General features: G+C 45.2%; 1 protein-coding gene across 3 annotated transcripts; it reads right to left on the bottom strand.

The window, feature by feature from the left end:
- Nucleotides 1-8,362: 8,362 nt before the first annotated feature.
- FOXN2 (forkhead box N2) lies at nt 8,363-38,823 on the bottom strand. Of its 3 annotated transcripts, none has more exons than XM_054629153.2 (6): nt 38,697-38,822; nt 26,519-27,069; nt 19,714-19,838; nt 16,114-16,178; nt 13,074-13,142; nt 8,363-12,189 (listed from the first exon to the last, which is right to left on the bottom strand). In XM_054629153.2, the coding sequence occupies exons 2-6, from the start codon at nt 27,053-27,055 to the stop codon at nt 11,654-11,656; spliced, it is 1,332 nt and encodes a 443-aa protein (XP_054485128.2). In that variant the 5' UTR covers nt 27,056-27,069; nt 38,697-38,822; the 3' UTR covers nt 8,363-11,653. The 3 variants fall into 3 exon arrangements, with proteins under 3 accessions (XP_054485128.2, XP_054485127.2, XP_077032165.1); XM_054629152.2 differs by having other exon boundaries at nt 38,594-38,808; XM_077176050.1 differs by lacking the exon at nt 13,074-13,142 and having other exon boundaries at nt 38,697-38,823.
- Between the last annotated feature and the right edge of the window lie 13,019 nt (nt 38,824-51,842).

The raw sequence follows: 51,842 nt of genomic DNA, 5'->3' as shown, positions 1-51,842 counted from the left end.
ACTGGCCAAACATTTAAACGTGTATACACCATCAACACACTTCAAGCAGAAAATGAAAACATCATAAAAGGTGTATTTGGTGCTGCCAGTCAATGCAGAATTTTGTTTCTGAACAGATATTTAAGGAAAAGAGTAATAAGGCAAAATGTGATGAGACTTCACCAGTATATGCTGAGCATCTGGTGATTTGCAGGTTAAGGGCTTCCTGGTCTAGGACAGAGATGTAGCAGCAAATTATTATTTTTGTTCTGTTTCCATGGTATCATTTTTTTCCACTTGATTTCAGCACGGTGTCTTCATAGCTGTTCCTCAGTAGTGGGTAGTGCTCGAGGTGATAAATCATCGTTTTGTTACCTCCTTTTGTCTTTGTTCCCCTTAAGTAGGAGTGGATAGAAAGTGCCCATAATGGAAGCTAATTTTTTACTTAGTCTTGAGGCTTTGATGGTGTGTGCTGTTCTTTTGCTTATCACAGTAGTGAAGTTGGCAAGCCCTAAATATGACATGGGGGCCAGATTAGTAAACATGTTTGTGTCTCCACAGGAAGCCTTAGTGTTGGAGGACATGTTGCTGATCCCTATTGCCAGCAACAGCACTGTGCATTTTTAGGAAGTGTAAAAGGGGAGATAGGCAAAACACACACTGTCATCATTCATCCAAATGATCTTGCTGCTGTTCTGCTTGACTAGAAGAGCTTAAACAGCAATCCTGGAATAAGAAATAAGGAAGCTCTAGTTTTTAACTATTAGAGCAGATACACTTCTCTTTCCACTCCATTTTGCATCCCCTACAGAAGTTTTCTAGCAAAGCCAATGGGGTTTGCAACTGCTGCAAACAGATCAGGGTTAAGAGCAGCATGCCTTCCATGGTATATCTTTATATGTCAGTGCAGTAAATTTTGTATGGGAAAATTATTTAAAGCCTTTACATTTGACTCCAACCTGTACTTTTAAGTTTGCATTTTCTAGGATGTGTCTTTCATTGAAATGTTACACTGAAATACTTTGAACACACTCTGCAAGCACTCCCGAGGTTGTGCTGCCTCCAGAGATGCTTTTGTGATGCAGTTCTCCCCTCAGCTCTGGTGCAGCGAATGCTGGCAGAGAGGTTTCACAGCTGAAAGCTGGGAGAGGAGCTCAGGGAATTACAGTGCCTGGTTGTGGCAGAATGAATTGCTTCCCCACTGACAGCAGCAGTGCTCCTGACTGGGCAGAGAGCACTTGGAGTGGAAGAGCACAGAATTTATTCTCCTGCATCCACCCAGAGGGACAAGACCCAAGTGTACCTCATGTATGGCATTTATCACAGGAGGCAATGCCAGTTGCTTGGAACAAGTGAAAGGAGCAAATGAAAGCTGGGTGCTCTTACTGCTTTAAGGCTGAGAGCTGGCTGCAGGATTTTTAGGCTCACCAGAGCAGCCCTACTGCAGTGTATCTAAGAATCAGGCCAGCCTCTTGTGTTTTACAGTGGTTCTGTCTCTTGCCCAGTTTCTCACAGATCCCAGAGTCCCTATAATGTCAGGAACATACAACATTGTAATTTATCAATTATCCCATGGTGGCTCTTGGCAAACAGCTTCAGCAAATTTCCCTGAAAACACAGGTGACTGAAGTTAGTGTGTTTGTTTATTTAGGTTTTTTTCCCTTCTCTTGCAGGAAATTCTCAGATTCATCCATTTGGTTTGCCGTGGCAGCTGTGAGTGCAACTTCCCCAAACGTCAGCCGTGCAAAAAATGTCTTCCTTGTTCTGTTTCCTCTCAAGCACATCCTTAATTCTCACCTCTCCCTGGAGAGCAAGGCTGTCCCAGCACTGCAGCCCAGGGACCACAGCGTGGTGTCCTGAGGCTCCCACAGCACTGACTCAGTAATTGCAAGGGATTGCTCCTCTTGGCAGGGGCTTGGAGTGAGAGAGCTCATGGCAGTGGAATGCCAGGCAGTGTGGGGTGGTTGGCACAGGACCCCCAAAGTACAGCCTTCTGTGCCACACCCACGGGAATAAATGCAGGTTATGGCAGCAGGGCTTCATGCAAGCTCAGAGGTGACGTGTGGAGCAAAGGAATCCCTCCCATCACTCCTGGCAGATTTGTTTCCATGGGGAGAACAGACAGCAAAGGATAGACAGTGTAACAGAGGCTGTCCTTCCCTCGTGTCTGTGCTCAGCAGCTGCTACCATGGGTGTTGAATTCTAGGTGCAGTCTCAAGACAACTAATTTATTTAAGAATTACAGTGATTGTTTCAAAATCGTCCTATTTTCAGGCTCATTTCTCCTCCCTTCCTGCTCAAACCGTGTCTTCCCCTTTGTCTTATTTGTCAAAACTTTTACTCACAGACCCTGGGAATAGGTGCAGATAAAGAAATAAACAAAGAACGCATTTCAGCTTATCCAAGATGTTTTCTGTGCTTTGGGAAAATAAACTTCATTGTCATCACTTATGTCCTCAAAAGTACTCACAACAAAAGGGTTTCTAAGAGACAGGAAAAATTCAAAAATGATTGGAAGAGAGCCATCTTCAGTCATCAGACTATCACAAGCAGCAAATAAACCACATCCTCGGAAGCTGCGAGCACCCGAAACTGGTGTTTTGTTTCTGTTATCGTAGCAACGGCAAGTCTGAACAGCAGGATGTGTGCTCACAATGCACGCTCGTTATTTCTCATGGTGACTGTAACACTCTGCTCGTTAAGAATAACCTTTCACCTCGTCAAAACCCAATTGCTCTGATAAAAAAAGGCAAGTAGTAAAAAAAAAAAAAAAAAGAAAAAGAAAAAGAAAAAAGAATGTATATGTATGTACAGATAGTGCAGCTCACAGACCAGTTTAGTTATTATTCATTATCTTGATTTCAGTGTTTCCACAGCATTTAAAAATAGAAATGGGAACAAGTCACTCTCTCTCTCTCTCTCTCTCTCATGTCCCTTCCCAGCCCATAGGTTAAATAGCTTGAGTCATCTACAGGGTGTGTGCATGGCCAGGGGAGCGGTGCCTTTGTACAGAAAGAAATTGCTGAGGACGAGAAGATGGAAAAAGTGAGCAGGCAGCTGCCTGTGATAAGTCAGAGCTGAACTTTGCAGCTCACATTCCACGTGGGTACAACACATACCAGCCCTGCGTGCAGCAGCAGGAACTGCTGTCCCTCCACAGCAAATCCTTACTGATACTCGCTCCAGAAACCAGCAGAACTTAGTAACAGCTCAAAAAGTTTGGGTTTTGAATGTGGAATTCCCCTTCTCCGGGGAAGTGAAACCTCTTCCCTAGCTCTGCCGTCTTTTGTTGAAGGTCTGTGCATCTTCTACAGCCTCGTTTCTTGCTTTTCTTCACACTTGCAGGGGCCATAGCTGAGAAACCTCAGCCTGGCTAGAACTGCCCACACAGATTCCAGAGTCTTGCAGGTTTGCTGGTGAAAGAAAAATAAAAGCAATATACATTAAATCCCAGGAGAGAAATTGCCTGATTTTACAGAGAAAGAAATAATGGAAGAGGAGCACTGTGAAGATTATGGAGTGAGAAGTGGATGCTCTCTCATGTACCTCAGTTGTGACACAGATCTGCAAGCCTTGGGAAGAAGTCCTGACTTACCCATGCAAGGAACATCCACAAACCTGGAGCTGTTACCACAGCAAAGATGTCATGGCTTTGTCTTCTCTCCAGAGACAGACACATGAGCAGAGAGAGGAGAGAGCTGGGAGGTCTACCAGAAGTTTAGGGAACACTTTGATCAGAATTATTCCTGTTCATGATCTACTTTTTATGATTATTTTTAAAAGGACTGTGGTGCCTCTGGGAATAATTTGGACTTTTGGAATGAGCTAAAGCCAGGTCTTTGATGTGTAAAGACCAGGATGCACAAGAAGAGGGGGATGGAGGAGATGTGGGACAGGGCTCCTCACTGACAGCACAGGGAGAAGGCACAACACACCACACAGGAGGAGAAAGCCATAAACAGTTTTTTGGGCAGCATGAGCCCAGAGATGGGAATGGGAGCTTGGAGCAGTGGAAGGGAAGGATTAAAAGGCAGCAGGAGAGCATCCTGATCAAATCAACTGCTGGGAAAAGTGCCTTGGCAGGGACAGGCTTGTCTTTGTGCATTAGTGTGAACTGGGAAGGAGATACAGCACAAGGAGCAAGGTGGTGTCAGTTTCAAACCCTAACAACAGGAGGAGGAAGAATCTTAGGTGGGATTATGAGGCTGAGATGAACTATTAGCATTTAAAATGTGAATAATCTAATTGTGTTTGAATTTTACTGCATCTGGGGGGAGGAAGGGCTTGTGCAGTTCTCAGTGTTTTTTCTTTTGTTGTTGTTATGATACTGACCAGTTATAGCAGCATTATCTCAGCTGAATGAGATATCACATTAAGAAGGTAGCAGTGGACTTGAGTGCACTTACAGGGATGTGTAGTAATTAATCAAAGAGTGACACAGCTGGTCAGATTTTTTTTATTGTTTTTTTTTTCTTCTTTTTTTTTTTTTTTTTTTTGTAAAATACCTCAGTAGCATTCCAGGCCTCTACATTTTAGAAAGAAACAAAATGCAGATAACTATAAAACAAGCCACATCAACCACACCCCCACAAAAAACACCAACAAAAATTCTCTGTAGAATTATCTGTAATTATCTTCATCATTATCTGTAATGATTTAAAATAACTAAAATTTTCCTGTATTAAAACCCCTCAAATTTCAAAATTACGTCCTTTTTTTTTTCCCAAATGCCTTTAGGTAAGACGACAAGCTTCTTAACCTAGATGAAATACAGCAAGAAACAAGAGGACACATAATATTACTAGAAATTGAAGCTCAATTGCTATTGCCACCAGCACTCATTCACTTGAAATCCACCCTTCCTTAGAAGGAAAGCAGGGGTGAGCCACTTGCACAAGCCAGCAAAGAAAGGAAGATTCCCAGAACAGCAATGCAGGATTTTCACCTCTAATTCTGTCCCATATTTCTGTGTATAGATCAGAGCTAAAATGAAATTTGGTATTGAGCTCTACCTGGGGCGGTTTTGCTTCTCCTCGTTCTGAGACATTATCTGTGACAAATAAAACAGCACCACTGTGAGGAGCAGGGCATTTGTGAAGTTGGGCACCAACAAGTAGGGATTAAGCAGCACACTGGAAATAATGAACCTTGACAGATCTAGGGTTAAATACTTTAAAATTAGATCCTGCTGAAAGCCGAATCTTGTCGCTTAGCAACGGCCGCACGGGATGCTGCTGTCACTCAGAGGATGCTTCTCTGGGGAGTTCACATCACGCTCCCAGAAAATGGGCTGTGATTGGGGCAAGGTGACATCATATTTTAAGGCAGCAGCCAACACGATTGCACTCCAGTTAATACCCAGAGATTTAAGGAAACATCTTCCCTTTTGGAATGGCTCAGCTCTGCCCACACCTCACCTGACCCCAGGGAAGAGCCTGCGCAGAACAGCGGGACGTGTCGGCCAGCACATCACAGCCAAACTCAACAGGTGGAGTTTTCATCTTTTAAATTACTCAGAGCCAAAAAAAAAAAAACAAAAAGCAAAATGCCTGCTATTTGTGGAGGCCTGACTGTGTTCAGAGCATGGAAACCTCCAAAGCCAGTGAGAGAGAATAAAATGTACCCTTACTGAAAATAACCAAAAATTCAGTTTGCTGAGCTAATTTTAGCATTTGTAACAACTGGGATCCTACTGGATTTTAGTAAGGAATCAAGATACCAAGTTAATTAAATTTTTTAAAAAGCCATTGACTCACGAAATCTGTTTTTCAAAGCAGTCCTGTGTTAAGGTTGGTACAGGCACCTACAGAGATATTTCTGAACATCTGCCTGGCAACTCTAAAGCACATAAGCACATCAGAGCATCTGAGGTTAGTCTGAAAGGACCCATCTTGCATTTCCAAGAATGAAAATACCCAGATTGTGAACTGCTATCAGCACCTCCGGAATGGATACAGAAATTGGGAATTCAGTCCAACCTAGTACCATTAGTACTAGGTTGTACCCATTAGGCCATTAGGGCCTGGAGAGTCAAGATTTCAAGGAAATGGAAATTATGGAAACCAGCATAAAAGCAACACTCAGGTAGACATACCTGGATTTAGGACACTGGATGTCCTTCTCTGAACATTGAAAGAGCACAGACAGGTCCTTCTTTCTTTATTTTGGGCAAGCTGTGCCAAAAAGCTGCTCCTGGTGAGCAGGAATGTCACCAGGAGGGATCACAAAGATCATGACAGATCTCATTAAATCAACTTGCAGGTCATGAACTACCAAATTTCCTGCTGACTGGGGCCTCACCATTTGGCAGTGATGGAGGAGAACAAAGATAGGGACATACTAGCTGATAATAGGATTAGTCAATTGCATGTGAGCAGGTGAAGGCCATGCAGGCAAGAGTGCTGCAAAAGCAGGGAAATATTAAGGCCAGGTTTCAGAAAAAAGCACTCCAGAAGAGTGGTTTTCACTCTCCTCCTCATGCATGTGCCAGCAGGCTGACTTCAGTCTGGAACTGAGGTATACAGAAAAGGGGTTAAGAGGAATGAAGATCATGTCTTCCAAAGGGAAAACAAATAATTCTGGTTTGTTTAACAAGTCAAGAGTCTAAGGAGGGAAATGATTGCTTTTGTAGTGATGCAATAGGAAAATAAACAGGCTGCTGTTTAACGGAGAGCTGTTTAAACGAAGCCTGGCAGAGGGTAGGTGGTGATTTTATGTCAGCTCTAAGGAGTTTACAACAGTAAGAGCAGGCAGCTTCTGGAGGAAAGGGGAGAAAAAAATTCCCAAGCCATCTGAAGACTGAAAATTCAAGCAGAGGTGATATTGCTCCACTTTCCCAGATGTGAGAACCACCCTCATGGGTAAAAACAGGGAAGATTTTTATGGCAAAATATGCTGGGAAAGTTCACAGTAACAGCACTGCTGGACTACTATGTAATTAACTCTAAGCTACATGTATTCACTCAGACTGCTCAAAATAAGAGTATTTACAGCTACCTGTAACCTCAACACATGTGAAAGAATAACCATAGTCATCTGTGTCAAATTTAGACAATCATTTTTTCCAAATATATCTAATCTATTAGGTATTTCTTCAACAACTGTCCTTAAAAGACAGCTGGTGTAAGTGCATAATTGCAGCAGTTAATGCTTTATTTTGAGAGTTGTGGCTCCATACAGAGGATAATTTCCAGCAAAGTCATAACAGAGGAAAGCACTCCTGGGAAATTTAACAACAAGCTCAAGGTTCTCAGAATAATATAGTGAAATAACAATTAGAAAGGTATCATTAACATATGATACATGGCTGCGATTTTGTCCAAACTAATTAGTGCAGTTGTTCTCTTATTAATCTATTAAAATGAACACTAAATCAAATATATTAATAGTGCACATATATTCTGTAATGTGTGATTTAAATTTTGTTAGATATGGCAATAAAACAAGTCTCTGTTATCATCTGCTGTTATCACTGAAGTACTGACAAGGTTGTATTGTCATCAGATCCTAGAGAGCAAGCTTAACTCAGAGATACCAGTGGGTTAAACAAACAAAAACACAAGAGATGGACCAATGTCTGTTTTTAATAGAGATAAACATCATGTCACGTCTCCTTTTCCTGCTCTGGTGGAGGAAACCTTCCTCTCGGGCACTGCAAGGGCACACACCATGTGTGTGCATTTGAGAGAAAAGCTGGCCCAGGAGCAGCAAGCTGAGGTACAAATGGGATGGGGAATATTATTTCTGCTGTTAGAGGGGTGTTTCCCACCTGTGTGCTTTCCATAAGGCCTTCTGTATAAAGAACCAACAGACATCATAAATCATTATCTAGAGAAAGTAAACACTGGAAAAAAAAAAAACCAAGCAAGACCTATGCTGCTTTATCCAGGGACTCATTTTTTAAACTACCTGTCCTGTACTAGGCTGTTGATCTTTGAGTCTCATCCAAGCAACTTGGCCACAGCAATACAGGCACAGAACAGCAAATAATCACAGATGTTTAATCAGCAAAAGATTCAAGCTAGTTCTGCTTAAACAAGTGCTTTGCACAGGAGGGCAGAAGTCAGGCAGTAGTGTTTTCAGCTATTTCCAAGATGTCAAAACATTCCTTAGGTTAAAGGGTGAAGGAGATGCTCTTCAAACATAAGGGGCCAGCTATGCACGAATGTGGCTGTAAGCAAATCCTGCTATGCACTGATAGGTGTTGCACAGATGACTTCCAGATGCCTGCAAACATCTTCCCCAACCCACAATGAATCACACACTGGGCTTTTCACAGTGGTCCAGTCTCGTGGAAGAAGTTTAAATGGGAAGGTGGAATGTTCAGCACCATCTGAGACCAGAGGCAGGGTCTGCAGACAAAGAGAGAACACAGCGCTTTCTCTGTTTGCAATGCTGTTTATTTTAGAAAAGCCCCTTTGATCATCTGAATGAAAAATGTGGGCAGAAAAGTCACAAATGTTATAAAACAAAGTTTATTCTGCAATATTTTGTCATAATGAATTGCATCTCTTTGGTAAAAATAAAATTTATAAACATTTTAATTAACAGAGATTAGCATACAAAAACTAAACTTTTGTAAATCGTCTTTAAAACAGGTAAAGGACTAAACCAGAGGAAAAAGGGTTAGAATTGGTCACCTACTGGCAAAATTATTCTAAACAAACCCAAGGACACTGCTTATGCTACATTAGAAACAAGCTAACGGGAATGGTTTTAAAACAACTCTGGTTCATTTGATCAGAAAGCATTCTTACAATTCACTTTTAAATAAATAATAGTCACAATGAATTGGCAATTATAAAATGTTTTATATCACTATATGGCAGTAACATAATACTTTTAATTATGCACTTTTTAGTTTGAAGAAATGTACATTTATAAAACTGACTTGATAATGGCACTGGCAGTTAGGTGTGAAGAATGTGCTTTAAGATAAAATAGCAGGTGCAACATTTAAAATATTTTACCTTTTCTTTTCAATAAATATTTTGACCACACCATTATTAACGTGTATGAGTATACTTTGCTTTAATTAAAGCTTGTACTTTTCAGGTTGTTGAAAAGTTGCAAACCACACAACTTCCATTTTGCAGTTGGATTTAAAAACGTTTGATGTGACTTCTGCAGATCAGTAATTTAGGATTGGAATCTGAAAAGCCAGTATAGGTCTGCACAGTAATCACATCAGATTTACCCTGAACAGAGCAACCTCCCATGAACACAGGTCTCATACACTTCTTCACTGCATTTAAAGAACTGAATGTGGCTCATTAATACTTGTCTTGCCAAAATGTATCCAAGTCAACCATTGGCATCAACATTTTACATATGTCACTAAAAAAACCCAAAGCCCAACAATCAAAATAACTTTTAATTATACTCCATTTATACTATATACACCAGGGTCTTTAACTGAGGTGGCAAACAAACCCGAACCCAACAGATATGTAAGAGAAAGGAAGGGCAGCTCATCTGCCACTGCCAAGAGAGGTGTTCCACAACTGAGCTGCCAAACACAGAGGCAGCTGGGACAATGTGTGGGACAGGGCAGGGGCACAGCTCCTCTGCCTTCCCCTTTGGAAGCAGAGAGGGAAGACAGCAAAGCAGGAAGGGCAGGAAGAGCACGGCCCCGCTGCACGGCTCTGTGTCCCAGGAAAGGGCTGCCACTGCTCCCCCCTTCCACCATTCCAGTTCTCCCAGCTGTAAGGATGGAGGGGATGCAGCTTCTGCTGCTACCTGCTGATCAGGAACTGCTTCTCACTGGTCATTGCATATGGTGATTAAATCTAGCATCCCAACCCTTCGGATACGCTGAAGTCATTGTCACCAACTTCAGGGTTAACAGCAGCACAGCCACACTCCCAGTAAGTACTAACATGCTCCAAGTTTATCTGAGGCAAAAAATAATTCAGAACCAAATTAAACCATGGAGCTGACTATGAACACAGCTTCCACAATACCTGCACCTTGGTCCATCTTTCACTGGAAGCTACAGAAGGCTGCAACCACTTCAGCAGGAGCCAGGCAGCAGCACCCCTCTTCAACAGTGTGACACTGAAATCATGGCACCGAGCAAAACCTCAGGCTGCTCACAGTATTTCTGTGTGTCTGAACCCTCCTTTTCACACTGACACAAGCTCTGCCCTTCACAGTTTTCCATGAGAGTTCAAAAGCAACCCATGAGCAAGAAGAAGCAGTTCCACCAAGCACTCACATCTTCAGCTCCTGAAATCCTAAGAACCACTGCTGTTGGTACTTAATTTTCCTTTAAATGGCGACTTTTACTCCTACTACCCATCAGTATTACATCCAATACCAGATCTAATGGCTAATGCAGCACTTGTGATAGCCAGAACACACACATGTCTGCACACACATTGCCCTGTTACAGGTGTAGGCTAACAGGAATGAAGCAGAGTATTTTCCTTCCCTTTCAAAAAATAAAACAAATCATTCTTAAAACTGAATTGGAAAAAGAAAAAAAAAAAACTAAACAAAACAAAAAAAACCTGCAAAAACCTTTTTTTCCTCTCCTAGTGTTTGTGCTTTAAATTCCGAAACACCAAGAACCTCAAATATTTCAGGCTTGATCCAACAGCCATTGAGTCAGCAGGAGCACCACCGTTGTCTTCAAGAGGCACTGGAAGGGGCCCTCAGAGCAACAGACCTTCAGCAGCATGGCTGTGTTTGCACTGGAAGTAGACAGCTCAGAACAGGATTTGTGAAGAGACTGACAAATAAGGAAAAAAATGAAAGAAAAAAGGGGCAAAAAACCCACACTAGTCTAAGAAAGGCATTCAAATAGCCAGGAAAATACTCCCTTAGGGAAAGGTTAACTTTTGGCTGAATCCAGCACTGTTTTCAACAGTGGACATTGGCTTCCTAAGTGGCTCTGCTCCTAATTTTCACCCAGCTTGCCCAACACCTGGTGGAAGCAGTAGCTTCACGTTGGTGAGAACATTTATGGCACATCATGCTACCTTTCAGCAACAGGAAAGATGACCTTGGATAGCTGTATACAATTCTGCAACATACTTAAGGCATCCTTGTATGTACAGTACTGTTAAAACCCACTCCAACAGAACTGCTTACCCATTTTTGAACAGAAAATTAAAAAAAAAAGGCATAATCTACAGGAAGATGTAAGTAATCACCACTGATTTTAAAAGAAAAATAGGGATAAAGTTCAACATACCACAAAAAAACCCATTTTTTTGGCTGAAGGATATCCAGGAACTATAAAGAGATTCTCTTATTGCAAAATGAATTTGAATCCTTTACATGGAAGTCAGAGCCCTTAGACAGAACAAAATTCACCTCTGCAGATGGGGCCAGCAGAGATGTAAATATGATCCACAGTGTGCATCTGAACAAACACATCTCTGAAAAAAAAAAGTCAACTATTGAAAAGAAAAAAAATTAAGAAGTGATCATTAAGAAGTATGCTTTTGGGTTTTCACAAGTCATGCATATCTTCTAATTTGAGAAGATTAAATATTTTCTTTTTAGGTGGTGATTTAAAAATAAATGGCTAAATTATAGTTTGCGCCAAAAATTAAAAAAAAGCAGTGAGTCCTCTTATGGCTTTGATCTCCCTTGTGAAGGGCAAAAGTAGAAGAGTATTGCCACAATTAAAAAAAATATATGTATATATTCAACACTGACAAACATATTATTTTTTCCTCTGCTTGTGACAGTGGGTCTTTGCAGTACTTATTAAGGAACTCAAGCACGTTTGGATGCCAGCAAGGTGGAGCAGAGACCCCGCTGCTTCCTTCAGCTCCTCGTCGATCTCCTGACACAGCTCCTCGAGTACTTTCTGGCTGGGCTGGCTCTCCTTGGAGCCATCTCCACAAGGCTGGGACGCATAGCCACTGTCCCCGAGGGGATCGTCCTCGTAGTCGCCGTCCGTGTCCACCTCGCTGTGGAAGCCCTCGCTGCCGTCGCTGCCCTCGTGGCTGGCCTTGGAGATGAACTCGTACACCTCGTCCAGGGAGGACAGGGAGGACACGCTGGAGCGGGAGGCGCAGCGCTGGGAGCCCACGGAGCCCACGGAGCCCACGGAGCTGGCGCTGTAGTTGTGGTCCTCGCTCGGGTCGATGTTGGCGGCCGCGGAATCGCTCTCGGGCAGGTTGATGGAGCTGGGGGGATCGAAGGCGCTGCCGTAGCTCCTCTTCTTGGGTGTCTTCAGAGGCTGAGGTTTCTCACCTGTGAGAAACGAGATGTGTCAGTGGGCAAATGCCCCAGCGAGACCACCTGTGCCTGGCTGGCTGCAAGGGACACTGAATTCCAGCACTTAAAGTCACAACGTGCCCGTTTACTGTCACCATCTAATCTCAGCTAAGAGCTAGAGGGGCAGAGGGGAAAATTATGCCTCTGGTTTTAGCTTTTATATTTTTCAGATTCTGTGCTGCTTTGGTGTGTAGTTCTGAGCCTCATATTAGGGGATAGTAAGCACTCTTCACGAAGTATTTAGACAAATTAATTCCTTCTCTAGCTGGGTACCAAGGACAAATGATCCAAATCTCAGGCCCAAGAGCATAAACAACAGTGGACCGAAGACAGAAAACAAGAAGGATGGGACTTCATAAGCTAAAGCTGTAATTGGACAATTAACTCCAAAACACTAATGGACCAAAACTTATAAAAGTGAGAGACTCCATGGTCGGTCGTCCATTTTGTGACCATTTTGGTTCATCTGGGGTGTAGCCCTGGCTGGGCTCTTGTGCTGCCCAAGGTGTATCCATTGAGGCCTTCTAATAAACACCTACTTTATTCTTTAACTCCATCTAGTCTCTGTTCTAGGTCAGCCTTCACAAGGCATCAAAATAGCCAAGAAACTCTTCTTACTATCTAGTACAGAGAGGGCAGGGATAGAACTTTACAGAAAAACATCAAAATTAATGGGGAAAAGAAAAAAAAGGCTGCTTTTAATAAAACTCTTGCAATGCTACCTGAAAGAGTAATTACACCAGAATTGCTTCCTGACTACTCTCACTGTTTGGAAACTAGACCATACTTGTTTCCTGAAATTTTATAGAGAAAGTATTTAGTTAGTGAGCAGAGAAGAAAAACAAGAGTAAAATGCTTACAGTCCAGCATTCCTTGCTGAATGGAAGTATTTAACAGCATCATTGCAGTAGCAGCATCAATATCAGATTCTGTGAAGCAGAAGCAGCAAAATGTTAGAACTCAGGTAAGCCTGACAAGATGAGGCCTCTAAAATATACAAAGAATACAAATCTATATATACATATTTGCCTGTACTGACGTACACCTAAGAGCAAGCGTGGGGGGAATGTACAAACTCAGACAAAGCATGACCCTTGTACAGCTCAATACTGTTCCAGATCAGCCTCATACCTTAACTATGACATTCAAAGGCCGAGCTCTCACATTGCACTCACTGAAGCCAAGAATCAGTGACACAATTAGACTTTCATGTGACAATGCTGTTGCTATACTTAACAAGTGCCTTTTGTTTGTACCAGTTGGGAGAGAAAGATTAGACCCGTGGCACAGCAAAGCACCTCAGCAGCTCCATACCCTGGCTGTGTGAATGTGCAGGGCCCATTAATGCAGCACTAATTCAGCACACCTCCCTCCTCCAGCAGAATTTTCCACACTAATAAGTCAAATGGAAGAAATTGAGACTACAAGGGGGAAAAGGGCACTGAACTGCTCAATCTAGAGAGCAGGGAGATCTAAATAATAAATAGGCACATAGGAAAGGTTGAGGTGAATTGTGGCACTGTCACCTGCAGTGAGAAGCACTGCTGCAAAATGCCATCCCTTGCAGAGTAGACTGCTTACATTTCTGAAAGGCACCTTGAGGGTAACAGGGCAGAGAGTGACATTTCTAACCAGAACAAGGTGAAAGGGAAAAGAAACAAGCACGCCTTTCCCGCTCATTTCAGGACACGCTTGTGCCCTTTAAAGAACAGGAAATCCAATCCGTTCTCTGGCTCACTTCTGCAATGGAGGATGAACACTCCTTATACAGAACAGAAACAGATATGGGGGACTAGCCAGGCAAAACAGGAGCACAGAGACAGTGAGCTCTCACAAGAGCCTGGGTGTCTGAGAGCAGAAGATCACATCTGAGGTGTAGGTAGGCATGTACATATGCATGAGCAGTGAGTGGAGAACAGGGCTGGAGGGGACCAGCAGCAAGCAGAACAGGCTCTCAGCTCTGCTGAACTGGAACTCTGGGGGGAACTGTTAAAGCACAACATCAGCAGTGTCATTTCTGATAGCATTTGCTTTCTTCCCCACATTACAGGCATTAACTGTATTACTGAATTTAAGGAGAGGGTAGTACTGGGAGGGGGAGTGCAGAGTTTGTCAGCGTGGCTTCCTTATCTTGATAATTCTCCCTAACTTCACCCCTGGTCAAGGAGAAATCTGAAGAACATGACACCTTGGGAACATTGTACCAAGATGGTAAGGGGACTGAGCTGCTGTTCCCAATACAGGTTATAAAACATACACATTTCCCTCCTTGTTTTCCATGCCTTTCATTTTAAATCCAGCATACTTTAGGCTCTACCCCATTGTACTCATATGACTTTTTTTTCTCCTTCTGCTTTGGCTTTCTTTGGCAGAAACAAAGCCCCTGAATTCATAGGTTATATGCACTCAACTAACAAAAAAAAGTAGAAAAATAAAGCATGAAGAATTACTTTGCTCCACTAGTGTAATCAGGAAGTGAAATATTCCCATTCCTCACTTGCTATGCCAAATATTTTATTTTATCATCTGATGTTGGTATATGAGCACCACCTCATTAAAATGGCAAGCAATCAGAGGCATTAATGCAATGCAGAATTACTACCTACAAAGAGTATTTCTGCACCTTAACACTCCCAAAGAATGAGGAGAGGCACTTCTGCAGTGGCTTCTTAGCAGTGCTCTGTGTCACTGACAATGTGCTTTGGCTTCATTTGTGATTGCTCTTCTCAACAGTGCAGTATTTCCCAAATTTACACTTCTCCAGCAGAATGGCTGAGGAAGCACCTTATTACAAGGAATTCTGTTCATCTGCACAAGAGCTGTCCTGTGGGACCTGAGGAACATGAATGGCTTGCCTCTAGTGCCAGAGAAATGCTGAACATGCTCCCCCACAAGCAGAAACCAAATGATATCAGATAGCTGTCATTATTTTGGCACCTCTGGTGTAGCTAAATGGATGAGGCAACATCAGACTGGCAACCTCCAAACCTGTCACAGGACACATCAGCAAAATCCTTAGGAGGAGAGGTATTTCCTGTGTTCTCCAACAAGCCCTGAGAACCCCAGATCCAGCAGCCCTGCAGCAGCCCATCAGCCAAGGGATGTTTCCTTGGCACCCAGGTGCCACCTCTGGGGTGCATGGCCATCATCACCTGTGGGCCAGGCTGCTGCTTGGTCTCCAAAAAGACTTGGCTTTGCTGCCTAACCAAGCTCCTGGTTTGTGGCCAAAAACTAAAAGCAACCTTCTCACCTCTAAGCCTACTGAGCCAGCAAATCGGGGAGCTGGTGTCTGCTCAGGTCCCACCTGGGCAGTGCCTTTCACTATCCTGCTGAAAGAGCTGTAACAACACTCCTCTGCAACACATTTTGTAAGACTCAACCCTTCAAAAATGAGTACTGTTCACTTTTCAGCACTTAAAAACCAATATTATTATTATTATTATTTTTGTCTAGGACAAGCCTAATTAAGTTTTATTAGCAAGGTGCAAGAGCTGTGCCCAACTGGCTTCTTCAAAAGAAATGCTGCAAGCCCCAGACACTTTCTGGCTCTCTCTTGGTACCACAGGTTTTATACACTAACATTTGCTACCTTTGGTTCTCAGTTCTTCAGATTTATTTTCTACTGAACTATTCATTAAGTAGGTCATACTTGGAAGTGATGCATGTGCTGAATATTTTGCTGTCAGAACAAGACGGCCCCAATTACACCTTGAACTTCACCTCATGGATTTAAAATTAACACACAAGTAGCTAATATAACACACACATTGTACTACATCTGGGTTCTTTTGTCACCTAGCAAACCCTTCAGAGCAGGGACAGAGACAACATCAGGTGGAGTCTAGTCCATGATTGTGACCAACACCAGGGGAGGAGGGTGAAAGGAAATTCCAAGTTTACCTTTGAGAGCTCGGCCGTGGTTCTGCTGAAGGACTGAAGTCAGGTAGTGAGGGGACGACGAGCGACTGAAAAAGAAATTCAACAGCTCAAAGCCAAGCCCTGATCAGGCAAATGATTTGTACAAAGTACAGCAGCCACAATATTATGATCATAGAAGGCTAAGAACAAAACCAACCCTATTCACCACAGGAAGGCAAGTGATTTCTGCTGCCCTCAGTAGATGGCTCAGCACTGGTTCGTAGTTGTGTAGCACTATTTAAGCCACCACCAGCACGTGGAAAACACCTCCAAATACACACACTGAGCAAAAATACTGTTGGCAACAGGCACTGACTTCTACAGATTTTCTATACCTGCCTAGAGGCTGGATTTAAACTAAGATATGTATTCTTTAGCACCTAAAACCTACATGTCAACAAAACATCCCTCATACAGGGATGCTCAGAGGACAGGTAAAGGACCAGTTGTGTTCATTTGCTTTTCCAAGCAGTGATGGGCAATTAACAAAAAGTAATACTAAATTAAAAACCAAATCAAGACAACTGCTGATTTTAAAGTTGATGCTATCCAGGGTAGGTTTTCATAATCAGACTAGCTTTGCCCCAAAGTACCCTTAAATCCCTCACAAAATAAAGGGCAAGTTAAAGCTTTCACATGTTGGTTTTTTTTTTTTCTTTGTGCTACACACCCAACCCTAATTATTCAGTTTATTATAAATATATAAGTGAGCAGTTAGAAGTAACCACAACAAAAATAGTACACACTATTAAAATTGCATGAAATGTATCAATGTGCATCTTTTACAGTGCTGCTAGAACAATCTGAAGGGTGATGACAGAATTTTCAAGCCCAACGTGCAAGAGAAACCTCAGCTGAATGGGAAAAATGTGCAAAAATAGGGTTCACTGTCTGGTATCTTTTCTTGTAGCAGCCACAGAGTGCAAAGGGAACAGATCCAAAAATGGATGGAGGGGGAAAAAAAATTTAAAATAAAGGAAAGCAATGGTGTGGCCCAAAATGGCTGGCTTTGCAGCCCTCAGACCCATTGTACAAAGAGATGCTAAACATCATCGTCCTTTTGTCTAAGCTCACACCCTTCAAAAATCATGTCCACACAGAGCTCCCCCAAATTAAATTAATGCCTGGTGTTGATTAAGACAAGCCATGCATAAGGTATGAGCAAGATGAGGACTGTGGCTGTCCCCAGGGCTGTCACTCGTGCAGCACTAGAACCAGAATGCAGCCAGGGGCTTCACAGGGACTTGTTGAACAAGCTGTGCAGAAATAAAATGCATCAGGCATGCCAATCATCTATGGTAATACAAATTTCAGTGTCACTAGACACAGATTACAGTTTTGGAAAGCTTCTGCTCAAAGCAACAGCCTAAATTTTATTTTAAAATTGTGCTGAATGATAGGCAGACTCCCCACAAACACACTGTAAAATAATCAGGAACACCAGTCTTCCCACTGGAAAATTCAGAGACTGCCACAGCTGAATTTTAGGATCACTCTGAAGATAAATTTGCACAGTATTTCAGCCTCTCTCCACTTAAACCTCCGTCCTTCCTCCCTCTCTACAACAAATCAGATCCTTGGGGGCCCTTCCCCAAAATTAGGCCAAAATTTAAATCAAATCTAAGCACGGAAGGGGAAACAATAAATTTGTTTTTCTGGGTGTGATGGAAAGTCACATAAATGTTTTTTATTATTGAAGGAAAATAAACCAGCTTTCATTAGGGAGCAGTTTGGTATCTTAATATGTTGTTTCTTATTTTCTTGTACTCATAAATACAAGCACTGCAAAACTCTTCTCGTGTTGAAGTCAGTGGGAATTTTGCCATGTGGCTTCATTAGATCCAGGATTTCCTTGTAATTGTTGGCAAGTGTGACTAGTCCTTCAGTAAAGGGAAAAAAAAAAGTTACCAAAAACAACAGCTTCAAATTAAAGTCCTGCTCTTCCAAGTACTTAAGCATGTGGATGAAATGTCTCCTTCCTCACACCTAATTTTGGTATGCTGCATTTATCCAAGCTACGTAAACCACACTTAACACAACTTTAGCTGCACTGATCTTGGAGACCCTGGAGATTTTAAAAGCTTAACTGGTCAAGGCTCTGAACACCCTGCCCTAGGCTGAGTGTGTCAATCCTCTGCACCTCTGGCAGGACAGGCAACTTCCCATCTGTATTACTCTCTAAATTTTAAAGTCTGTCTGAGCAGAGCCAGACTTTAAAGCTTTCAAGGACCAAATCTCCACTTGAGTTGTACCCAAAACCAGAGGTCCATACCCTTACACAGAGACATTACAACCTGTAAAAGCATTATCCTCTAGAGCCCAATTACAGACATTTCAATAATCTTTATTCCCATAAACCCCAAGCAACACCACCAGTCATCTCATTGTTTCTAATCTATTTCTTAATACTGCAATGTTTCAGGGTTATTTTAGTAGTGCTCCCAATTCCAAGAGAAAGCTGGAAAACAGGACACTTCTGCCTGGCTTGCTCCAGCCCAGGATGGCCCTGGGTTGGAGGGAGACCAGAGACAACTGGTTCTATCTTGTGGGTTACAAACCCCACTGGACAAGCCCATGCCACACAAAAATCTTGAGCCCCTAAGGCTTGCACAGGGGTGCCATCTCCCAGGGCCAGTGTCCTGTTGCACCCTGAGAAACGTCTGCTCAGTGCTATCAGTCTTGCATCCTGCTCCAGCAATCCCAGCTCCTCCTGCTTGTTAAGGAAACTCCTTGCAGTAAGGTTAAGGCATAGGGCAATGTACAAACACCTCAATGACCTCTTATCTCACCCAAATTCTTTCCTGGACTTGACAAACCAGCCACATGCCTTCCTCAGAACCGAGCTCACCCAACGTGCTGCGCTGCGTTCTGTCCTCCTGCCTCCACAGGCTGACCCAGCTGCTGCTCCTCTTCCTCTGCTCAGGAACTCTGAGTCAAACTCTACATGACTTTGACTGCAAATTCTCTAAATTCTAGTGCCTAATCTTCAGCTGTGTTGGTAAGGAAGTCCTGGGTTTAGAAGTCTTGCATGCCCCACCTCAAACTACGTTTATGGCAAAGGCTGTCTTTTCCATCCCTGCTGCAAAATGCTTTCAAACAGCCTCAGAGAAAAACAACCCTCTCAGGGCAGCATCTCAGCACTTCAGACTGTGGAAAAGTTGATTGTTTTTGACAAAAGCACAGAATAGATACATTTTATATCTTATATCCAGACAAGTGACTTACAGGAGAAGACACCCACCTCCTCCACAGCAGGAGTCCTGATGGACTGTGCTTGAAAGAGGATTTTGCTCCAGTTCCCAGGACTGCCTGCCCTCTTTGCAGAAATTGGGCTCTCCAGAAAGCAGCCAGCACATCCCTGACCTTTTTCTTTTAAACTCTCCCTCCCACAGTTAATAAGAGACTTGAACACATCCCAGATGTGCTGTCTGGGAATCCTGGCCTCACTGCATCTCCCCACCTCACCCAGCTGGTCCCACCTAAGGCCCACTCAAACTCTGCTCTGGGGTGGCAGCAGACAGCACTTCAACACCCTGTGCCACCTGCAGCAGTGTGTCCTGCTTGGATGAGAACTCCACCTACCTGGGTGGCGACGCTGGTGGAGTATAAAATGCAAGTGCAGAGGAAAAAGGCTGTTTTTTCAGTGCTTGGACAAGATTAGGTTTGTATTTTGGGTCAACGCACCACAAGGACCCTTTTCCATTCACCTGCAATGAAGAAACACAGCAAATTAGAAAATCTAGGACCAGGCTGGTACAGTCCTTTCTGATTTAATATCCCCAAGCTGCAGCACAATGCAATGACTGTATGTAGGCACACACAACATCCACAGGCAGTTCCATCCTGGATGGTCCCAAAATTGAGAAAATGGCCCTGAGACCCTCATTATACACTATGGAAACACTCATCTTGCAGGTCATGATAGCATCTCCAAAACCCCTTCTCTAAAGTCCCTTTCCCATTTGTCCCCTAAATGTTGTAAACTTTATTTTAACACTTAATAAACACAGCTGTGAGTTTAGGGACCTGTCCAGGCATCAGAAATCTTTTCTTTAACAGGTTTCTAGGTAAGAAACCAAAGCACCTTCCCCTTGGTTTAGATATAGACACATACTCATGAAACTTTACACCACCCTGGAAAAGGATCTTGCTCAATGTCCAGCTACAAAATAGATTATTCTCACTTTCTCAGAATCTGAACACCTAATGAATATGTTTTTGATGCACAATGTAATCACCCCGTGCTAGTTATTCTTGATATTAAATTTGGTATATTGAAACTTAAGGAAGATAAAGTACCTCTTGCTTGTCTCAAAGCTTTCTTCGCGAATTTACTAAATAAAGAACCTATTTTTTTTGAGCCTGCTACTTCTTGCAACTTAATTAAATAGTTCTATTCTAAAATAGAAATTCTATAATCACTGACCTGACAGATGAGCTAGAAGCTCTGCACGTAGCAGCACCAGATTTTTGGGGGAAAACAGATGCTACAGAAATGGAAATGTACATGGCTGAAGGATGGGGCAGCTGTACACCTGAATAGTAAGAGCCTTCTAAAGGATTTTTTGGGGGCTAAATATCAGAGCAGAAACCCAAACTTCATAGAGAAGCTCCTGTGAGCCCACAGTGGCCAGCTGGCCTCCTCCTGCCAGACTCATGGGGGACAATAATTCCAATTTATGGATGGATGCCCCATGATTTACCCCAGACTAAAAAGGATAATAAGGACATAATAAGTATGTAAGGACATAATAAGTATGTAAGGCTGTGGTTCTATTTAAGTTACAGGGGTTTTCTGAGAGAAGGAAATGCCTTGCTATCAAGAGAGAAAAATCAAGCCAGGGAGAGCCCCAGCTAAGAAAGAGATGCAACTGCAATTGCAGCTAAAGTCACTGCCTTTAACAAAGATCTCTGAGCAGCTGCATCTCTCCAAGTTATTTTTTTTAATCTGAATCTTCCTTATACTTACCTTTTCATGCTAAAACTGAGCACAGCCTGTAAGATACTTATCAAGAAGCTTACTTATAATTAACAAAACAGCCATGGTGGCTGGCAGGATGATTTAACCACCTAGATACTAACAGGAGGCATCTTCCCAACTGGCTCTATCCATCATCTCACTGACAGACTTACACCCTGATTCTTTACTTCTCCCAGACCCCTTTTTTCCCCAGTACCACAACCATGCCCAACTGGCTTTTTCCCCCCCCCTCCCTTTCACAGTTTGGAGGTTGTTGCCCCCAGGGAGCAGCAGGAAGTCCCCTAAGCAGCAAACCACTTCTCTACACTGTTTATCTGCTACCTTATCTGTACTTTAGGTGAGCACTTTTGCTTCGTGCCTCATTCAGTTCAGCTGCTGGGGGTTAGTTTCCCTCTTTGATCTTTCCAGTAAGGTACTCCTCCAGTTTGCTGCCCTGACAACATAACACAAGGATTTTGGGTGGGTATTGCAGCAGCAAGCTGAACCTGGGCACACCCTGAAGCCATCCAGATACTGACAGATCCAATGCAACAGGCAGTAAACAGGGTGACTCCTTCTTTGGGTCATGTGTAATGTGAAACCACACTTCCACCCACCTCTGGAGATGCTAAAAGTAGACATTGAGCTGAAGAGATGATGGAGCTGCTCCTGTGCTTTGCTTGCACCCTCTGCTTAGCAAAGACAGGGGCAGAAGTCCAGCCCAGGTCTGAAATCAAGTGTCACATACCAGGGAACAGCCTGCCACAGCTGGAGCTGGAAATGCCACAGAACCAATATCCAGCTTCAAAACAAGCCAGAACAGACTGTGCCAGTTTAGCAAGGACTAATTCAGGACACTCTAAAATGCTAAACTGCCTTTGGAGGTTAGTATTTCACTTCAACAGTGAGGCAAGTGTTGGAATGAAATGTAGGTGTAACTTGTACTTAAGATCTAGAGAAAAATCCCTCCAGAGTCAGTGAAAAGAGGCCACCAGGCTCTTCTTACTCTGCAACTCAAAACAGGGGCAATCATATAGTTCTGAGGTTAGTTTTTGGTCTATCACCTCTTCTGCATCTTTCTAATGTTTCTAATTTGACTTGCAGGATTTTATCTAGGCAAAAATAAAGGAAAGAAAAGAATTCCTGCATTTTAAAGTATTGGAGCTATTTTGTAAAGACAGTAAGTTTCCAGCCCCCAGCATTTCAGAGCTGGATTACAGGAATGTGGGCTGGAGACAAAATGCCTCCCATGATCCAGCCTTATCCTTTACCACCACCCCACCAGTCTGAGGAGCAACCAAAGCAGAGCAGCTCAGCTGGTGCTGGTGGCTCAGGCTCCCTGCAGGCCCATGTCCCCATGCTGCAGAGAGCTCTCCATCAGCTTCACACCTGGGAGCAGTCCTGGCTCCATCAGGGATGGACAGTGGTCACCAGCTGCATCCACACCTGAGCAAGGTGAACCACTGGAAAATAATGTCTGTGTGCAAGGAGGTATAAAATACATCCACCAAAAGGTTTATCACAGAAAAGGCATCTCTCTCCTGTCTTCACAGGCTTATGGATGGGACCTGCCCTGCTCCTTGCCCAAATACTTGAAAAGCTACAGGTTGTTTATCACCATCTCTTGACAAAAAAAATAGCCTACCACAAACACCTAAACCAGATATTTACCAAGAAAAGATTTGTTGGTTTGTTGAAGATATTCAAGCCCTGTAACCCCCAGCCTCTAGAGAAAACAGTGACAGGGCCACATCCATGAAAGCAGGGGCCTGCCAAATTAATGTTTGATGTGGATGCTGATCCTGCCTCCTCACACCTTTTCTCCTCAGCATCAATTAATTAATAACTCCCAATGCCATAATCATAAAAACAAATCTAAGCAAAGAGCAGGGAGACTCTCCATGGCTTTCAGCCCCAAACCCCTTTTCACTTGAGGTCCTCCTGTGCTGTAGATCAGATGCTGCTCCCTCAAAAAAGCAACGTCACAGCGTAGGCGCCTCTCTCCCAAGCCCAAGGCAGCACGACAGTGCTTAAGATGCAAGGAGCTTCAGCTGTGTCTTCTGAGCATCACTGACTCACAATCACACCTCCCCATCTTCAGGGGCACCAGGGCCACAGCAGCAACACTGCAAGGCAAGCAGGTGTCCCTGGGACTGCTCCAGCATCACCCCCTTGATGTTCATCATCCCCATTACCAGAGACCCACTGGGAATCTCATCTGCCTGGCTGATTGCACAAATCTTCTCTACTGCAGCTCTAAAAGAAAAAGGTGTTGCAGCTCATGGGTCTGTCACCTTGACACACCACTTAGGTACAGCAGCAGTGTGCTATGTGCACACAGAACAGGCAATGGTATTTTGCAGGGTGATGATATCCATTCATCCTGATCCCATGGCAAGAGAAGTTCCTCCTGTTGACTGCAAGGCTGGCTCATGAGGCATCTCAAGGCACTTTCCCTTCAGCACCACTCATTAAAAGAAAACCACAACGTGTAACTTTTTCCAGTGGTCCAAGCAAGGAGAGTCTTCCCCCAGTCTCTGTTGGATGATGTCCTGGACCCCTGAAGCCCTGCAGGCTGCAGGTATTTAGCTGGCTGATGCAAATGCACACACAGAACAATCACAACCACAGCTATGGCCACCCAGAGCTACAGCTGCAACATGATGGGGCACAGTCTGGTGGGAAGAGCTCTGCAGAACAAGGGATCTGGTGCTGAGGGGTCACCTCTTTGTACCTTGGGTGGTCTGCTCAGATCTGCTCCAGCAGGGCCTTGTGGACAATGCCCAGAGCCATCAGGGCACAGCAAACATGCTCCTGCAGCAACTCTTCCAGCTCAGCACCAGCCAAAATGAGTCCAGGGCAAGAGTCCTGAAATTGCCCTGCAGTGCCTGCAGCTCAGGGGGGGAAGTGGGGAAAAAAATCAGCTTTCCTTCAATATGCACTTCCAATCCAAAACAAAATGTCAGCATTATGGCAAAGATGAGGATAGACTCATCCTTCTTTTGCCACCTGACCTCAAAGAGATGATTTCACAGCTGACAGCCAGCAGCAATAGCCAGGGAAGTGTCAGAGAGTAGAGCCTGCCCTGGGATGCAGGGGCACAGAGCATCCATCCCCTGCTGTCAGACATCTTAGGGCTCAGGTTCATTTGAAAGGCTGTAAAACCCTTCATTCCTGATGTTAGCAAATAAACCAGGCTCCTCTGATACAACATGCCATGGACTTTTTTGCTTCCACAGGCACTTGGCATAGAAGGAAGCTGATTGCCTGCTCCCTTTGAAGTACAAAATGCCATCAACAAAGAAAAAAAATGGAAAAAATACAAAATTATCTTGCCCTTTCAGGGAAGCACCCAGAGGCATGGCTAGCACATGGTTACATGCAACAGGATCAGCACAATGAGCTTGTGAGCAGCTGCTGCTTGCTCCAAGAAGTGACACCTGAGGAGCTCATCCAAAGGGGTCTGCAGCATTTCCTTTACCTGCCAGATCAACTCCCACGGGGTCCAGGCATGCTGCTGTGTGCCACAGAGTTATTTTGCAGGAAGAATTTGGAGCAGTACCCTCATCTGGTCCTTTTCTAGGGGGGCAGAGGGTAAAGACTGAACTGCTGTTTGCTGGAAATGAGGAAGCTTCAGCAAAGTTTCAGGAGGGGCTTTTCTGGGGTGGTATTTTTTGGTAAGCACAGTTTCTGTTCTTTAGAATTACAGAGCTGTGCAGTTTCTGGAGCCCTGGGAAACCACTGACAGAGCACATCAGCATCACCTTGCTGGTAGCAGTGGGAGATATTCTGCATTTTGCTCTTCCTACTAGAGATGTCACATCTAGCAGCAAGCCATCCTCTGAGCCCAGCAATACCCATGGAGATGCCAGGGTAAGCAGGGGACCAGGCAGTGTCAGGCTCCTGCCACCCAAATGCCAAGACAGCAAGTCTGACTGGTAGCTCCCTAACCCATCAAAACATCAGAGCATTTAAGGGCAGATCCACAGAGAGAAGGAACTCGTACCAGTTTAGATTGTCCTTTCCTGCCCTAATTTTTCTGAAACTCATGCCACCCTCCTTGGACAGAGCCACCCAGGCCTTTAACAGCACTTCTGGCACCTAAAGCAGTGTGTGGTCCCTGCTCAGATCCAGTCCTCTACACAGGCACACTTGAGCATCTCAGTTACCTCATTATAGCACCTTGAGCCACCTTGAGAGCCCATCCTAACACTCAGCAGGATTCAGCACTGGGGTAGTTAATAGACTTGCCACATTGTAATAAAAAGTCACTTTTTTTCAGGGCAAAGCTGCTGCTTGTGACAACACCCTAACAATTTAATGCAGAAGCAGAAATACTGAGAAGCAGTGGTGTACAAGGCAGTCCTCCCCAGTGCCCACTCAGCTCCAGGACCCCTCTCTACAGTGAGAAACTGTCAAGCACTCCAAGCATTGCAGGCATTTCTGCAAGCCTGCTACCACCGAGCCTGACCTCCAAGCACAGGACTTGTTTGCTGACTTTCAGTATGTAGTTTGTTAGTTTATTCAAGTCACAGCCAGCTCTTTGAGGAACACAATGGGGAATGAGAGAGGGAGGAAGAAAGTCACTAGTAAAATCATATAAATCAGAAGAAAGACCTTGTACAGAAAAGAGCATCCTTGACTTTAAGAAGCGCGTGTGTGCACCACACAGAGATGCACATCTTATCTTATGACAGATGTTAAAGCATTACAGTCCATTAAATGCAGGAATTAATATAGTTATTGGAAAGCTAGAGCTGTGCTAAGTGTAACAGGAGATCACAAGTGGAAGAGTCAATTTAATATCTGAGGAAGCTGTTGGACTGAGGAACACTCAACCACGCACATCCAGTGTGCCCACAAGCAAGGGCACCTTGCAGGGGACCGCATCTGCACCCAGAGGGGCAACATCCCTGCTAGCCAAGCAGGGAAGCTGGTTGGCATCCCATAATCTGCTCTGCTTGCCAGTGCAACTGTAGCCATGGCCATGCTGGAAAAGCAGGGAAGGAGGAACATACCCCAGAATTTCAGCACTGGGAAATAGAGAAAGCACTACTTTAAGAGGCCTCATCAAGAAGAACTCCTCAGAGAGTTATCTGAAATTTCAGGCTGGTTATTGCAGGCTAATAAAATTTTAAGTAAATGGAAACAAGAGTCCTTTGCAATTGTAGTGTGCCACATTTTAAAAGGATGCACCACAGCTGGGTGTACCTAGGTGAACAATAAATAACAAAACCCAGTGACTTTTGTTATCCTGTGATTCCACAGAAGCAGCATTTCCAAAGCACCCCCATCTGCAAATAAAGTGTAAAGAGGACACGGTGGGGTGGAAACAACCCAAACTAAACTGTGCTCAAGAACAACAGAACCTTCTCCATTTCTCCCTGATTTTCCAACCTGCTCCACCTCCCTCCTGCCAGGTCTCACCTTGCCATGGCTTTTCTCCACCTTTCGGAAACACTTGTTCAAGGAGAGGTTGTGTCGGACCGAGTTCTTCCAGCCGGTGGGGGCCGTGGCAAAGTAGGGGAAGCGCTCCAGGATCCAGCTGTAGATTTCCTTGACTGGCAAGCTCTTGTTGGGGGACTGCTCAATCGCCATGTAAATGAGAAGGCTGAAAGAGTAAGGGGGTTTGGAAGTGGAGGATTTTTTCTCAGGGTTCTGGTAGCAGGATGGTGAGAAGGATGGCACGCTGTCCCCCTCGATGTCGTACAAGGGGCTAACAATGGGGAGGCCCTCGCTGCCGAGGCTGAAGTTTGTTAGCAGGTTAGTACTTTCGTGCAGCCAGTTCAAATTTGTGAGCTCATCATCTGCTGAATCTCTGTCCACCACGGTGGCCTTTGGCTTGCCGGCGTGGCCCGTGTCGGGCAGGCTGCCCATCCCATGGCACTGCCGTAGTCCCGCGGCTTTTTCTGCTCCCGGCGTTTCAGCTTTCTTATCCGGAGTCATCCCAGTGACTGGACCCATTTAGCTTGATTGGTCTGCAACAAAGGAGGTGGTCAGAAATCATTGCAAACTACCACAGGCACGCTCAGCAGGAGCCCACCAAGCCCAAGCACGGGGCTGCACCATCCCCATGCTGTGCACGAACGCTGAAGCCACTGGTGAGAGCCAGGGTCCAACAGGAGCCTCCCAGTAAACTCATGAGCATAAACTCCCCTTGGTTTATAAGCAGAGCTTATGGGTAGCACTTGGAAACTGCTGTATCTATCTAGAAACACCAATTCAGACACAGAAATAATAGCTATTTTCACGTCAACACCTGAAACCTGGAAAAAACCTTAACAGGTAGGATCTAATCCATTCAGATCTCACACTAACTCTTAAGTTACCCATTATATTGTAAACTGACCCTGATTAGAAGCGTTTGCCTTTGGTGTCCAAATAGTGAAAAAGGAATTGCAAAACTTAAATCAGAAAAAGTCTATTTGTGGTCTCAGTGCCAATGAAATCTTTATAACCCCTACAAGTCACAGTCATTCTCAAGTGCTGCTGCCTGTTTCTACCAGGGGAAGATCTGGCCAGCCTATCTGTTCATCACTTGTGTCCCACAGAGCTGCCTGGGTCCACAAGATTTTTTTGCCCTCCTGCAAGGGCTTGCTGCCCTAACCTGGGCTTCCCTGCAGAGCAGAGAGTGCTCGGACCAATTCCCAAGAGGAAGGAACCAGCCACTGGGGGTGGCAGCTCAGACCTGCAGGAGCAATGGCTCACCACTTAGATAAAAAAGTCCTAAAACAACAAAACACTAAAACCCTAATCATAACATTATTATCTTTAAAACACTGCCACTCAATGCAAGGTCTAACAGGCCACCCATGCTTTGGAGGCATTACATCAACAGACACCACCTTGCCTGTAGAGTTTCAAAAGGGGTCTTCTAGCAAACTGTGTTATGGGAACAGCTGTTTTCTTCCTGCTGATGTGAGCACTGTACAGATTTGGGGGAGTACTTGCACACACACATGTACCCTACAGACATAATACACTCCAACCATGGATGCAGCTCATAGTTGTAAATAGCACAGCGCAAAGCTGAGGTTTGTATTAACTGTAAAAAGATCCAACAAAACAAGCAAAGAAAAACCCAAACCCCATTCCAGTTCCCTGTCCCTGTAAGCACTATCATTCTGGCTTCATGCTCCAGCTCCCAGTGCCAGAGCTCAAGATGAGGACAGTTTCCATATCACATCTCACCAGACAGCTCTACACAGTTACTGCACGTTTTCTTACCCCAGTTTGCAGTAAACACTTGTCTCCTTGCTCTTGCATCTCCTCCCACCAAGGGCCCACTGCTTGGCTATGCCAGCCCCAGGCCCAGCCAGCTCCAGCCTGGAGCCTCACCGTGTCCCTGGCAGAACACTGCCCAGCCCCCTTGTTTTGGAGAAGGGGAGCAATATGTGCAATGGAGGAGTGACACAGAAAGGCAACAGGATAATCCATCCCAACCCTGCCAGCCCCTGCCTGGTGCCAGGCAGTCATGAGGTGCAGAATTTGTGTCTCTCCCAGGGAACACACAGTGTTTCCACCAGCAATTTTTGTTTCTCTCTTCATCTGCTCATGCACTCTTGCACCAGCTATTGCAAACCTGTGTTGACAACAGCACCTGGACTGATGCTTGCCAGTAGCAGTGTTGGAAAACATGCATAAATTTTTCACCTTATGTTTCTTATTTCTATTAAGTGCATGGATGGGTATGATTAGCTACCAGCTCAATCAGTATTATAAAAAGAAAAAAAATTAAAGCAAAGTGAGCTGCTCAAATAGCTGGTCAAAAATAGCTTTGCTCTCCCTACGATTTACTTCTCCCCCAAGGCACCAGAGCAGATTCATATTGGCAGTCAGAGATGGCTGCCTTTAAACACAGCCATATATACATATGCTCATGTCACTTCTTCATCCTTTCTTAAATTAAAAAAAAAACAAAACAAGCCAAACAAAGAGCTAGTGATAAAATTCATACAGTGAGACAAACCCCAACTCTGCTGCAACGTGAGCTGCTCTGTTCTCTTTCTAATCATTAACTTTGCCCCCTGGTTGAGCACCTCTTTAGGCAGCTACACAGGAGCTTACACCTCCCAGCCGTGTTTTGGTAATTTTAGCTCCCGGTTCATGTTGCACAAAATCTCCCTTTACAAATCTTCCGTCAGTGTGGCAGATCAAGAGCACACACATACTGACACACACATGCAAGTCTGAGGTCACTGTATTCTTTTCTTAGGGGAAAGGGGGCAGTGAAGTCTGTTTTCAACACAAAAATGGCCTGGGCACACTCAGTCTTCTCAAAAATATAAGGGAAAAAACAGAACAACTGATGGAACTGGCACTTATAACCAGGCAGACTTTGTGGTGTCAATGCACTATTTCTTTGCAGGCTACTGTATTATAGAAGAGAGTCATTAGCATATCTAATGCCCTACATGAAAATAAAAATTATTTGCAGTTAACATAAATAATATTATTAAATAATATTATTAAATATTATAAAGTTATAAATATTATTAAAAGTAAATAATATAGGTTAGTGTCACATTTCTTAGATGTGGATTTTTGTAATGCATCTTATTGCCTTCTTTTCCTAGTTCACCACCTCACACACCTCCTACATGAACATATCATAAATTAATTTCTTTTTTCTAGAATGCTATAAAGGCCATATTAGACTATTATCAACTAATAAATAAGAAAAAATAAAATCACAGGAGCAACACCAATGCCACTGGAGCATATCTGAAGGCACACAAGTCCAAAACCCCTCTTCATTCACAGAGACCCTTAATGACATCCAAAATCCACAATTTTTTTCTCCATGTGTGTTCCAACTGCCTATAAACAGGCACAACTGTGAGAACACAGCTTCCAAGATGCCATTTTCAAGATTACTTCCAATATTTGGGGTCTTATGGTTTACATAAGGGTCATGGAATCCACCAAACCATCTCTGCTGTAAGCTGGCAGAGCTTTGTGCTCAGGGATGGCCCTGCAGAAAAACCACAGTAAGAGCAAGGAGAGCAAAGTGTGAGAAGGAAAGAGCACAGCAGCAGCTCTCCAGTGCAGATGTTTTGATAATTCCCATGGGGACAGCCCCAGCCCTGTAAGCAGAGCCAAGAAGGCAACCTCCAGCCAGACAAATGCAAAATCAATATGATTTAAGCACACCTCTGAAAAACATGCAAGAGTTTGTGCTCTGCCCATGTGATTTACCCTACCAGTGAGTACAGAGTGACACAGCACACTGCTCTTCACTGGTACTAACACCTCCAGCTGGAAGCAGAGCCTCATGCATCCCAATCCTAAGGAACTCAAGGATCTATCTCCTGTTGGTACCTTGAAAAGAAAGGCCAAACAAAGCATTCACTTCTCAAATGCTCCTCACAATGGAGGTGCACATCATCTTGCATTGGTAATTACAGACAGAGGACTATGATTCCAGGGTAAGAAGATTAAAAAGCTGCCAAGTCAACTGAGGCTGCTCAAATAAAAGTTAGGATGCATCAGAGAAGAGGTGAGAGACACAACCTTCTTCCAGCAGTCTGATTTTTGGCATCACATAAAAGCCAGGAGCAGACCTCCCTGCTAATCCATGCCAGTCCAGCACTCAGAGCCCAGTGAAGACCTGCTCCTCCAGAGCACTCAAGACCCAAGCAGCAGAGCCCAGGTCTGAAGGGGCTGACTAAGGCTGCAGTGTACCAAGGCAGCAGCCCAGAGAAGCACAAACAGATCAGAGGAGACTCCATACCTCAAGAAAAGGTAATATTCTTTGCAGCCTTCTCTCAAACTCACTGGAGAGCTAAGTTTGGGAAAGGTGATGAGCACTGACAGGTCCTCAGCCTAGCAGAGCACACCTGGGTTAAACCAGGTTTGTGTGCTCCCATAAAGACCCCAGCTATGACTGAATTTTGATGGAAGAACTTCAGCATTGCTATGTTCTGCCACAGGAGCAAATGCTTTGATGTGTGAGCACTTAATGAAGACAAAGCTGCTTTAATAAAGGCCAACCATTTAATGAAACTGGAAGTCCACTTGAGCAGATCCTCAGGAAAGCAGGGAAGCACGTTTACTTTGCAGCAGCCCTTCTTGGGAGAAGTCTCAGCTCCAGCAGAATCCAGGCCAAAAGGACAAAGCTATGGCAGATGACACCATCCCACCAAAGGTGACCTCCTCCAAACTCAGCAGCATTGCAGATGTAAGTGTGCAGGTATCATTTCAGTGGCCACCACACTTGGACTCACTGAACTGGCAAGAAAGAATTCAGCCTTTTAGTCAGAAGGTGCCACAGCCCTGTCCACACCAAGTTAGCATGGAAACAGAGCTGCTCTTGCTGCTTGATCCTTCTTTACAGTGGCATCAGATGAAAGGTGCCCTTTTGGCACCTGCACAGCATCAGTGCCCCAGGTTAGGACAACCTTCTCCACAACTAAATGCACCTTTTTGTTTCTGCAGGACCAGCCAAGCAACTAGGTCACCTCTGCTAATAGTGGGAAGACCTGGAGCCTGCCAACAGTGCAGTGATTTCCCTCCAGGTTTAAAAATAAAAATAAAAATAAAAATAAAAATAAAAATAAAAATAAAAATAAAAATAAAAATAAAAATAAAAATAAAAATAAAAATAAAAATAACAATAAAAATAAAAATAAAATCTTACCGTGCATTGCCCAAGTCTGAGGAGTGGAACATAATTTTAATCCAGGAAAAAAGATTTTCAGCCATATCACACTTAATGACAGCAGCTCTGCACCCACTCTTTGCACACCAAGCTCGGGGTGTGCACCCTTAGTTACAGAGCCAGGCAGTTGTGCTTTACACCCAACTTCTGTCCTGACACAAACAGGCTCTGTGAGAGGATTTAAGACAATTGGTATCTGCTTTTGCATGCAAACAACTACTCCAGTAGCAAACTCCTCTATTGATTTTTCATATTCCCTTGCATCTACAACACGCATCAGGGCTTGTCCTGACTCAAATACATCAATATGTGTTGTCAAAACAGCCCAAGAATTAGACAGATAAATGACTGGCACTGCTCACCTACCCAAGCTGAGGATAAACTTCCAAGTCATTGGGCACATAGCACAGGACCAGCTACAAGTCTTCGCATGTTGGAGGGAAGAGCAACAAAAAAACCAACAAAAACAACAAACAAAATAACCCCAACAAACAAAACAAAAAACCCCTGGCACGACTAATGCAAACCCATCAATAAAAAGCATCCATCTGCCTGACCAGGAGCATTAAAAGGATGACACCAAACCATTTTGCCCTCTACTAATTCAACCTTTCCCCCCATCATCTCCCTTGTGTGGGGCTGCCCGTGCCCTGCACACCTCCCAGCCCTGCTGGAGGTCAGCTGGTACCCTCCCCCAGCCCTGAGAAAGGCCTATATTTGATTATAACACTACATGATGTCACGTATCCAAGACAACTAAAGGCATTACAGTCTTCTGAGGATAAAACCACCTCTCAGCCACAGACTTCAGCAAGCTGGGACCCAGTGTCTGTGGAAGAGATGAACCCCTGGGTGACAAAGGACACACAGAGATGCTCCCAGGGGCAACACCTGCAGCAGGCAGGGCCCTTCCTGCTCTTCCTGGCTTGCAAAGCTGAGGAAAATTAAAAATAATGGGTTTAAAAAAACATTAGAAAGGGCACTTAACACCTTCTCAAATCCAGACTGAAAATAAAACCCATCAACCAAAGAACTTCTGGACCAGCCAGAAGCTCAGGGGCTTCATTTGAACCTTGGCATCAGTGGGCTCAAAGAGGAAAAGAGGTTTTCCAGAATTTGCAGAAATACTTCCAAGATTCTCATGTCAATGTTCTCCCACACCACGTGATATAATTAAAGGCAGGGTGGGGGAAAAAGTAACAAAAACCAATTCAAAGGTCCAATATAAAGAAAAGTTAAGAAATCCTGCAATAGGGAAGGGATTAACAAACCCTTATCATAGCCCAGGAAAGGGCAGGGAGCAAGAGGAAGATTTCATCTAACTTTTTTTCATTAAAGTTTGCATTTTTTAATTGAATGCATACATATGCACACACATAAGTGGGTTTACAAATATCTGAAAGGAAAATTGTATGTGAGCTCAGACATGCCCTGACCCCAATCCAGACCCTGTACACGACCCAGAGCCTCTGGAACATTTATTCCACTGCTGCCTTCAGAGACTTTGCAAATGTGAAGCTTTTCCAAAGGCTGCAGTCACTATTGGACCTGGTTCCCCGTGCCTCAGATTTAAAACATGCACATAATATTAGTCTAAAAGAGAAATTGGGACATGAAAATAATATTAAAAAAATAAGAAAGCCAAACAAGCAGTGAAATTTAACTATTAAGAAAAACCTTTGGTAAGACACAAATAGGAGAGGGGAGGGAAATAAGTGCTTTCAAGAAAAATTATTTACAGCCAATAGCTTTTCAAGAGATGCTTACTGGTCATTCTCCTCAAATTCAATACTGTGCTTGCTAAGTGGACTAAAATGCTAAAAAATGTAAACCACTGATATGTTCACAAGTGAGCCATTTGAGCAAATGACTTGCAAAATAATTCTGATGGTAATTCCCTTTCCAGGGTAACCTTTCTGTGTGTTTCCCTACCATCCTCTTGAAACAGAAGTGAACATAGCTACATTTCAGCTGGTGTCAGTACCAATTTACCAATGCTAGAAAACATAAAGCTATCTTTTCCACACAGCTTTTCTGCCTTTAAAGTACCAAAACTCCTGATTTCCAGAGGAAAACCAACAACTTGAAGCTTCACCCCAAGTGACTGTTTTGCAAGATTTAACTGGAAAGCCCCACTGGAGCTGTATCACAAAACCACATTACCAGTACAACCTGGTGACTGCAAAGCTGTCCCCACTTGCTGCTTCCCAGCTCCTGCTCACAAAGTGCAAGATTTCCTCCAGTGCCCAGGGAAGGCAAAGCAATGCTCTTCACTGCACTCACCTCCCTGGCCAACTTGCTTTTAATTTTATCCCACCAGTGTGGAATTTGGCTCTCTGTTTAAACAAAGAAGAAAGCAAACAAAAAACCCTCCTACTTTTGACTACTTGACATCCCTAAACCAAACCAAACTGGCTGATAACTGGTCTGGGGATGATCCTCACACACCACAGGACAAGGGATGATGAGTGGATGCTGCTTAGGAGGAAGCTTCTCAGCTCCCACTCCTCCAGCTCTACTTCATGAAACTTCTCCAGGTGCTGAGCTCTCTTCATATCCAGTACTCAGCTTTTAGGCAGCCATGTACTTGCCCCAAAATCTAAGCACAAAAAACCCAGTGACACTGCTGAAAAGAAAGCAAGCACGGGACCACACTTAAACCGGGAAACTAAAAGTAGTGACAAACTGCAAGATAGGAATGCACTGAATATAACCTGACAGAAGACACCAAGACTGAGTGTGCAGAAGAGTAGGGGTGGGTGTTGATGCCTGCAGTAGTCAATTTAATGGAATCCCTAACATTCTCCAACCCTTGAGGAAATGTAGGGAGCACTAAGTCTAGTCTGAACATAACAGGAAAACAATTTCAATGCACTCAGCAAAGAAAAAAAAAAAAAAAGTCAAAATCCACACCATTGACTTTCAGTGTAAGGATTCCTATCTGCACAAATTACAGCCTTCTCTTAAAATGGTCCTGGTGCCCCTGAGCAACCACTCAATAAAATGGGTATTCCTGCCCCAAACACAGCTGCCATGTTTCCCAGCTGCTGACCATACAGGCCAGCACTGAGCACTCAACAGCACCCTCCCAGCCTGGAGTGACCCAACCTCGTGCTCCCACAGCCATAGTGTTTTACAGGGAGCAGGCAGAGTACCAGGGGTCATAAAGATGCTGGCTGGCATCACTTCTTCCATTCCATGTGATTTATTACCCAAGCACTGTGAGATGTCTCTCCTTGCTGACCTAAATTGCATTTTGGAAGCACCATGGAACATCACTATGTGCCTTTACCCAGCATGGTAAGGATGAGATGGAGAGCTCATGGAACTGGTGCCTTTACCCAGCATGGTGAGGATGAGATGGAGAGCTCATGGAACTGGTGCCTATACCCAGCATGGTGAGGATGAGATGGAGAGCTCATGGAACTGGTGCCTTTACCCAGCATGGTGAGGATGAGATGGAGAGTTTATGGAACTGGTGTCTATACCCAGCATGGTGAGGATGAGATGGAGAGCTCACCATCACCCAGCACCATCACCAAATCAGCAGGTGCAATGTGACAGGGAACAAACACACACCTATCACACATAAAGATCGAGCCAGGAAAAATGTGAAGCAGCATCCCAGGGGTCTCTTGTGTCCTCTCTGCAAGGCAAGGCAGCCATTGGATCTGGAAAGAGACACCCCAGATGCAGCCACAGGGAGCCTCCCCATGTGGACAGGGTTTGCAAGCAAGCACTTGTCAAGAGCAGAGCAGGGCTCTGCCGTGAGTCACGCCGAGCTGCAGGAAGTTGCCCAACACCATTTCAGTGGTGGAGTGGCAGCACACGCACACCAGGATGAGGCACTCACTGCCTCCATCCACTTCCCTCAGGAAAAGTTACCGTCAGTGCAGTGACATCCTTACACAAAAAGCACTCGTTTACCTGGAGGGGAGGAACGGCAAGTGCTCAAGGAGCCAAAGGGAATAACCCAGAAGTTGCTAAAAGGTCGTGAGTGTTCATCGAGACTGCTGACAGCCATTTACTTATGGAGAATAGAGCCTGCTTTCCATCCATTTCCATCCATCCAGGCAAGAAAAGCTGTGTTTCACATAGCTTGTTTTGCACCACAGCAGTGCAGTAAGAACATCCCAGAGCAGGGAACAGCATCAAGAGATGCATGGCAGCAGTGGCTGTGGGCACACCATCACTCCTCCCAGCGCCCATCCTTTCTGCCACCTCGCTGGCTGTAATCCCTCTGTGCAGCTCTTTCTGATAAGGTATCACAAACCTGCACATGGAAAAAGTCTTCTGAGAGCCTGGGGTACTTCCTCTTGTAAATACCAGCTCCTTTTAACCCCAACAATGAGTAGGCAAGGTGGAATTGACAGAGCAGGAAGGGGGAATTACAACCCCAGTGAAACCAACATGAAAACTTCTGCTGCTGTTATGGGAACCAACAGCTCTGCACGAGAACCCTACGGCTTTCTCACCAGTTTGAACCATACCCATGTAGAGCATCTTCAGATGCCAAACTATCTCATTCACCAGTAAGGTTTGCTTTTGCTCAACGTGTCAGGTTTTCAAATCTATTGCACTGAGTGGAACAGAGCCCGTGGTTAACAGAGATGGCAAAAATCAGCCTGATATGTCCCTAAGCCTCTGTCTTGTTTCCAAGGCACTCCACTCACTTGCCAGGCAGTACTTCTCCTTCAGCAGGACCATTACACACACCTCTAGCTGCTCCATTACTTACTGGACTGGCATGTCCTGACACAGAGAGTTGCTGGCAATGCTGGTGCCCTCAATCCCAAGCTCTCTAGAGGAGACTGAAAGGCTCCTCGAGCAGAAATTCTGTGGGGGCTGGAGCTGTTGAGACAGCACACTCCTTAACTAGTGCCCCTTTTAGACAAAAAATACCTTACTTCTGGGCTGAAAAATCCCTGAGGAGGTCTTCAGCACAGCCCCAACAGCAGTACCCAAAGCAGGTCACAACTTCATCCTCTGGTCCAGACACTCCCAACAAAGACATCAACCAAGTTTTATTCCAATAAGGTCCCCGAGTGTGCTCAGGGCCACATGCCTGGATTGGTACAGGGCCAGTGCTTCCAGCTCCCTTCAGGACCTGCAGGGCAGCCAACAGAGCATCTCCACCACAGTCTGCAAGTGTAGACACTGCACAGCAGCACTGCTCAGTTCATGGGCACACCTAATAACAAACAAAAAATACTAAAAGCACAGAAAAGCCCTATACGTATTTCAGGCAACTCAAACACACAAAGTGAGAATCACCACCTCCTCTCTATTTCTACAAAAGTTAAGTGGCACAGCTGGACACGAGTGAGCCCCCAGCAGAAGCTGATCTGCTGCAGCAGCGTGGCTGAGCTCAGAGATAACACACCCTGGCACCCGGCTAAGTTCATCAGCTCGAGCCCTGGGCTGCACTAATTGCTACTACAGAGCTCCGACTGCCTTCTGCAGAGCTTGGGAAATGTGAGTAGGCACCTGCCAAGGAAAGAAAAAAAAAACCAACAAAAAAACAAGCAACCTTCAAACTACTTCAAGTTTCCTGACGTAAGATAATGCCAGCTGAATTTTTCTTGCATAGATGTAGCATCACACCAGACTTTAAGGAGGGGAAAAAAGACCCCAATCCAAGAAACACAACTGAAGTTAAATGATTCATATGTCAATATATTACAACCCACCTATTACTAAATTTATCTGAATGTAAGCCCACCAATAACAAGATCTGGAGAGTGTCTGTGTGCATATATACGAGGTGAATTATATATAAAGTTATCTTGATTTCATAGATTAGGCACAAAGCTAATCAAAATGCTTTCTCAGCATTTAAGTCTACCATAATTCAGCACGTTTAACTCCACATTTAGAACACAGCATCCATCCACAGGCAGGCACCTCGGCAGGAACATGAGTTTATCGGCTCCTCTTCAAGGTTTATTTTATTTCTTTGTTCCTTTTACTCTTTGTTTGGGCCCTGTCATAATCCAAACCCTCACCAACAAAAGGCAGTTTCCGCTCCCACAGAACCTGAGCAGCAAGCCCGCCGGTGTGTCCAAGCAGGAGCAAGGCAGGAAGCCAGTGGGATGCTGCTCCGCTGCTGCCGCCACCAACTCATCGCCCAACTTCACCAAAAAACCCCGAAAAAGATGGGAAAACTCCGAAGGGCCACGTGCAGATCCCAGCCTGACCCCGAGCACTCCGCCAGCAGTTTCCTGGATTTTACCCCAAAACGCGGGAACCCCGGAGCTCCTCTCCCACACTGCCCCCAGCTCCGCAAGCCACGGACGCTCCGCACATCCCTGGGGGCTTCCCGCCGCTCCGGGGACAACGGGGCGCGGCGGAACGAGGCCGAACGCGTCTTTATTTCACCGAAGGAAGCGCCTGGGTCTGACGGGGGTGACCCGGCGGCGAGGGGCACGGCGGGGCCGCGCTCCCAGGTGCCGGCCGCGTTTTCCATCCCCGCAGCTGGAAGCGCGCAAGGAGCGCGGGCTGGCCCCACTGGGGGAGCGCTGAAGGAGGGGGGGGGGGGTCACCCGCGTACACCCCGCGGGAGGGCGGGCGGAACCTCCGCGAGGCCGCGCCGGGAGGAGGAGGAGCTGCGGGTGCACGGGGACCCCCCCCGTTCCCACGCACCGGCTCCGGGAGCGGCTGGAGAGGGGAAGCGCCGCCTCCGCGCGTTGTCCCCACGCGGGGAATGAGAGGACACCGGCCACACCGCCCCCCCCCCCCCCCGCCGCTTCCCCGGCACCAGCGGGACCCGCCGCCACACTCCCCGCGCTTTCCCCCTTCCCCCACGAAACCCTCGCGGAGCGTCGGGAACAAAAAAAACTCACCCCCCAAACCCAGGGGAAAGCCGAGAGCTAAACCCGAGGGAGGCGCGGGGGCAGGCCGGGCAGGCGTGGGGCCGCGGGGGCGGCGGGCGCGGGCGGCACTCACCGCGGTCATGAAGCCGCGCGGCCGGCGGCGGACACAATATGGCAGCGGGGGGATGTGTCAGGGAGCAGCTGCTCCCTGCGCAGCGGCGGCGGCGCCGCCCTCCCGCTCCCCATGGCAACCGCGAGCAAGCACGGCCCCCCCGCCGCCGCCGCCGCCGCCGCCTCCTCCTTCCCGGCCGCCTTCCCTCGCTCCCGCCCTCCCCCGTCGCCGGCACCGCTTCTGGCACCGCCGCCGGGGCCGGGGCCGTGAGGGCTGGGAGCGGCTGAGGGGCTCCGCGCCCCGCCTCAAAAAGTTCCCCTTCCCCCCCCCCCCGCCCAGAAATACCACGCTTTCTAAATTTTAAAAATTTTAAAATAGAAGTGCAGAAACCTTCACTTCCCTTCTTTATTTATACATATATATATACTTTTTTTTTTTTTTTTTTAATCTTCTTGACGAAAATGAAGGCGCCGCCGCCGCCGCCGTGTTTGCCCTGCCTTGCAGCGCATTGCCGTCCGCTTGTGCTTTCGGCTTTCCAGGGCAAGAGCTCTGCTGTTCGCTCCCCGGGCTTGGACAGCCCTGCACGCACTTGCAGTTTTACAACATCATAAAGAGGAAGTTTCTTGTCTTGTTTCGGAGCTGATCTTACACTGAAAAAAAAAAAAAACAACAAAAAAGGTTTAATCACTTTCCCAAGGTTTCTTCACCTTCTGAAGAATACAGCTGAAGCTTGCCTCGTGATGACTTGTGGTAATTTTATTTCTAAGGAAGGATGGGAATGCGTCTCAAGGAAATTCCTCCACTCCACCTTAGGAGGAACTACTGGTTGGGTTGTTTCTTTTTTAATTTGAAACAGTTTCAGACAGCAATCCCTTGGGTTTTTTAAGAGTAAGGATATATCAGGCTCAGGGTTATAGCCGGGGGAATACTCTCCCAAGGGCAGAGTATTGAATCCAGTGACAGGGAGGTTCCTTCCACTGCACCATGAAGCATGGCCAGCTTCAGAAACAGAGCCCAGCCACAGAGTTCTGATCAGAATAAATTATTCTCAGCAACTTTCATTAGCTCCTACCTAATTTCCACTGATTGATTGCATTATGATTCTTTTATCCTTTTCTTTTTCCTTTCACAGCCTCAGAAGTTAACCAGGGCCTTCCTACCCTCTCGGCAGACAACAGAAGTGCACTTGTATTAATTATGTATTGCTGAAAGCATCCTCCATTCCCAAATCATTAAAAATAGACCTAGCACTGCTGGTACCAGCAACGCTTTGCCCGTAAGAGGCTCTTTTGCCTGAATTCCTGTCCCTCTGAAGATGCACATCAGCATGCCTTGTGTGCCCTGCACACCTCAGCTGCCTTGGCAGAGGCAGGAGCAGGGCCCAGCACTCTTTGCCCGTTGGGATCAGGGTGTGTTGCTCTGACTTTTGCCCTGCTGGGCGGCAACCTGAAAGAGAGACGTTTGACTCCAGGATCCCTCCAGCTTCAATTTATTAGGTGGAAGGTCGAGTTTGGGCCAGCAAAAGTGGTGTCTGTTCTCAACCTTTGATTGCATTTACACCCTGGCATTGAAAGTGGGTCTGCTCACAGGTTCTTTCCACTTACCCCTTAAAAATGCAATCTGAGTTCAGTAGGAATGCGCGCTCTCTCCCCCTTTAGCGGGAAAAAACACCACAAAACCAAAGAAGAAAAGATAAAAGCTTTAAGTGCCCTGAAGTCGACACCCCCTCAAAGAAACAAAAATAAAATTTGGCCTTTGAACTGGAATTTTATTTAAACCAGCTTGGAGCACAACACTTCAAATAAAGTGTTTCTATACCTCCTGAAAAACATTGTCACCTTTATTTTCCTCAGCCCTCTCTATTCCTCAACATACCCATGCTAGGTCTTTTTGGCTTTAAGCCGTACTATGTTTTTCCAAATCTACCAATTTTTCCTCAATGAAGACAATAACCAAGATTTGTGGTTTTCTGGAGCACCCTCTGCATCTCCCCCTCATCTCCAGCTCCAACCACAGTCACCTTCACTCTTTGGCAGCCTGTGGACTCACTGGTGGCTGCAGCAGTGCATCTCAGACAGGGGACAAAAGAAAGTCCAGCCTCTTAGAGAGGCTTAAACTCTCTGCCTCATGTCCTGCTCATCCCCCTTAGGCTCAGCAGGCAGAGCTAAGCCTCCCAGCCATATGCATGGACAGTTGCAGTGCTGCAACAGCCTGTCTGTGCAGGGCTAGAGGAACTGTAGCTGGCCTGGCCTAGTGGGGTGCAGAGAATTTTTGGGTCATCAGGGCTACACTCACACCTCTCCTGATGTTTGTCCCTGCCTGTACTGATTTCCTGACTGGCAACCTCAGTCAGCATCAGGATGCCTCAGTTAGTGCCCAGGCAGCAGGCAGATGATCAAGGGAACTGTATTTGTCTCTGGCCAGTGTCTGCACCACATTTGATCCCTGCTTCCTCACCATGAACCATTTTCCCTGCTGAAATCTGCATGTGATTAGTGAGAACAGGAGGGAGCAGGGGATGGAGGGCATCTGACAGAGCCAAGGCCACAGTGTCATCCTGCCGTGCATTATATCACCTCCAAGAAGTTGAAAGCTGCTTGCTCCCACATTTCAGCCTGAAGGCATTAACTAATTTTTTCCTGCAGTGTCCCCTGTCCCAGGATGGCTTCTGGCAGTCTGAGCCCACACGCCGCCTTGGTCTCCCTCTTGTGCCATCTTAGTTTTCTACTCAGAGCTACGGAGAGAAACCTACAGGGGAACAGCAGCCACACAAAGCAAAACTCCTCCAATAAATATGACGAGGACATGGTGCTATTTTCCAGCACAGACCTTTAAAATAGGTGGGACAGACATTAGTCATGGTGCTCCGTGTGGGTCCCTGCACAGTTCTCCAGCATGTCCTGCATCACCTCCTGCAGCCCCCTGAAGGAGGAGGTGTGGGGAAGATGGGCTGCAGAGGCTGAGGCAGGTGCTGAGGAGGTGGCAGGAGATGCCCTCCACCCTGCCCTTGTCACCTCCTGCTTTGAGCCAAGACAGACTCAGAGGCTGCTGGTGCCTCCTGGCCCAGCTCCAGGCTGTCCTTGAATGTCCTGCCCACTGAAGGACAGCCGTGCCTGCTTTGCCAAGGCAGCTGTCATCACTGCAGCCCTCCTTCCTGCCTCCTGCCTGGCTTCTACCAGCCTCTGGCTGTCCTCTCCCCTTCAGGGCACAGCCATGGTTCTGGGTGATTTGCCATCACCACAGGTGGTTGAATGCTGGAAAAAGCTTAGAAAAACATGAAGTGTTTTTCTTGTTTGGGTTGTTTTCTGCTGTGGGCAGAAAGTCAGGCCTTATACCTCTCCCATGTCAGGGTCAATATTCTCAGATTTCCTCTCATTTCAATGCAAGATATGGATGGAGAAGGGGCATCCTGGGAGAAGGCTCTCTGAGCCTTGATGGAGCATAGCCATCCAAACCTGTCATGTGGAGGACAAGCCCACTGGGAAGATTACCCCTGCCTCCTGGCAGCTGCAATTTCCTTCTCCTGAGAGGAGGGGGCACAGCAGGGATCCTCCAAGGGATGCATTAGCTGACCTGTGCCACCCAGCACCACGAAGGCACCTCCTCTCCCGAGCTGTCATCTAAAGCTCAGTGCATGTTCAGTGCTCCCAGGCTGCTCCAAGAGTGTGGAGAGCAGGGAAGGGCAGGAAGGGAACTGCTGCAAAGCAGAAGGGCAGTGCTGGAGGTGCAATGCCATGGGTGTGTGCTCCGAGAGCCGGCGAGCCCCAGATACTGTGTTGGGATTTCTGCCATGTGTGAGCAGTCAACCAGGCTTCATAGTGTCTCAGCACTTCTCCTCATGAAACCACAAGGCCTTTGATCCTGGTGACCTGCACCTGGTGTATTACCCTGTAAAAAGCTGGCACAAGAGTTAACAGGTTAATCCATCTGGGAGCAGCATTGTCTCTTCCACGGGAGCACGCCAGGCTGCTGTTCACAGCTCTGGCTAACTTTTCTTTCTGCCCAGGGATGTTGTGAGAGAAATGCTGGCCCAGCACTGGTTGGACACCTGCTTCTTCTAGGAATTCTTGTTGCAAGTGGCATCCCTGATTTGCATTGACAGCCCTGTTTGAAGCAATAACTTCAAAGGGACTTCCTATGACTCCAGGTTGGTGTGTCTGCCTATTCAGCTCCCACACTGTAACTTTCTGCTTGCGGTTTCTATCTGGCTCCTGCTTTGCTGTCTCCTACCACCAGCCTAGTTTAGCATTTGATCTCTTCCCTGGCCCTAGGCAAAGCCACAAGGGACATTGTGCAGTTTGTGGTTCACAGCATTTCTTCTTCCACCACCCTGCTGCCTGCCACGTTTGCTCTCTCTCAACTCGATGTCCTGAGTGGGAGTCAGTGCTGAAGTTCTTGTTCTTGTTGTAGCTATATACAGACAGGTCCAAAGCCACCCATTTTAGGGACTGAATATGCCCTCAGCTTTTTCCTTTTCCTCTTAGCAGCTCCTGCTAGGACTGAGGGTCTGTTAACATCTGCCGAGACCCACCTTTCTATGCACATCTCACCAGTGTAAATCCAGACCTCAGACAAGCAGGTAAACTATAAAGGAAGCTGTAGGAGGAATGTTACCTGTAAAAAGTAATATTTAGATGATTTCTTAGCCATACAACCACTGATTGGAAAAATGTGCAGTGTTGGTTGCAGTATGTCATATGTCCAAGAACTGAATTAAACGTATTGAATTACCATCAAAATACTAGGACTTTTCAATATCAAATCTCCAAAAATGTTTGCAGGTCTAAGAAGTGACCTTTATCAGAAAGAATCTGAGAATATTTCAACTCTGGGAAACACTTTGGGAATATCAATCCTAATTGCACCTGTTTGTGTGGTATAGCTTATGCTAGCTCAGCAAATGATGTAAGCCTAAACCTGCATGAAATGGTTTTGCAAAAACAGGTTAGTAATTTTTTTTTTCCAGTTTAGCTGTGTAACTTGAGGGTGATTTTTTTTTGTTGTTTTTATCTTCTAAATAATACAGCTGGAAAATACACACAAGGAGACCAGGCAGGATGCAGTCTCATTTGAGACTTGCGCAGAAGAACTTATTGAAGAATGGACAAATCAATCATGGAGCAAAGCAAATGTGGCTTACCTTAGCAAGACATCATATATTTAGCACTGTCATCTATTTACTCTTAAGCAGGAGAAGTTTGTCTGTAGACTTGCTATCCTCAACAAAAGATGGGGAATAAAATCAGCATCTTTATTATTGGAAAGAATCATGCATTGATGAGAGGTAACTTACCTCCCTCTCCTTATGGGTAATACAAATACCTGACAGAAAAAAGTAGCAATTTCCTAAATAAGACCAAGTCAATTGTTTTTGTTGAGCACAAACAAAAAGATTCATGCCTTTTAGTATCCAGCCCACTATGTAATGTGCCAGGCTGAATTACCCAGAGATACTTTGTTTTGAAAAGAGTGCAGAAATCCTGCAGGTTTAATTGCCAATAAATCAGCATGACCTACAGTCCCTGACACCTTTTTTTCACAATGATCTTTTCAAGCAGAAAATGAAGAGACTGATTTTTACAGTGTGTGCATACTGCCTTTGGAGAGATAAGAGCAGTGACACACAGGCAGGTTCCTCCATTAAAAGCTATCCTAGATAATGAAGGACTCAATCAATGGTGTGTTCTGTTTGCTTTCTGCTTATTTTCACCTTGTGTTATGGCACTCTCTTTTTGTTGTGATTAGGAGAGTAGTTGCTTGTTTAACAATTGGCTTTCAACTTGTATTCAGCAGTACTTGAAATGAATTTACTTGTGGTTCATTATTATCCTGATGCTTTAAATTTTGAGACAAATGGCAGTAGTTCAAATTCTGATTTGATGTTAAATATCTGACTAAGGACTTGGTACCTTGAAGAGAGCTTGAGTACTTTTAAAAGAAAAGATTTTGATTTAAATGCAAAATATTCATTATGGTGCCTCTCAGTAACAAAGTTTTATAGTTTTACATTATTATTCAAAAGAAAAGGTATGATTTAAAGCCCAAAGAAAAACCTGAAAGCTACCCCCAATCTTTCTGCACATTATAAGCTTTACTTCTCATACCAGCTTTTGCTCAGCCTATCTTTAATACAAATATCTTCAAGCATTTACAAGCGCTTAGCTTCAAAACACCAACTGAGGCAGCTGGTTATTATAATCTCCTCTAATACAGATGAGTTCATACAGGGAGGGGGCAGGGAGGGGAGCAGCACCTCATCATTCTACACTGATGGGCTGGGGTTCAGCATCTCTGAAATAATCCCCAGAGAGATTTGCTTTCATCCTGCCATCAGGATGTGTTTTGGCTGAATTAGGACAGCACTGTGCTGTTGGATGGTTTTGGGCTCATGTTACAGGTGATGCCATCCTCATGTTCAGCAAGAGGAATGCACACACTTTCCAGGGCTGGGAGGACAGGTCTGGGACATGCACTCTGAATGTTCCCTTTGCACATGGCACTTATAAACCAAGGAGCACCTGGCACAGGACAAAGCAAGGCAATGATCAGCCTACCAACTCCTTGTGTCTTCCTGGGTACTTTGTGCAATGGTTTCAGCCAGGAGAGAGTTAATTTCTTCTCAGTAGCTGTTGCAGTGCTGTGTTTTGGATTTGGAATAAGAATGGTGTTGATAGGCACACTGATGTTTTGGGTTTTGCTAAGTCGTCTTCATCCTAAGGCAAGGACTTTTTCCTTGTCTCACATTCTGCCAGTGAGGAGGTACCCAAAAAACCTGAGAGGGAGCATAGCTGAGACAGGTGACCTGAACTGGCCAAAGGGATATTCCACACCAGGGAACATTATTCCCATATATAAACTGGGGGGAGTTACCTGGAAGAGGGGACGATCTGGGTTCAGGAAGGGGAGGGTCTGGCATCTGTCAGCAGGTAGGGAGCAATTGTGTTGAGCACATCACTTGTTTTTTCCCTTTTAATTATCATTATTATTCACCATAATTACTGAATTTTTACTTTATTTTCCATTATTAAACTGTCCCTATCTCTCTATTAAACTGTTTTCTATCTCTCTAACCTATGAGGGTTACTTTGATTCTCCTTCCCATTCCAGTGGGGTGGGGAGGAGGGAGAGAAGGGGGTCGAGAGAACAGCTGTGTAAGAGTGGCTTAATGTCCAGCTGGGCTTAATCCACAACCAAAGTTTTTATGCCAAGAGATTGCTATAGAGTTATGCCATCACTGGTATCAAAGTGTTGATTCAGGCAGCACAAGCTACCAGTTCCAGTGACTTCAGGATATGATATGAGCTCCTAAGAAGAGCAGTGTGGAGTTCTGGTCCTTCCTGTCTATGGCCAACATGGTTTCAGATTCCAGGTACATTGAAAATTGTGGGTTTGCAGCCTGGTTCAGGAGAGAATTTACCCTTTGTCTGAATCTCCCCCCATTCCTGAAGTTGCTTGATCATTTCTACATAAAAGAGAAGCTCGGGAAATGTGGTCCTTGTATGAGGCAAATAGCAATGGCTGGTTTGATACAAACCAATTCCCAATGAATTTTTCAAGCAAGCTAAGAAATTCACTCTCACATGGATGATATTCCATCATGAAGTGAAAAGTCACAGCCTGTTCCAGTCAATGGTTTCAGACAGGCTCCCTGTCTGGAAATGTTAGAAAGATAACAGTCAAGGACCTTGAGCCTGGCTGCTGCACAGTCTCTGACAGTCAGAACTACACTTTTGTTAAACATTCTTTTTCAGGGGATGAACACTGAATCCCTTATCCCCACATGCTGGGGGCTGATATGGCTCCTGCTGCTTGTTTCTGAGGGGCTGACTTGGGGAAATGGAATGAAGGCATACCAAGTAGATAAAGATATTGACCTGTGACATTTCCATCACTCGGAGTATAAAAGGCACAGGAGAGAAGGGTGATTGAAATAGCTTCTTTATGCTGGAGACAAAAAAATACTATTTCATTCTCTCATTGCCTGGGCAGGATATGCTGGGCAGAAGGATCCACTGTGTTGGAACTACTGGCTATGGAATAAGATTTGTCCTGTTCAGTGCACTGATGCTGGGTGTAATCTCATGAGTCAGAGCTGGAGATGGATGAGGTGTTGGAAAACAATCTGGACTCAGATGTCCTCTTGGTTATGTTCATATTTGGAGGCAAGGAAGCCTATTCAACAGCAGCTGGTGCATTTCTCTCTGGCATTCAGGAAGGTGCCTTCCAGTTGATTAAGGGCAGCATAATGACCATGCAGCATTTTGTTTGGTTGACATATTCCTGTGCTTACTGCAGCCAGCAAACCATATGCCACTAATGCTCCTGGCTGAGTGTGGGAAGCCTTTTCTCTGCAAGCCAGTCCTTTTAGGCACCTTCACAATACCCATCACTCACAGATTATCAAGGTTTTAATCCACTTCACTATCAAAGTGCTGACAGCTGGCTTGCCAGTGTTGAGCCTGTGGATCATGGATGTGCCAGGTATCTGGGGTAGTTGTGTCAATAATGACTGGGGGTGTAGACCTCTACACAAGCTGACACATCCTGCTGGGGAATGGCCCTTGAGATGCTCAAGTGGCATCTCCAGCCCTTCAGCTGGGTGGCTTTGGCAGCTGCCACAGCCCAAGGAGGGCTGGCAGGTCCCTCTCAGGCCAGGAATGTGCAGCACAGCACCTCTCAGACTCATATCACCATGGCATCCAGCTGCAAGCGGATGATGGAAGCTCCTCAGGGATGTTTCCGTTTGTGAATGGGAATTTACAAACTGATAAAAAGCAGATAAAATAGAGGATAGGCTGAATGCTGGAAGGACAAAAAGCAATTCTGTGCAAAATCATGTGTCTGCACATGTATGTATAGAAAATGTCCTGATCCCCATCTGAGGCTGGTTTTAGTCAGGAACCAAAGGATAGTCATCCTCCTTCTCCTTCCCCAGATTATTGTTGTTGGCTCTCTTTTGGGACAAACAAAATTTTGGTGTCCAGTTAAAGATAGTCCTTAAACCCTTTGTTTTATTCACCAACCACAAGTCTGTGCTGAATATGCAATGGGGAAAATCCACAAAAATGCTGTCTGAGATTAATTTATGAGCCTGTCATTGCCCTAAGGGGTCTGCTTTGACCAGACGTCCTCGGTGCCAGAATGAGACCACAGAGTTCATTAAAATGTCAGGAATTAGCAGTGTACATTCCCCACATTCTGTTACTTACTTTTCATTTGTATTTTTCAAAAATGATGTGTTTTGCCCTCATATTAATCCATCAGGGGAAAAAATAAGAGGATTGAATCAGAGATCAGAGGCAAATAAAAAAATCAGAGCTCAGATGCAAATGCATCTGATAACTTAGATATGCCTGATGAGGGGCTCCCAAATCCAAGGTGAGAGAGGGAACAGGGTGGGAAGATACATATGCTGTCCTCCAGGGCATAACCTGTAAGCAGTGCCAGCTTTAAGAGGCCACTTTGCATGGAGTTGGTGCTGGGGAGGAAGACCCAGCACCACATCCCAGTGAGCTCAGTCTCTGAGCTATGGAGCCCCTCACCAGAAGGCATTTCTCCACATCTTATTTCCAATGTCTTCAGAAAAAAAATAGCTTCATGAGAAATGTTGCTCCTACATCCTTGGGAAAAAGTGGTGGATTTATGACCAGGATTTCCTTTTCTTTTTCCAGTGCAAGATTATGGTTTTGGCCAATGAAGCTACCTGATGAGTTTTGAAGAGCTGGCAGTGTGTGTTCTGTACCTGGGGATGCCAGTGGGGTGGTTCTGCACTCTGACAGGCTATAATGTCCTGCTCTTTCTTTCACCTGTAAAAACCCAAATAATTCACAACCATCTATAACTTAACACTGTCCAGGAGAGAAAAGTTATCTCTGTCTTCTGCCAGTCCCAAGGCTTGAGATGATCCAAGGTGGAATTAATATTCCTTCAATCTCGCTGCTGCCATATATCAGATTTCCCTAAAACGACTGTAATCAAAACACTTATCATTGAACATTACAGTTAACAAGCAATTTCCACATTTGCATGTAGCATTGGTTACCACTCAGCAGCAGTTTACAGCTCTGTAATCATTGCAAGGAATTTTCTCCATATGCCCCTGAAAATATCCAAGCTGGTGTTCCTGAAGTGGACTGTTTAACTTATTCAGGGTTACCCTCATAAAAGGCTTTCAGAAACACTATGAGTTACTGGTGGTATTCTACCTCTAAATTTTCTTTGTCTTTTGAAGCTGAGATTATTGTATATATGTGTGTATATATATATGTATTTCCTTTATCTGTGTGAATATATGTGTATTTTGTATACACATAATTTAAATGTATATGTATAATTGAACTGTAAGATTATAATAAACATTCAATATAAATTCACTTTGTTTTAGGTGTGCATGGAAGTTCAGCAAAAGAATGGACTATGTTCAAGTTAGAATATCTGAGGTCACAACAAGGTGAAGAAAAGTAGTGAAAAATGGCTGGGCTCAAGCACAGCAACCCTCATTTGAGTAAATTTCCTGGGATTTTCCTGGGCATTTTGCTTGGTTTAAGATGACAGAATCTGCCTCAGAGCAATTTCCTTTCTGGAGTCTGTGAGAACCTCTCCAGTTGGGTGCACAAAGTCAAAGGCACCTTCTGCACACCTATTTCCCATATTTAATAGGCACTGCCTCTGCCAATGCAACATCAGGGGCTTTCCCTGCCCCTTCCAAGGAGGCAGAAGAGACCAGAGGTCAGGCTCCAGCACCTTTTCTCCCAGTCAGCCTAAGCTGTGGTCCCAGGATGGTTACTTGGAGAGCCTTTTGGAGGGCTTTCTCCCCTGGGACTGGAGCAGTTGCTATGAAACCCATTGTAACTCATCTGCAGAGAAGCAGCTGCCACTGTGACCCCACTCTGCCGAGCACCTGCCCTTCCTGGCAATCCTGCTGGCAAACCTGCAAGCTCTGCCTCTTCAGAGCATTGTTTCCTGCCTCATTTCTCTGTTGTATCTCTCTTCTGAAAGGCACTCCTGATTTACAGCAATCTGATTTGGACAGGGTTAGATCAAAATCAGGCTCCGAGGTGTGCACCAGCTATTCACTTCCATAGACCATTACACTTTATCACCAGAAATCTTCACATTCAAATGATTTGAAGAGTTATTTAGAAACCAGCAGACCTTGGTTCTACATTCCACTGGAAGGACTGTGCTGTGGGCAAAGAGAGGAGGACTTAGATGGTGCCTGTTAGCCTTCCCAAAATAGAAATGCTTCTGACCTGCACATCTGTGCAACAGCTGGCAGGGATTACTGCCTGGACCTGATTACAGCTGTCCAGTGGACTCATACATTCTGGCATCTGTGTGGGGATAGCCTCTGCCATAGCTGAGGATCCATCTATTTCTGTTTAATCCACACAAAGGATCTTGTGTTAACAAAATTGCATTGTTTGCCTTTCTTGAGAGAGCCCAAGGCCTCCAGACAAGGCCTTGGCCAAAACCTGAGGGTGGAGGAAAGCCTCCAACCCACGTGGAAAGCACACACTCATCCTGAGAGAGTCAGTGGGGAGATGGGAACCTGATGAGAAACAAAATAAAATGCAAATCACTGTTAACGTTTCATGTGACGTTGTTTGACATCCGTTCTGGCACTGACCCCTTTGTCTGAGAGAAAAACATCAGACAAACTCAGGGGACTAAGAGAAAAACAAAGTTTTTTTTAATTATCACAATGAGCAAAAACTGAATTTAATTCTCTCTGAACTGATGTCTTACTCAAATCAGTTTTGACTTGGAAACATAGAAGAAGATCATCAAGAAGACCAAATTAATTATTCCACTGGCATGTCTGAGGTGGTATGGAACCATGCTGTTGTTTTTCCTCTTTACTGCAGCTTGGATTTTGGAGCTTCAATGGATCAGAGTGAAGCATAGAAACTGCTACTCCTTACTTGAGGGTTCATTTGATTATTGTAGGAACTCATGAAAGGTAAGTTAGGCAAACCAAGTTTATAGTCTATAGCTTCTAACCTAGAGAAACATTGCACAAGCACAATTAAAATGAATGTTGGGCTAGGCTTTCATGTAGAACTTTGGTCACAGATCTATAAATAAATCTGCCAGCAATAAGCAATTGTGCTCTGTTAACTTTGAAAGATCACATCTGCTAAATGAAGATGATGAATTTACTTAATGTTTGAGGAAAAAAAGTCAGTCAAATAATGTTAAAACTTATATTTGGTGTTATTCACTGTTCCTATGCCCACAGGTTTGGGACACCAGTAAGGTAATCCATTCAAATTGGTCACCAAAAAAAGCACTACATGCCAAGGATCCACACAAGAAGGCAGCAGTGTTGCCCCAAACCCTCCTGTTCTGAAGACTGAGTCATTAATTATGCAGAGGCAGGACTTCAGCAAGAGGTGATCTCTGTGAACCATCATTCAGAGGCTGTGTTTTGTTCCTGAAAGGCACTGATGAGGTGACAAGGTGGCCACTCCAGACAAGGACCCTTCACGCCCATCATTCTGTGCCCAGCCATGGCCAGGGGTGGACAGCGAGGGGAGGGCAGGAGCAGCACAAGTGTAACATGATCCTTCTGTCCCTAATATTCTCCCAAACTCTCCTTATGTTCAGCTCAGGGGCTCCCAGAGCCCGCTGCACTTTGTCATTCAGTAATCAAAGGGCCTCTCCTCCTGGCACTTTGCCATCTTCCCTTTGAACTCATCCAAACACCATCCAAACACCACCCTCTGGAAAAGACTTCCTGAGCTCCTAAGCTCCACCACTGCTTCCATGGAGCACCACCTACTTTTGTCCCTGGTTTACTTGTTTGCCTCCATGTAATTTGGTAGCAGTCAAGGAGAGGTCTCCCAATTCCCTGTAGGAATTTCCAACATCTCTCTTCGTAAAGCCCAGCTCCCCAAGCATATTGACAATAAAGTATTTTGGTCCAGGACAAATTTTTGCCCTTTAACAAAGGGGAGCTAGGTTAGATGGACGGATTGCCCAAGAGGTGAAGGGTGGTGGCACCAAGGAGCAGCTTGGTGACCTAGCACTGGGTCCATGACCAGATGGGGGCATCCAACAGGCACATGAGGAGCAGCCAGGGGTGGGAATGGGGTGCCTGGGGATCCCAGGAGCCAGGCAATGGGTGCACTCAGGGCCCTGGCAGCCAGCAGCAAAGGCCAGACA

This window comes from Agelaius phoeniceus, chromosome 3 (genome assembly GCF_051311805.1).
Source record: "Agelaius phoeniceus isolate bAgePho1 chromosome 3, bAgePho1.hap1, whole genome shotgun sequence".
NCBI lineage: Eukaryota > Metazoa > Chordata > Aves > Passeriformes > Icteridae > Agelaius > Agelaius phoeniceus.
Note: the sequence above shows the minus strand (reverse complement) of the source record. Positions and strands in the feature narration are given on the sequence as shown.

Coding starts and splice junctions, on each gene's coding strand:
- FOXN2 (XM_054629153.2), bottom strand. CDS start 27,055: ATGGGTCCAGTCACTGGGATGACTCCGGATAAGAAAGCTGAAACGCCG. Junction 19,839..26,518: donor TGGAGAAAAGCCATGGCAAG/GTGAGACCTGGC, acceptor TCTTCATTGCAG/GTGAATGGAAAAGGGTCCTT. Junction 16,179..19,713: donor CCACCAGCGTCGCCACCCAG/GTAGGTGGAGTT, acceptor TTTCTTTTTCAG/TCGCTCGTCGTCCCCTCACT.